The following is a 72089-nucleotide window of genomic DNA, read 5'->3' on the forward strand; positions in this document are numbered from 1 at the left end:
CTCAAGTTGTTAGCTTCATCTTCTCGATCCAATAGAGCTTCCTCAAGAAGAGAATTCCTTCTCAAGAGTGAATGTGTATGTCTCTTCAAAGTGGCAATGTCATCCTCATGATTAAGACAAATGTAATCCTTGCTTGAGCGTTTGTATTCTTCTATGGCTTCATCTTGCATAAGCTTGATCACCATAAGTTTGTCCTTGCTTCTCTTAAGATAAGCAATTTCATCCTCATGGTTACAACAAGTGACTTTTTCTTTGCTCAAATGGATCCACTCCAACAAGGATTCATTTTGCCTCTCATTCACTTCGACTAGCTTGGCCTTGTGTTTCTTTAGAGTGGCAATCTCTTCTTCATGATCACAACATTGCACCTTCTCTTTACTCAAGCGATAGTATTCATCTAAGGGCTCCTCTTGAGTTGAGATGACATCCAAGAATTTTGCATTGTGTTTTCTCAAGAAGCAAACTTCGTCAAGGAGCTTGTCACAACATGAATTAGGACCTTCATCTTCTTTCTCCTTGGCAAAGGTTGCAACATCCTCAATTGACCATTCATGATCTTCTTCAAGATAATCCTTCGTTGTCTTGAGCTTGTCCAAACAACCAAGAGCATAATCTCGGCCCTTGGTGAGTTGGGAGATGAGAGAATTGTTGAAGTCTTCAAGAATAAGAGCACTAGCTTCAAGAGTCATACGCATGCACACTTCTTCCTCATAAGCTTGGGTGAGAGAGATAAGCTCCAAATCCTTCTTCTTTTCAAGGCCTTCATTTTCCACCATTTGGTCTTCATCTCCAAGCATGTTAGTTCTAGGCTTCTCGGTGGAGGAGATCTTGGTGATGTCGTTGTTGAGGGATAGCTTGGAGAGCCCTTTGGGGAGAGGTCTAAACTTGCTCTTACGAATGAGGTATCCACCATTTAAGTCCCTTCTCTTGTACAGACAATCCGCAACGAAGTGACTTTTGTCGCGACAATTGAAGCAAGAGTTCCTTGGTCTTGAGTTTCGTTTCCTGTTTCCACTCCAAGAAAGGAGAGCATTGTAGAACTTTTTCTCGATCCAAAGGTCATCCACAAAAGTCGCTCCAAGATCTTGTATTTGCATGGCGAGAGCAATAAGGCGCCGGTACATCTCTTCGGGCGATTCTCCCTCTATCATGACAAAGTCGTTGGCCATCACTTCACTAAAACAAGAGCATTGGATGCTCCCATTTCCAAGGTAGAGCTTGTCAAGTTCGCCCCAAGCTTCCTTGGCGATCTTGAGCGAGCGGATATGAGCGCGGTCCTTGGGAGTAATGGTCAAGTGAATCATGTCGATGGCGATGGCGTTGAGTTGGTGGTCCACCACTTCCCTTCTTGTCAAGTTCATTGGGTCTTGTGGTGAATATCCTTCTTCAATGATACGCCAAAGCTCGGTAGAGGCGCTGCGCACATGAGAACGCATTAAGAGTTTCCAATCACCAAAGCTACTAGATTCAAGTAATGGTGGTAGACCATGAGTCAAGATGCAAGGCATGGGTATTGGAACATTTATGGCATAATCACTTGGTGGAGATACATCCTTCCCTTTTGATGAGGTGTCAACATCCTCAAGATCCTTTTCCCTATGTGAATTTGTTGATTGCTCAACAATCTCAACACAAGGAAAAGGGTTAACTTGTGGTGGGGAAACATTGACACCACTCTTAGTATCTATGATGGGGTTTGATTTTGGAGTAATCAACTCCATCATCATAGCCTTCAATTGAGATACAATGGATGACTCCAATTTCTTGAGGTCATCCAAAGTAGCCGGAGTATTATCGGCACTTGATGATGGAGATGATTGCTCACGGGAAGGACTCCATTCACAACCACCTCTTGTCCGGCCATTTCTTAGGCGGTAAAGCCCGAGCAAGAAAATCTCGCTCTGATACCACTTGAATGGATCGTAGCGAACAAGAGGGGGGTGAATGGCGCTACGACAAGTTTTAACCTTTTTCAATTTTAGCGCAACGGAAGGTAAAGGTGATAACTTTAGCAATAGCGGTGTTCCTACAAAGATGCTAAGAGATGTGCAACAAGTAAAGGAATCAACAAGATAGTAAGAGTAAGGAGCGAGACAACCGGAGGGCGCGGAGGCGAGGCGAGGTTTGTTTACCGCAGTTCCTTCCACAACAGGAAATACGTCTGCGTTGAGGAGGTGCTAGTCTCACACAAGAGACTAGACGGCCACACCACGAAGGAAGGCCTCACCTTCTTCCTCGAGAGAGCTCCACGGAGGTGCTCTCCCTCTTCCACTAAGGCACCGGTCGAGGCGGTGATTCCTTCACAAGGTTGGGGCGAGCTCCACACACAAGGATGCTCCCAACACCCTATGGAGCTAGTACATCACCAAGCTAGACTCCATAGCTGCACATCTCCAATGCTCCACCATAGGAACCCATCTCCAATGCTCCACCAAAGGAACCCTTCCAATGCTCCACCAAAGGAACCCTTCCAGTGCTCCACCAAAGGAACTCTTCCAATGCTCCACCAGAGGAACTCTTCCAATGCTCCACCAAGGAACCCTACCACGAAGATCCACTAAGGAGTACCACGAATTGGTGAACTTTCTCTCGGTAGAATGATAGATCGGGGTCTCCTCCACCACCTCTCAAAGTATGAGCAAGATCGGTTGGATGGATGAGGAGATCCCCTCAATTTTGAGCTCAGCAACAATGGAGGAGAGAGAGAGGAGAGCCAGATCGGGCTGGAGAAGAAGGGGCCTTTATATAGGTCCCTCCAAATCCAACCGTTGGATGTTGTTTTTGCCTAAGCGGTACTACCGCTTCTGGGAAGCGGTACTACCGCTCTGAGTTCGAATCCCCACAGAACCTGTCCACGTGGACACATAGCGGTACTACCGCTCGCGGTACCGCTTGAGGTACCGCAATAGGGTCCAGACCTTACTGGATCCAAGGCGGTACCAGAGCGGTACCAGAGCGGTACTACCGTAACGCGTTACGGTACTTTACGCGGTACCGTGGGCGGTACTACCGCTCTCAAACGGTACTACTGCTCAAGGTACCGTGAAGGTACCGCAACCTGTTCTGTGAGGCATTTTCGCGTGCAATACTCAGAGCGGTATCTAGGGCGGTACCAGTAGGGGTAGCGGTACTACCGCTCCTGGTACCGGTAGTACCGCTATGGCTAAAACAGCTTTTTCCTCTTTTCCTCTCCTACCATGTTACTGAAGGAGATATGCCCTAGAGGCAATAATAAAGTGGTTATTATTTATATCTTTATGTTTATGATAAATGTTTATATATCATGCTAGAATTGTATTAACCGAAACATTAGTACATGTGTGATATGTAGACAAACAAGAAGTCCCTAGTATGCCTCTTAAACTAGCTTGTTGATTAATGGATGATTAGTTTCATAATCATGAACATTGGATGTTATTAATAACAAGGTTATGTCATTGTGTGAATGATATAATGGATACACCTAATTATGCGTAGCATAAGATCTCGTCATTAAGTTATTTGCTATAAGCTTTCGATACATAGTTACCTAGTCCTTATGACCATGAGATCATGTAAATCACTTATACCGGAAAGGTACTTTGATTACACCAAACACCACTGCGTAAATGGGTGGCTATAAAGGTGGGATTAAGTATCCGGAAAGTATGAGTTGAGGCATATGGATCAACAGTGGGATTTGTCCATCCCGATGACGGATAGATATACTCTGGGCCCTCTCGGTGGAATGTCGTCTAATGTCTTGCAAGCATATGAAAGAGTTCATAAGAGACCACATACCACGGCACGAGTAAAGAGTACTTGTCAGGAGACGAGGTTGAACAAGGTATAGAGTGATACCGAAGATCAAACCTCGGACAAGTAAAATATCGTGAGACAAAGGGAATTGGTAATGTATGTGAATGGTTCATTCGATCACTAAAGTCATCGTTGAATATGTGGGAGCCATTATGGATCTCCAGATCCCGCTATTGGTTATTGGTCGGAGTAAGTACTCAACCATGTCCGCATAGTTCTCGAACCGTAGGGTGACACACTTAAAGTTGGATGTTGAAATGGTAGTTCTTGAATATGGAATGGAGTTGGAATATTTGTTCGGAGTCCCGGATGAGATCCCGGACATCACGAGGAGTTCCGGAATGGTCCGGAGAATAAGATTCATATATAGGATGTCATTTTATGTGAATTAAAATGTCGCGGAAGGTTCTATGGAAGGTTCTAGAAGGTTCTAGAAAAGTCCGGAAGAAACAACCAAGGAAGGTGGAGTCCACAAGGGACTCCACCTCCATGGCCGGCCAGCCCTAGTGGGGGTGGAGTCCCAAGTGGACTCCACCATAGGGGGCCGGCCAACCCCCACATGGGAGGTGGGAATCCCACCTTTGGGTGGGAGTCCTAGTTGGGCTAGGTTTGCCCCCTCCTATGGAAGGTTTTGGTTTCGGGTCTTATTCGAAGACTTGGACACCAACACTTGGGATCCACCTATATAATGAGGGGCCAAGGGAGGGGGCCGGCCACCCCAAAAGACCATAGCTTGGCCGCCCCCCTTGAGTGGCCGGCCACCCCCTCCCAAACCCTAGCTTTGCTCCTCCACTTCATATTTCCCGCGTAGCTTAGCGAAGCTCCGCCGGACTTCTACACCGCCACCGACACCACGCCGTCGTGCTGTCGGATTCAAGAGGAGCTACTACTTCCGCTGCCCGCTGGAACGGGGAGGTGGACGTCGTCTTCATCAACAACCGAACGTGTGACCGAGTACGGAGGTGCTGCCCGTTCGTGGCGCCGGAACCGATCGTGATCAAGATCTTCTACGCGCTTTTGCAAGCGGCAAGTGATCGTCTACCGCAGCAACAAGAGCCTCATCTTGTAGGCTTTGGAATCTCTTCAAGGGTGAGACTCGATACCCCCTCGTTGCTACCGTCTTCTAGATTGCATCTTGGCTTGGATTGCGTGTTCGCGGTAGGAAAATTTTTGTTTTCTATGCAACGTTATCCTACAGTGGTATCAGAGCCGTGTCTATGCATAGATGGTTGCACGAATAGAACACAATGGTTTGTGGGCGTTGATGCTCTTGTTATCTTTAGTTTGAGTACTTTGCATCTTTGTGGCATAGTGGGATGAAGCGGCTCGGACTAACTTTACATGATCGCGTTCATGAGACTTGTTCCTCGTTCGACATGCAACTTGTATTGCATAAGAGGCTTTGCGGGTGTCTGTCTCTCCTACTATAGTGAAGATTCAATTTACTCTTCTATTGAAAACATTAGTATCAACGTTGTGGTTCATGTTCGTAGGTAGATTAGATCTCTCTCGAAAACCCTAAACCACATAAAATATGCAAACCAAATTAGAGACGTCTAACTTGTTTTTGCAGGGTTTGGTGATGTGATATGGCCATGATATGATGATGAATATGTATGAGATGATCATTATTGTATTGTGGCAACCGGCAGGAGCCTTATGGTTGTCTTTAATTTTCATGTTGAGTAGTATTTCAAAGAAGTTGTAATAGTTGCTACATGAGGTGAACAACCATGAAGACGGCGCCATGAACCTTGACGCTACGCCGACGATGATGGAGATCATGCCCGTTGATGATGGAGATCATGTCCGTGCTTTAGAGATGAAGATCGAAGGCGCAAAGACAAAAGGGCCATATCATATCACATATGAACTGCATGTGATGTTAATCCTTTTATGCATCTTATTTTGCTTAGATCGCGACGGTAGCATTATAAGATGATCCCTCACATTAATATCAAGATAATAAAGTGTTCTTCCCGCGTATGCACCGTTGCATTGTTCGATGTTTTGAAGCATCTCGTGATGATCGGGTGTGATAAACTCGACATACAACGGGTGTAAGCCATGTTGCACACGCGGAATACTTGGGTTTGCTTGACGAGCCTAGCATGTACAGACATGGCCTCGGGACAACGGAAACCGAAAGGTTGAACACGAGTCATATGGATGATATGATCAACATGTTGATGTTCACCATTGAAGCTACATCATCTCACGTGATGATCGGTTTTGGTGTAGTAGATGTGGATCGTGTACCACTTAACAACTATGAGGGATGTTGTATTAAGTGGGAGTTCATTAGTAATTAGATTAAAACATGAACTAATTATCATAAACATAGTCTGAGTAGTATTTTGAATTAATTTTGTAGTATTGGCATCCGTTTACTACTATGCGCTAGTCTTGTTATTGAGATAGAAATAATGGTTAAAATCTGACAAGAAACTTTACGGATTGGTACCGTATTGTTAAAGAATCAAGAATTGATTAAGTCCTATTGCAAACTTTTAGTAAACCTCACATTGTTGATTCAAAGAGCTATGGTTTCAATTAGTACCTAAAGTTATCTTGTCTCCATGAAACTTGAAAGTTCAAATATGTTTGAAAAATAAGGAGCTGAAAATTTAGTTTTCATAAATAATCAAGGTATGAGATATATGTGATATCTAAGACCTTATTGCAAGATGATAGAATATAATTTGGTGAGACTACATAAACTCATAAGTTTTATGGGAATGTATGAAGGTTGAAGACGCAAGACGTCACAATCCTCCAGCTATTGGGGCACTAATGATATTCGCATATCCATGAAGTTATCATCCTTAATATGCACCGTTGCTAAGACTCGTCGTTTCGAAGCATCACGTGATGATCGGGTGTTATAGATTCTACGTGTGCTTACAATGGGTGCAAGCCTGATTTGCACATGCGAATACTAAGGTTAAACTTTATGAGCCTAGCATGTACAGACATGGTCTCAAAAAGTTGTCATGAATTGATGGATAAAATTATGAGTGAAATTGTTCATCATAGTTACTAATATGTGAAATCTAGAACACTTGTCATATGATGATCAACTTCAAAGTAAGAACCTCAAGGTTATTGGTATTTGACCAACAAACCTAGAAGTTATTGATGTTGAAATGTTTTTCTGAATAATGAGGAAAGCTAAAAGAGAAACCGCAAAAGATATTTTGGCAACAGAAAAGAAAAGACTAGAAAGTCTAGCTCAGGTGTATATAAATGATATACATGTTATGGTTGTATTCCTAGTTAAGTCACACAATGAAATTCTTGGGTATTAATACCATATTGGTTGGTATGAAGTGTCATACAAAACAACGCAATTCAAGAATACAATGGCCTAAGTGATCGACAAGGAATATGATAAGAATGTTCACTGGAACAAAAATAAAGTGTTATTATGTTAAATGCGTTGGCATTCTATCTAGCCCTTAGAATTTATAATAAAGAGCTTAATAAATTGTTATTTTTGCTCTGGTCAAATGAAAACAATGAGTTGTTCAAATTATGACATTACTCCATGTATGATGGATAAGTTATTATAAATCTTAAATGGTGAAACACACATACATAACACTCGACGCTAAAAATGCCATAAGGCAAATGATTTGAATTCCACTTATTTGTGGAACCGCAATTTAGGTCATGTTAGAAAGGATCGCATGAAGGAACTCCATGCAAATGGATTTTTGGAGTCATTCGATTTGTTGAATCGTTTGGCACTTGCAAAATCTTTTCTAAAAGGTAATGACTGAAATACCGTTCATAGGCCGAAGAGTTGAACGGGCAACTAACTTAGTGAAAACATACATAATGATATATGTGGTTCACTGGGCATAGTTGTGTGCGGAAGATTCTTCTACTTCATGAAAACTTTCAAACAATGAATTGAGTATATATGTGGATATATTCAATAAGGAAAAGTTTGAAACATTTGAATAGGATTCAAATAAATTTCAGCATGAAGTGGAAATCATCGTAATAGAAATCAAATATCTATGATTGGATCATGGTGGAAATATTTGAATTACGAGTTTTAGCGAACATCTAAGAGAGTTATGAAATTGTTCTACAACTTACGTTTCTTGGAGTATCATAGTGATGATGAAGTATCCAAGAGATATATCCAAACTTTGTTGGATCAATGATGAGATAAAATATTGATGCCATTATATTTTTGTGGATTATGCTTTAGTGACTACCGCTTTTACACTGAATAGAGCATCATCATGATCCGTTGAAATGACACCATACAAGTTATGGCATGGGTATAAACCCTAATAGTCAACCAAAATCGGATGAATGTCTTTGTTGGTTATCCCAGAGATTTAATTGGGAATTCTTCCCACGAGACAAAGACAAAAGTGTTTGTCAATGTTTCTTATTTCCGAAAAATTGTTTCGAGTGAAGTATTTGAGTGGGAGGACAATATAATTTGATAAGGTTTATGAACCCGAGCATAATGATCGTAGTAGCGCAGCATCGGAATTGGTTTCGGAAGCGGCCACGACGATCATGGCTCTCATGACTACAAAATGTTTTAGCCATGGAGATCGAAGTACATATTGAACCTTGTAGGTATGGTTTACTTTGTGATCAAATAAATGATTTGTGGACAAAGGATTGATTTTGATCAATGATAAACCAACTACAAAACAAAGAAGTTATGATGGGCCCTGACTCCGTTAAAATGGCCATACGCCATGAAATCCAAAATAGATGAATACTTTTTGAAAGAAAATAGATCTATAAAATTGATGGACTTGGATGAAATATCCTTGAAGAAGCTTAACTTGTCGAAAAGTTGTTTACGACAAAGTTCAAAGAGTTGACTACGACAAGATTAGATCTTCCGTAGCAATGCTTAAAGTCTATATGGATTATTCTAGTAATCACTACATATTTCCTTTATGAGATATGTTAGTAGGATGGCAAAATACATTACTTATCAGAAGTGTGTATTAAAAGGTGTATACAAGATACAACCAAGAGTTTTGCTGATCCGTGGAATACTAGATAGGTATACAAACTTCAATTTGATGAAGTAAGTATAGCGGAGTTTGAATCTTCACTAGATGAAATAGTCAAAGAGTTTTTGATTTCATCAGAAACAATGAAGAGGCTTGCATTTGCAAGAAATTAAGTGGGAGCGCTAAGACACATTTATAATACTTTATGTAGGTGACATATAGTTGGTTATAAATGATGTAATTATATACTTGATTAAAAAGGTTTCATTGAGAATTAACTTCAATGAAAGGATATGGACTGAAACAAATTTAGTGTCAAGATCTATGAAGATAGATTGAAACACATAAATAAGTTTAAGTCAAAGTACATATGATGGATATTGAAGAAGTTCAATATAGAAATATTAAGAAAATGTTCTTGTCATGTGAAGGTTTAACAAGACTTGAGTGTATCTGACACTCAATGAGTAAAAACACATGAGTGATTATAGATCACGAATAATATGTACACAATCAGATATCATGTGCTATAAAGTGTTATGAGCATATACCAGAATGATTCATATGATGATCATTGGACGACAGTAAGAATATCCTTGAGTACTTTAGAAGAACTAAGGATATACATATATATTTTTTTATGAAGAAATGACAAACAAATCGCTGTAAGGTGTTACACCGATATTTGTGTTGTCACATATCAAAATAGAATTTCAATCTCAAATTAAACTAAGTGTTGTTTAAAAGGTAGCACAATGAGCTAGAAGTTGTCTATGCTAGATTTAGAAGAGTTCTAAATATTGTGACGGATTCTACAAAAGAAGGCAGTAGTATGTCATTATTTTGACAATGACAAAGGATGTTAAGTCAAGAGGTTCTTTGAGAACTTGGTGTAGTTCCGAGAATCAGAACTTTGAAGCTATATTGTGTGTGACAATATTAGTGACATATTTCAGACAGCGGAATTAAGGTTCCACCAGAAGATCAAACATATTTAATGCCAGCTCATTTGGAAATGAGTGATGCGTTGAGACGCAAATGAATTACAAAATACATACATTTCTGAGCGTGTCAGATCCGATGACTAAAAACCTCTCCCGTGAGCAATACATGATAAAGCACCAGAAGGCCAAGGTGTTATATCTTTACAAATGTAAACTAGATTATTGACTCTAGTGCAAGTGGGAGACTGAAGGAGATATGCCCTAGAGGCAATAATAAAGTGGTTATTATTTATATCTTTATGTTTATGATAAATGTTTATATATCATGCTAGAATTGTATTAACCGAAACATTAGTACATGTGTGATATGTAGACAAACAAGAAGTCCCTAGTATGCCTCTTAAACTAGCTTGTTGATTAATGGATGATTAGTTTCATAATCATGAACATTGGATGTTATTAATAACAAGGTTATGTCATTGTGTGAATGATATAATGGATACACCTAATTAAGCGTAGCATAAGATCTCGTCATTAAGTTATTTGCTATAAGCTTTCGATACATAGTTACCTAGTCCTTATGACCATGAGATCATGTAAATCACTTATACCGGAAAGGTACTTTGATTACACCAAACACCACTGCGTAAATGGGTGGCTATAAAGGTGGGATTAAGTATCCGGAAAGTATGAGTTGAGGCATATGGATCAACAAAGTGGGATTTGTCCATCCCGATGACGGATAGATATACTGGGCCCTCTCGGTGGAATGTCGTCTAATGTCTTGCAAGTATATGAAAGAGTTCATAAGAGACCACATACCACGGTACGAGTAAAGAGTACTTGTCAGGAGACGAGGTTGAACAAGGTATAGAGTGATACCGAAGATCAAACCTCGGACAAGTAAAATATCGTGAGACAAAGGGAATTGGTAATGTATGTGAATGGTTCATTCGATCACTAAAGTCATCGTTGAATATGTGGGAGCCATTATGGATCTCCAGATCCCGCTATTGGTTATTGGTCGGAGTAAGTACTCAACCATGTCCGCATAGTTCTCGAACCGTAGGGTGACACACTTAAAGTTGGATGTTGAAATGGTAGTTCTTGAATATGGAATGGAGTTGGAATATTTGTTCGGATTCCCGGATGAGATCCCGGACATCACGAGGAGTTCCGGAATGGTCCGGAGAATAAGATTCATATATAGGATGTCATTTTATGTGAATTAAAATGTCGCGGAAGGTTCTATGGAAGGTTCTAGAAGGTTCTAGAAAAGTCCGGAAGAAACCACCAAGGAAGGTGGAGTCCACAAGGGACTCCACCTCCATGGCCGGCCAGCCCTAGTGGGGGTGGAGTCCCAAGTGGACTCCACCATAGGGGGCCGGCCAACCCCCACATGGGAGGTGGGAATCCCACCTTTGGGTGGGAGTCCTAGTTGGGCTAGGTTTGCCCCCTCCTATGGAAGGTTTTGGTTTCGGGTCTTATTCGAAGACTTGGACACCAACACTTGGGATCCACCTATATAATGAGGGGCCAAGGGAGGGGGCCGGCCACCCCAAAAGACCATAGCTTGGCCGCCCCCCTTGAGTGGCCGGCCACCCCCTCCCAAACCCTAGCTTTGCTCCTCCACTTCATATTTCCCGCGTAGCTTAGCGAAGCTCCGCCGGACTTCTACACCGCCACCGACACCACGCCGTCGTGCTGTCGGATTCAAGAGGAGCTACTACTTCCGCTGCCCGCTGGAACGGGGAGGTGGACGTCGTCTTCATCAACAACCGAACGTGTGACCGAGTACGGAGGTGCTGCCCGTTCGTGGCGCCGGAACCGATCGTGATCAAGATCTTCTACGCGCTTTTGCAAGCGGCAAGTGATCGTCTACCGCAGCAACAAGAGCCTCATCTTGTAGGCTTTGGAATCTCTTCAAGGGTGAGACTCGATACCCCCTCGTTGCTACCGTCTTCTAGATTGCATCTTGGCTTGGATTGCGTGTTCGCGGTAGGAAAATTTTTGTTTTCTATGCAACGTTATCCTACAGTTACCTCGCGACACACACACAAAACCAGAAAGCCTAAGAACTACGCTTCGGTCTTCTGATCATAATGTGTTCGGCGAGGGTACCGTGCATCTTGCAAACCTATCAATGACAAACTTTGTGCACGGTTAGAATTGTTCGAGTGTTGTTATCAAACACACAAAACACGGGATATGGATCTTGCTCTTACAATAGCTTGATATATATTTTTCTATACATTTGTATTTTTTTCATATCTTTTACATAGTTAACTCTAGTACTGATCTTATAACAAAGAGTGTATTTTGGTGACACTGCATAAAAAATTGATTGGTTGATTAGGGCCAATAAAGTCTCTTGTACCCCTCTCAATCAGTAAGACCCATATTATTTTTACTTAACTAGTTTAGGACTAGCTAGCATGCATGTATTTGGTATGTTTATATTCTACTTCCAAGCATTTAATATAGGGGTTTCCCGTTACGAGCGGCTCATTTACGCTCTCTAGTACGACAACCTTGTCACAAGGATTGCAATCCACGTGTTGTGCCTCGAACCGTCGCTATTGTGATGTTTTGTTCTGCTGCAGAAAATACTTTTTTTTAGTTAAGAGTGTCTTATGCAGTGTAACCAAAATATCACATAGGTGACGCCATGACCATTGAAGGTTCTCAACAAAGGATGAGCATTTGCAAGAGAACCTTCTCCTGCATGGAGACAATGGCGTAACGAAGAAGCTATTTCTATAGAACTCCCGTTTTTACAGCTAGCAATTGAACTATATCGAAATACATATATATATATGGTGTATGAAATGCACAATCAAATAGAAATAAGTATTGCTAATGTATTTGCATACAATGTTGAATTAAGAGCTACTGGGTACAGCCGCATATATAAAACGTATGCGATACTTGTAGAAAGCATACGGCTGGTTGAAAAAAAAAATGTGCTAGTTGAGATAAATACACACGGTTGCCTAAAAAAAATCATCGTATGCGATTTTACAAGTGGCTTACGGTCGGGCGTGAGAGCGTTTGTGATATAGATCTAGGATAAAAAAATATTTGTGATGGCCCTTCATATCACAAACGAGAATTACGGAAACAAAATCGTGTGTAAATGGAGGCCCCATGACACACGGTTTAATTAACCTTATTCGTTGTGGAAGACCATCACTCGCCCTTGCATATTAACGATAACGTTTACTGTATGCAACCAGTTATTTTACCGGTATGCCGCATGTTCTGTACTAGTACATCTTTGACCCAGATTAACACATTCTACACAAATACAAGTTAGTAAGGCACAAACAAAGTAGAATACATTCTGTTCATAGCCGAGATGAATCTATCAATATTGATTTGATATTACATGCATATTTTCATATTTTGATATATATTCTTGATCGAACTTTGAAAATATCGATTTTTTTTACTAAGTTTATAACTGTCGCCTATTTAGAGAGCGGGGGAGTATCATTGTACGGGTAGCACCCAAACTAGTTATAGCACTACAAATCTTCTCAGAACAGCCACCATTGTTTACATCATCACGGAACGCATTGTGGAAGCTGCTCTTATTTGCCATATCATGATTAGGAGCTACGGCCATATCTATTGCGGACTAACGTGCACCTGCATGCATAACTATACATCACCTGAATTTGTATTCAGATACTTCGATAGGGTACATGTAACGTAGTCTGGTTTGCCATACATGCATCTTTCAGCAGAAAATGGCGTCAAACCTTCCAGAGTCTTCTTCCTCATGTCAAGGGTGAGCAACAAAGCATTTTTCGGATCCACTTTGGACAAGAGGTAGACAGCGTCGCTATCATCCATGCTCAGCGTTGGGAAGCCAGCTGATTGAAGGTTCTCTTCTAGAGCATTATTGGTGTCCACACCATCGGAAAGGAGGCCAGAATAATGGCTTGGGCTGTTGACAACACGGATGTCGTTAACATGAACCAAGCTGCCCCTGCGCCAACAGTTGGAATCAATTGGCCTGTTCCATGTGACGATCCTCCAGCCAAGGTACTCGTAGATGTCATCTTCATCGTCAACGGTCTGGCCCAACGGTAATTCCGAGTCGTAGAGAACCTCTGATTTCGAGACATCTGGTATCTCATAGATTATGCGTCTTCTGCAATACTCCATCTCGACAAACCTGATCAGGCCATCCGCGCAGACGACATCCCGAAACTGCTGCGGGTAGGAGATCTGTTTGTAAGCGTGATTAGCTGGGAGGAGTTTAGGCAGAGGGATAACACGGAAATCTGCAGGGTCCTCGTTGCTGAAGATGTCGTCGCATACGAGGATGCCGTTCCAAAGATCGACCCAGGCAATCGCTCCGCCGCCGAGCATGATCACCTTGGCAGGATCGATGGTAACCGGCTTGGGGCCGAGGACGGATGTTCCCCAGACTAGCAGCTTGTAGTTCCAGGTTCCTGATTCGGACCGGAAGAGGTTGAACTCGTATCTCCCAGGTTGGAATGTTAGGCCGAGAGCAACCACGACGAAGTGCTCGCCGTCGCTGGAGGGCACGCAGGCGACTGAAGCTAAGGCCGTTATCTTCGATAGACGGCAATCTGTGCCGGCCGGGAGCAGATCGAGCGACGGCAGGTGGCCCGGCCTGGCCCTGTAGATGAAGTAGTCGGTTCTGGTCTCGATGCCGCGCCTGAGGGAGAGGCTGAGGAGAGCGAGGTTCTTCTCCGAGTGGACGACGCGGGGCTCCGTGACGAAGTCCTCCTTCTTCAGGTCCGGGCAGTGGACGGTGAAGTAGGACACAGCCGGCGGCTCGGCGACAAAAAAGGAGACCGTGATTTGCTTTCCTGTGCTAGTGTAGGCTTCTGCTTTGGTCGTGTTGTGGGGGCAATAATCGGAGATGTAGCCCAACGTGTCGAGGAGGATCCAGGCGGGGCGGGCGGCATCGGTGGCCGGTAGGGCGGGAGGTTGGAAGGAGGCGGCGTAAACACCCATGGAGGTCGATCAATTGGTCGTCGGCGGCGGAGAGGGTTTGGGGATTAGGGTTCTCTCTCAACTTCGGCGGGTGGGGTCGAACTTGGACTACACAAAGTAATAGTACGAGTACTTAACGAACTGAACTGTGGCTGCTTCCGGAAATCTGGAGCACGATTCAACTGTGACTTCACACCGTAATATGGACGCGCTTGAGCTCGCGCGATGAGTCCGTCTGTCGCACGTTATCGAGTTGCTGGAACACACCGAAGCGCCCGGAATGTTCTGGGGTTCGTCGAGCGATATTTGGTCGACCCTTAGGGCCTGTTTGGTTCCTAGCCACACTTTGCCAAGCCAAAGTTTGGCAATTTGGCATGTGTTTGGTTCTTGCCACACTTTAGAGCTGCCACACTTTACTAATCATATGGCCCACTTGTCATAGAGTGAATTTTTTGCCAACTTTTGCCACACTTTTGTGGCTGCCACACTTGCCAAAGTTAGGCTTGGCAAACTGTGGCTGGAAACCAAACAGGCCCTTATTTTTCTACGTTGTAACTTTTTGCGTGCTAATCAGGTATATAAGACTAGTCACAATGCATAGTATCATATAGAAGTATCATGCGTATGATACTACTACATGTTACTATCTTCACAATGCATGATATCATATACTAGTATCATAGTCTCTATATATTAATTGTTTTGTAGAATCTCAATGCAAATATATGTACAAGATTTACTTGACACTAATTTTTCTAGTAGTATGTGCTATGATACAGTATCTACCTATGATACTAGTACCCTCTCTCTCATCCTTAATTGCACAGTCACATCAGCATTTTGCATGCATGAAATGCATGATACTACCTATGATACTCCCATTGTGGGTAGTCTAAAGTTAGCTAGGTGACCTAGCGTCATGTAATAGGGAGTGATGGTAACTAGCTTAGGACCGGTAGATCTCGGGCGTTGTGTAGGAATTCCACTTGTAATCTAAATATCACCCTGATCAGCCCCATTCGCATGCGCTCAAGTTTAGAGTTCATTTTCTATATGCTAATGTATAAATGATTGTACGAGCTGATTAACTAAGGCAGAAAACTAATACATATGCGCCTTACACATGACAAATCCATATATACTTCACATAGCTAGGGACACATGCATGATTTACAACTGTAAACGCACGTGTTAGGACGTACATGCCATTGATGGATCCAACAATCATATAGTTGCTAGGCTTCATCATACATGCCAGACCATACCAATGAGTCATTGCTCGCTTTGTCAAACAAAAGAAAATTGGAATTGCAATATTATTTAGTTAAAATTATATATTTTGAAGTGTTGTGGTTTTAGACATAGATTTAAGAAAACTTTGGACGTTAGATATTTGTTTTATTAGGAACCTATATGGGGTTCTTTAACATAAAGCTGAATTATTATAAGATGAAGAATGTGCTCGTGGATCCTATGATGTACCTAAATAACGCATGCTATCCTCCAACAAGACACACTATGCGGTGTTGATATACACATGGACATTCATATTTTACAAGAATGCAGAGTTGTGATGAGGATACTCTCTAAACCCTCACTACACAAATTTAGCTTATATATAGTTCTCTGCATTATAGCTCATTATATCTTAGATGTCATTCAAATCCCTTTCTCACCTTATTTGATGCTTTGAGATTTTTTAAATCTTCTACATCGATTAGACACTAAAATTTAGCTAGTGACTTATTATTCAGAAATCACATATGGATTAATAATATTTTTGTGTTCAAAATAGGCATCAAATCTAAATATAAAATTTCTAAAATAAACGCTAATACAGCTAGCGAGAGTCTGGACAATAGATGAAATTTATCAACTCGTATATGTTGGTAGAAAGATACTTTATCGACAAGAGAGAGGACGAGCTTCATTCTCCGAAAATTCACTGCAGCAGGAGAGATAGAAGGACAAAGGAGTAATGTCGGCCACAAAATGATAAAGGGGATAAGAGTGGGGGTTAGAGCTTAGTAACGATTCAGCCGAGAACCTAGTATACGGGCCAACTTAGTTGTTGAGCTAAGCAAATGAGGTGAGCCATCGTAGTGACCCGTCCTTGAAAAAATCGACAACTGGTTTTACCACGAGTGCGGTATTTTGGAGATCGAGCTACATGCAGCTCTTTATTTTCAAACACTTAAAATATATATATGAAAATTTCAAAAAAATCTAAATCAAAATTCTAGAGGTAGGCAATGACGTACACTACAATGGTGTAAAATCTCAATCCAAACTAGTTTGTATTCTAGGCTACACAAAATTGACAAATTTTATAGTCTTGCAATATATATACACTATTCACTATAAATTTGTCAGAATTTTTTATTTTTTGTGTAGCCTAGAATATTAAGTAGTTTTTATTGAGATTTTACACCATTATCGTATACATCATTAACTATCCGTAAAATTTTGATTCATATTTTTTGAAACTTTGAAACATAAATTTCAAGTGTTTGTAAATAAAAGGCTACATGTAGCTCGGCCTCCCACCCACTTCTTTCTTAGACACCTTCAGTCTACATGCGCCACGAATCTGGCCCGCCTTGGCAAGGGTTGCTATTTAATATATGTATTTTTGTACTATTTTGTCTATGTGTTGCTCTCTGGCCGGTAATTTAACATCCTATGTATTGGTGCGTATTCTTTCTATCATGACGAACATTAGGAATATTATAAAAGTGGTGCATAAATTATATTTGTTCGATTGTAGCACTCTGTCACGAGTAGACATGAGGATGACGATGCTGAACTCTGATCGAGTCAATTACTCAATTTTCGGGTTAGGAAAAGGGGAGTCAAATCCACCGGAAACAAAAGAAACGAATGAATCAATGTATACCATCTCCGAACGAATGAATGAACAAGTCCTGGTGCTATATGTACACAAAGGAACGAATGAACCAGCGATCAACGCCTACGAGGCTACGACTATAGGGTGTGGAGCAACTTAGAAAGGCCGGGTCAACCTGCAGGAACTCTGCACTAGATCAAGTTCTCCAATAAATCGAGCTAGACGAAGAGCTGGAGTAGAACGGGCGGCGCCTGCGCCAGGGCGCCGGCCTCCTCGCGGTGCCTGCGCATGTGCCCCCCGAGCGCCTGCCCCATCTCGAAGGTGAGGCCGCAGACATGGCACTGGTGTACCGCTGCCGGCTTCTGATCGTCTGAAGTGGTCTTCTTGGGCTCGAGGGAGTAGTGATCTCCGGCGAGGGCGAGCGCGAGTCCGTGGCGGCCGCGGAGATGGCTGGTCCGGTGCCCGCCGAGCGCCTGGAAGGTCGGGAAGGAGCGGCCGCACGTCTTGCACGCGAACTCGCCGGCGCCCTCACCGTTTCTGGCCGCGGCACGCGTCAGCTTCTTCTTGCGGTCGGCCACGGCGCCAAGAGAGAGGGAAAGGGAAAGAGGCGCCTGATCTCTGTTGTGGTTCATCGATGAAACCATGGGCGCGCGCCTGATCTCTGTAGTACGTGCGAGTGAAACGATGATGAGATTGATTCAGCAGAAATCGGAGATGGTGGCAGTTTGATGTGGCTGGGTGTGTGCATGGCCGGCCTTTTATAGTAGCCAGGCGAGTAGCAGCCATCAGGTGGTCTCACGTGTAGACCACGTCGGAGTTGACGTCGTCGAGGGCTCCAGGCCGAGGCAAAGCGTCGCGATCGGGTGTTTGAAAAGGGCAGCAGAAACTTCTCTTCTGTTTACTTGCTAGCCAGGGAGATCCTGTACTGGGATACGCGCTTCAGCTGGTGGAGGGAAGGGCCCACGAAATGGGACGGAAGCTCACGGTGTTAAGTTAAACAAACCAACGGTTGTAGTGTGGCCCAAACGGTGGTCGTTGTCGTTTGCTCGTATGATACTACGGAGTGCAGGTGAAATATTTTGTTTGAGGTTGACGCGTCGGTCAGACCGCAGTCTTGCGCCCGAAGAACAAGACTATACAGACGATTCAACATTTCCGTTTTTGGACTTGGCTCCTGTTCGGGAAGGTAAAAATGACTCCGTGTTTTTACATGGAGATGGCCAGGGGCACGCGCTCGTCAACCGTCCATGGATTTATGGTAGAGATTACAAGCACGCGTGTAAGTATGCTGACTAAAATACTACCAATACTACTCGTTACGGCAGTGTTTCATACACCGATACACGGATAGTAAATTTCGATCGAGGAACCGCCACACATTGGTGTAGTCATTGCATATCTGCATGTACTTTGCTAAAAACAGATCTTCTCCAAGAGCAAGCGCCTCTCTACATGCCAAAACTTCTAACGAAAAATGTAGTGCACGGAAGTTCGCTTGAGAGTTGGTGGGAAGGGTGATGAGTCGGGTTAACATGTTTTTTTCAAGTGGTTGGGACGGTACACTCCATCAGGTCGTCGTGAGGATTGTTGTTAACTTCAGGTAAAGGTTTCCATATAGCATTCAATAAAAAGATAGTAACTATTAACAATGAAAAAAGCCTTAGCAACATGCGGCCAAATTTACTAGTTTTGAAGATCTTGTTGTGGAGTTTTTAAAAGTGATAGCGGATCGTAATCTTGACACATGGTTTGAATGTTATGACCTTTTTAAAAAAAAAAATTGTGATGAATGCATGCCATGTGATGTGAATTGCTCTCTTTTCTGGTGTAATATTTAACTCTCAGACCTGTTTAGGAGCATAATCTTTTTTTTCCTTTTCAGTTGTACGGACCACGTGACAACACACCACTCTAGCGGACGGCGCTGACTAGACGCGTCCATCGAAGTTTATTTTCGTATGCAAATGTAGGGCCCGGTTATTGTACAAAGTCAAGTCTACGGTTATGTAAAGTTAGGTTATGTTTAAGGTTAGAAACACAATGTGCTTTCTAGGGTAAAACCTTAGTCTCGAGTTTTCATGGGGATGTCCAAAAGCATCCATGCTTGATTGCCATTAAATTATTGGAGCTTTTGTTGAGCGTGGTGTTGATTTATTTTTTTCGTAGCATTTGCCTCTTTCGGATATTTGCATATCTGAACCGGTTCAGCTTCTACTTATCGTGTTGGTCGCCATCAAATATGTCACAAAATTATATCGCTATGTTGTGACAAGTTAAGAGACATCAAATCAGATGTGTAAATTTTTTATTTTGGATGGAGTGAAATAAATATAATTTGTACTAAACTATTATATTTAAGTAAATATTTTGTAGCTTGCCACAAGTCTTAAAATTAATATTATTTATTAATTCATATTATTTACCACATAACAATGTTCTTAAGTATTAGTTATAGTATTCTTTGTTACATATAGAGTTGTAATTATTAGAGTTGAAAATACACTCGCATTTTGCTACACTTAAAATATAATTTGTAACATAGTTTCTTCCGAGAGTTTTGTTTTTGAGAATTACATAAAACACATAGTGTATACATATTTTTTTGGTAGAGATATCTCAAGCCATTTGCCTAGCAAATATCTTAATAATATTTTCTGTGTATTATTAGGTGAGGGAGTGTCAACAGAAACTTGTAGTGTATAATTGGAACTAATCTCATTGTTGGTTATCCATTTTATTATGTTCAAATGTCGCTTGCCAGTTACAAATGGGTTAAACAATAAGTATATATTCGCGGCCTCATCATGTTGGAGCCAAGACATCCGTCTCGTTGTTGCCTGGCATATTTTTTTGCATGTAGTTTAAGACAAACTTTGACCATTAGTTTGGTCAATAAAATCTATACCGTTAGATTCATATTCAAATAAGTTTCCCAATGATATAATTTTGTGACATATTTTCCATATTTTATTGACCAAAATAATGGTCAAAATTTATCTTAAACTACGTGCGTGCATGTTAAACCGATCCAGAGGAAGTAACTACCCTAATATGTTTATTTAACACATCGTGTTCTCACTGACCCCAGAGGAAATCCGCACAAAGAGTCTTGGGAAAACAATACTCTTATCTCCGCGTCTTTCTATCGACATGACTAAGAAGTGTATTGTTCAATTTTCCTTCGTGTCTAAGCTACCATTATAAACCAGTGTCACTAAAATAGTTGTATGGGATTTCCATGTAGTATGCTCTTATTATGTAATAATACATACCATCTGTGGTCATTTCTACTTAAACTTACTTGTGCGGTCCACGCATTCTGTAGTGTGAATCACGAGGAGAAACGGGCGATTGGTACTTAACCGGTAAATCATGGCGTTGCTAGAAAAATCGCTTTACCGTACTATGCCTATATAGGTTTTTTTTTTTTTGTAGTGTGCCTATGTGTTGCTCTCCCGACCCCAACCCTCTCCTCTCCCGACCCCCACCTCAATCCTAACCGCCGCCGCCGATAGCACCGCCGGGGCAAAGACCCACGGGGCGTGGCGGCGGCGGGGGTCCTTCCTCGTCGACGTGGCTGACGGCGGACGGGATCTCCTCCTCGACGCAAACAGCGGATCGGCCGGCACATGTGATGGGCGGCGGCGGCTCTGCGCTGCGGACCCCTCTCCCGTAGGCTCTCCCCCGCAGCACACCGGCAGGGGCTGGTGGTGGGCGGCGGCCAGGCCCATGGCCTGCGCCATCCCACCCCCCCCCCCTGCCCGCCTCTCGCCGGTGATTGGAGGCGATCTCGGGCTTCTTCCGCGACACGAGGTCGCCCGGGGTAGCAGCCTTGGGTACGACGGTGGAGGTGGCCCTCTTCTTCGCCGGAGAGGGTCGACCTGCGGTTGGTGGGGGTGGATCTATCGATCTATCACCTTGTTCCGGTGGCGTGTTGGAGGAGCATGGAAGCCGGCGACGGTGTCGCCGGTGGAGGGTTGGAGTGGCCAGCCCGGGATGGTCGCCGACGTGGGGGTCCGGCCTGAATAAAGGCGGCGGTCCTAGGGCCTCGCTTGCGTGAAGAGGAAGACCTACCGGAGGCCTGGACTCGTGATCTGGCCGGTGTGTTGAGTTCCGGAAGGCTCCGCCGGCGAATGTAATAGTGCTTTTTGCCTGGAGTTTGCTGGATCGATGTATTCGGTCGTGCGCACCCATGATTTTATTCCGACCGACTGGTTCTGGAGGGAGCGGCGCGAAGCTCTTTTTCTGTGTTGACATCAAGTAACTATGGATGCATGATGAAAGTCGGAAGAAGAGAATTTCATGAAGGCCGGAGAGGAGGACTAGCTAAGGGAGGTTCAAGTCTCCGCGCTGTTAAGAGACTTGCTTGGTGTTTCGGGCTTCACAGCAGAGGTATGAAAGTGGGGACGACAACACAGGTGAAGTTCAGAGTTCTACCTTTCAGGGTGAAAACCCAAGGTCTGGCCTTAACTGGTTGTGCCTGGCATTGACCTTGTTGGAGGCATTGTTTTGAGAGTGGTGACTATCTTCAGGGTGAAAACCTAAGATCTATGATCGGGCGACGACGGTGTTAGAGCATTGTTCCCTTCTTGTAGACGTCGTTTTTGGAGAGTCGGTATTTCAGGTGTTGTCTTGGCGGTGGATGTATTGCTGTTGTTAGGTCCGAGATGATGCAGCGGGACTTTTGTTTCTTAGTTTTCTTTTCTTTTTTGGTTGTGTGATCTTTAGGGTGGTGCGTTGTTGCAGAGGTTGGATGTAATTTGTATCTTTTTGATATTAATATATTCTCTTTATCGAAAAACTCTCCCGGCAACTAAACATTCTGTATACGGGTGCACATTCTTTCTGTTGTGATGAGCTCCAGAATATTATAAAAGTGGTGTTTAAAATTATATTTGTTCTATTGTGGCTCCCTCGCGCTATGTTTGAGGTGTAATTTCCCATATATTTGTACTACAGATTTGATCGAGTAGCATGACTCATGAGGATGACGATGCGGGACTCTGATCGAGTCAATCAGTACTCAAATTTCTATAAAACTCTAGCCATTTCTATGACTTTCTCTCGTCTAATATAATACACATGGAAGGCTCTTGAAAAAAAAAGTAAATCAATTTTCCGGCTCGGAAAAGGGGAGTCAAATCCATCGGAACAAGAACCGAATGAATCAATGTGTATAATGTCCGTAACGAATGAATGAACAAGTCCTAGTGATATATGTACACAAAGGAACGAATGAACCAACGATCAACACCTACGACTACGGTCTACTGGCGGTGTGCAGCTACTTAGAAACAAATCGCGCACAAGGGTCAACCTCACGAACTCTGCAGTCTGCACTAGATCAAGCACCAATAAATCGAGCTAGTTATATCTAGACGAAGAGCTGGAGCAGAACCGGCGGCGCCTGTGCCACGACGCCGACGCCGGCCTCCTCGCGGTGCCTGCGCATGTGGCCGCCGAGCGCCTGCCCCATCTCGAAGGTGAGGCCGCAGACGTGGCACTGGTGCACTGCCGCCGGCTTCTGATCGTCTGAAGAAGTGGTCTTCTTTGGCTTGAGGGAGTAGTGGTCTCCGGCGAGGGCGAGCGCGAGGCCGTGGCGGCCGCGGAGGTGGCTGGTCCGGTGACCGCCTAGCGCCTGGAACGTCGGGAAGGAGCGGCCGCACGTCTTGCACGTGAATTCTCCGCCGGCAGCGCCCTCTGCACCTCCTGCCGCGCCGGCGCGCCTCAGCTTCTTCTTGCGCTCGGCCACGGCGCCGAGGGAGAGGGAAAGGGAAAGAGGCGCCTGATCTCTGTAGTGGTTCATCGAGGAAACCATGGGCGCGCGCCTGATCTCTGTAGCACGTACGAGTGAAACGGTGAACGAGAAGATGAGCTTGATTGAGGAGAAATCAAAGATGGTGGCACTTTGATGTGGCATGGTGTGTGCATGCCCGGCCTTTTATAGTCGGCAGGCGAGTAGCAGCCATCTCAGGTGGTCTCACGTGTAGACCACGTCGGTGTTGACGTCGTCGAGGGCTGGAGGTACGTCGAGGCAACGCGTCCCGATTGTCGGTTTGAACAGGGCGATCGAGCAGAACCTTCTTCTCATCTTGGGTTTACTTGCTCGACATCGACAGGGACTGGAACACGCGCTTCAGCTGGTGGATATGGAAGGGCCCACGAAATGGGACGGAAGCTCACGGTGTTAAGCAAGCAAACCAACGTTGTCGTTTGCTCGTATGATAGTACTAGTACAGGTGAAATGTTTGCTTGACGTTGACGCGTCGGTCAGACCGCAGTCTTGCGCCCGAAGAATGAGACTACTCACACGGTTCAACATTTCCCTTTTTGGACTTGGCCCCTGTACGTTCTGAAAGGTGAAAATGGCTTTTCGTGTTTTCACCTGGATGCATCGCGCTGAATCTTCTTCGTAATGCCTAGAGATCACGTGCTCGTCAACGTCGCCTGATTTATATGGGTAGCTAGAGATCACGAACACGCGTGTATGCCTTTCACCAAAATACCACTACTCGTTAGGGCAATGTTTCATACACGGGTAGTAAATTTCGTGGAACCGCCACAAACTGTCAACTGGGGCAGTCATTGCACATTTGCACGTGTTTTGTGTATATGACTAGTACTACTTCAAAAAGAACATGAACCGAGGGACTCTAGGGTTTTTTGTTTGATACTCCAGAGTTATTTCTCGCATCCAGGGAGAACAAAACCGCTCGTTTGGTTACCCATGATGTTAACAATTTCTGCAGCGCACGCTTCATAAAGTAGCTCAGTTCATGTACGAGGAGGCACACTTTTTAGGCCGTCGCTAGCAAGCCAACCTATTCCCACGCTCGGTGGGAAAATTTTGCGCCAACCTCATGCAAGGGAGGGATGGTGGGAGCTCGCACCCATCCGGAAATAAATCCCGTAGGAAGAATTCAGGAACCCGACGCCGAATGACGCCGCCTATTTACACCACCCCGCCTCACCGCTAAATCAACGCGGCACCATTTTTTTCCCTTTCGAGCTCTCCGTCAAGGGCAGCTTCTTCATCAACGATCAGGTAAGCGATGCCATCTTTTTGGAAGGTGGAGCTCTGCTGACGCAGGTCATCTTTCGTCGCCTTCCAGACATGCCGTCTTCCTCAAATGACCGCCAGTTCATTGTGAGTATCATAGAAACCTACCAGGGGTAGCTTAGATCGGTTAGTTCCCGGCTGCTAGTTATTGCAATGGTTGTCGCCGTCTTTCCTATGCTTCAACTATCCGTAGGGCAGCCCTCCTCAGTCACGCTATGGTGTTTCTTCAATGTCATGCGCCGAGGCTGAAAGTGCATGGAGCCCCCATGTGTGGTTTTGGTAATTAATGACAATCCCTATGGACTAATGTTTGTATTGAGTTATATTTGTAGGAGTTGTCCATAGGCAATTCTTGAACCATATGTTGGCTTCAAGGTTGCAATAAGAAGAATTTGATGAAGGATATCAAGTGTCAAGTATGTCTTGAAGATGAAGATGAAGTGAGCCCTCAAGTTACTTCAAGACATCAACATGATGAAGAATGATGTGCAAGTTCAAGATGAGCCAACTCGAAAAGTTCATAAGCTTGAAGCTTGCCATCCATATGGTGATCATGGATATGTGAATATGCGCCGAAGAAGAAGCTCTCCCATGGTGGATTATGGGGGAGCAATCCACATGGTGATCATGGTTATGTGAAGATGCGCCGAAGAAGAAGCTCTCCCATGGTGGATTATGGGGGAGCAATCCACAAGACTTCATCAAGCAAGCACAAGCAAGAAAGGCGTTCCATCTTGTTGAGGTCAAGATCGTCGTCATCGAGCTCAAGTGGAATGCGCAAGTATAAGGTTTGCTCTTGATAGGATTTCTTTCTCACCGGTCTCATAGTGTAGTTGGAGACCGGTTTATAGTTTAGTTGCCGTACTTTCAAGAGGGCTCTCGAGTGAGTAACACGATCGTATCATTCGGAGAGAGCTCAAACATTTGCATCCTTGCATCATCTTTCTTGGTTGTTATTTGGATCTTATCCATGTGATGTTTTAGAGCTTGTGCTTATTCTCATGACAAGCTCTAGTTCATCGAAAACGGATTTCGCATAGATCACTTGTTGCGTTTTCGAGTTTGGTTCATCATCATATTTCTTGGTTGTTATTTGGATCTTATCCATGTGATGTTTTAGAGCTTGTGCTTACTTCCATAGCAAGCTCTAGTTCATCGAAAACGGATTCCGCATGAATCACTTGTTGCGTTTTCGATATTGGAGTTTTTCTCGGTTTCTCGTATTGAGAGGTTTCACTCTAAAATACATAGAAAAACCTACCCCACTTGTTCTTAAGCCTTTCACTCTTTGTGTGGTAGCACTTGTCATCTTCTTTACAACAAAATTGGTTTCATCTAAATCCGAGTTTCCTAACTCAAGTTGTTGCATTTTCCATATTTGAGGTTTTACCGGTTTGCTGTTCATAGATAGGTAAAACCTTTATCCATTTGTTTCTATCCTACCTTACTGGACTATGATGGTTCCATGCATGATCTTGTAGAGCTTTTTACTAGCTTCGAAACAAGCCCAAGATCATCAAAATCGGAGTCCGGATGCAAAAGTTATTGAAGTTTTCGTGAAGCAGTTTTTTGGCCGGAAGTTCCGGTGACCGGAACTTCCGCCCTACTTCCGGTGAACTTCCGGAAATGACGAATCTGCACGCAGAAACTATACTGTAAGCATTCCGGGGACGCCCGACTTCACCCGGAAGTTGGCCGGTACTTCCGGGGGGCGGAAGTTCCGCCCCAAATGACCAGAAGTTCCGGTTTTGACGAGTTTTATGCATAACGGGCAGATTTCTCTTGCCCTATTTAAGGGGGTCTTCTTCCCCAAAGTTTCCCAACCGTTTGAGCTCGTTTTTTCCTCCATTGTTGACCTTCTTTGAGCTTGCTATCTCCCTCTCCCTCCCATGAATCTTGCATCTATTTGAGAGATAGATAGAGGAGATCTAGATCTACACCTTCACCAATCAAATCCCTCTCTTTGTGAGGGAAATCCACTAGATCTAGATCTTGGAGAAATTTGGTGTTCCTCCTCCTATTTGTTCTTCCTCTCTTATTCCCCCAATAACTTTTGTAGCTTTGTTGGAATTTGAGAGAGAAGGACTTGAGCATCTTTGTGGTGTTCTTGCCATTGCATTTGGTGCATCGGTTTGAGTTCTCCACGGTGATTCGTGGAGGTGAAAGCAAGAAAGTTGTTACTCTTGGGTTCTTGGAACCCTAGACGGATTCTATACTTTGTGGTGATTTGTTGGGAGCCTCCAATTAAGTTGTGGATGTGTGCCCCAACCTTTGTGTAAGGCCCGGTTTCCGCCTCGAAGGAAATCCCTTAGTGGAACCGTGACCTAGGCCTTTGTGGCGAGGGTCACCGGAGATTTAGGTGAGGCGCCTTCGTGGCGTTCGGTGTGTGGTGTGAGTACCGCATCTTGGGGTGAGGCTTTTGTGGCGTTGGTGTGCATCGAGCAACCACACCTCAAGGTGAGCCTCTTGTGGCGTTCGGGAGCACTAAGCAACCGCACCTCTCCACCGGAGATTAGCACTCGCAAGAGTGTGAACTCCGGGATAAATCATCGTCTCCCGCGTGCCTCGGTTATCTCTATACCCGAGCTCTTTACTTATGCACTTTACCTTGTGATAGCCATCGTGCTTGAAGTTATATATATATCTTGCTATCACATACTTGCTTATATTGCTTAGCATAAGTTGTTGGTGCACATAGGTGAACAATAGTATATAGGCTTTGGGCTTGACAAAGTAAACGCTAGTTTTATTCCGCATTTGTTAAGCCCATCTCGTAAAAGTTTTAAATCGCCTATTCACCCCCCCTCTAGGCGACATCCGTGTCCTTTCAATTGGTATCAGAGCAAGGTCTCTCATTCTTAGGCTTCACCGCCTTGAGAGTAAAGATGTCGGTTAGGGGATTAGATCACAATAACTTATTTATATTTGATGGCACAAATTATGATCTATGGAAAATTTATGTGCTTAATATTTTGCGGGGTATTTCCCCGGACATGGAGCGAATTCTTGACATGGGTTTTTCTTCTCCTAAGGATCCTCAAAATTTATCTCTTGAAGAGAAGAGAAACTCTTGCCTCGATGCTCTTGCTTCTCATGTGTTTTCCATTGTTGTGAGCAATGTAGTTACTTCATCAATCATGCCTTTTGGGAGCGCTCATGAATTATGGACAAAGCTTCTAGACAAATATGATGTGTCCAATATTATTGAGGATGATTGGATTGCTTCCACTTCCGGCCGTGATGAGTTCTCATCTTCATCCACTTCACCAAAGTGTGGTAAGACACAAGGTAATGATATGGTGAGTGGTGATGAAAATTGCAATGTTAATATTGAGCTTACTATTTATGATTCTTCATCTCTATCTCATTGCAATGGTTCATCTTTGGACTTAAACACATCCAGCACTAGAAATGATTTACATGCTTGTGTTGATAGTCCTTGCATATCATGTGTAAGTTGCATGAATAATAAATCTAATGATGATATGCTTGCTTTGTCTTGTGGCCATGATAAAAATGCTTATATTTCCTCTAGTTGTTGTGTGACTAACATTGTAGAGGAAACCAAAGATTCTATTGGTCAAGACAAGATCTTGAAAGGAGCCTCAAGTAACTCCTCATCTTTATCTCACGGTCCTCATATATGCCTTATGGCCAAGGGTTCCACGGTACCTCCTACCATGGAACCTAATATGTCTCGTGGTGATAAGAATGAGGATGAATATGAAGAAGAGGATTGGGTTGTCTCTCTACGCGATAAAGGTGAGAGTGTATTCAAGGTTCTTTACAAAGATAAAATTGCTAGCTCTCACTTCTTTGAAATCTTGACTACCGCTATTGAGAGCCAAAAACTTATTTGGATGCATGAGAACACCATTGATAAAAAGGGTGCTTTTGAGCGAGAGTATGCCGATGATGTAGCATCATTAAAGAATGATCTTGAAGAAGAACAAGAGACCGTAGCCTCTCTTGAGGAGCAACTTCAAACCCTTGAGGTGTCTCAAAATGAAATATTTGCTAAACTCACTAAAGAAAGAGACCATGCTAAAGCTAAATTAAAATTGCTTTAAAATGAAAAGTTCAAAGTTGGTGTTGGTCATGATAAACTTGTTAAGGGTCTAGATGATCTAGACAAGGCCCACAAGGCCTTGGAGAGCGAACACTCTATCCTCACCAAGTCATATGAGCAACTACAAGCTTCATATTTAAAAGAGCATGCTATGTTACCCTCTCTTCTTGATATGTCTTGTGATGATGCTTGTGCTACTAACTCTACTTCTTGTGAAGCATCTATCTTGAAGGAGAATGTTGAGCTAAGGGCTCAACTTGATTTGCTAACTTGCAATTATGGGAAATTGGAAGAAAATCATGGAAAGCTTTCTCGCTCCCATGAGGATCTTCTAGCCTCTCATGATAGGCTAAAGTTAGCTCATGAGGCTATCATATCTAAGGCAACACCTTGTGAGCCTCATGTGGATACTAGCACTACTACTCAAAATGCTATATTGCCATGTGCTAGTCCTTGTAATTCATCCACTCATAATATTGCTAAATCTTGTGATGAATTATCTTCCTTGCCTTGTTGCTCTAACAATGAACATTCTACTTCCTCTAGTACTTGTGTTGTTACTAACCATGTAGAGGAAATCAAAGAGCTCAAGGCCCAAGTCACTTCTTTGAAGAATGACTTGGTAAAGGGTCATGAAGGGAAATGCAAACTTGACACGATGTTGAGTATGCAACAATCCCCCAATGACAAGAGTGGACTTGGATTCAAATCCAACAACAAGAACAAGTCCAACAACAACAACAAAAAGGGCCAAGTACAAGTCAAAGACCCGGCCAAGATTGTTTGCTTCAAGTGCAATATTGAAGGGCACCATGTTAGATCTTGCCCTTTGAAGAAGAAGCAAAAAGGGAAGCGGCCTCAAGCTCAAACTCATATTCAACCTCAAGTTGAAGAAATACCACTTCCCAAGAAGAAGAAACAAGCCAATGCTCCCATTGTGGAGAAACCTAGTGAGAAGAAGGAGAAGAAAAGAACTTGCTACATATGCCGTGAGAAGGGCCACATATCCTCCTTGTGCACTATTGGTACCTCATCCAACTCTATCACCGTTGATGATGTTTATTCTCTTCGTAAGGATGAGGGTGGCAATGTGTTTGCCAAATATGTTGGTGCTCAAAGTGGTGTCAAGAAAAGAACCATTTGGGTTGCCAAGCCTATTGTGACTAACCTCTTAGGACCCAACTTAGTTGGGGACCAACAATCCAAAACTTGATCAATAGGTGCTTGTTGGAGGGCATTGGAGACTTGGCTACATCATGAAGAATTAAGGGATCTTCATCATTTATATTATCTGAAGCCAAGTCTTGGTTATCTTGCTTCTATCATATATTCAATGTTCCTCCTTGCGGTAACATGTGCTCAACTCATTTATATTGAAAGTTACTCGCCCCTTTGCATGTGTTAGTTTTGTTCCTAACATGTGTTTGTATATGTTGTGCTTCCTAATAGTTTTGCTTGAGAAATCAAGTCTATGCATGTTAGGTTGCACAGCATGTATTTGTGTTTGTGTTGGAGCCTCTTTGCATCTTGTTGTATCTTATATGGCTCTTATGAGCGATTAATGGACAATGCCATTTTGGGGGAGTGTTATTCCTTTGGGAATTTCATGATCCTAAACAATGTGTGTACATGAGGAATATCACTTAGAATTGATATTGCGAGATTATCTAGTCGCTATGTGGTACGTCATCTTCATGAGAAATTCAAATTCTAATGTCCATTAATATCTCTAGTTGTATCTTATTTGCCTCTTGTAAAAATAATTTCCTTGTCACATTATGGGGGAGTAATAAGCTTTGTGCATATCACAAGCCTAGAAAATGTGAACATTTGAGGTTGTGTCACATAGAATTGATACCGTAAATTATCTCTCCCCTATGTGGCATGTTTTCTCAAACAAGCTCCAATTTGCTTAAATAGCTTCATTGCTAATATCTTTGTGGATCTTATTTGTGAAAGTTTTTCTTGGCATGGTTTTTCACAATGTGTCCCTCAATATATTTTTGGAAAACCATATGCTTCAAGTCATACTATTAATTGCTTTGCATGTTGGTATGAATACTATTAATTGTTTTGCATGTTGGTATGAATACTATTAATTGCTTTGCATGTTGGTATGAATACTATTAATTGCTTTGCATGTTGGTATGAATACTATTAATTGCTTTGCATGTTGGTATGACTAATTGAAGCTATCAAGAAACTCTCTTTGCATGATGGTTAACTCTTATCTTTTACCATATGCTTTATTTGGTGTACATATGATCTTACATATACTTACAAACTACCACCGGGAAATATTTCCTAATACCTCTTGTCCTAGGACAATTGGCAATCTATTATGAGGTAGAAATTTATTGATCATATTTACATTGGCTCTTGTGTTTAAATTGTCTTATTTATTGCCGTGAATGTGTTGTGCTTTGACTCCCATGTGTCTTCCTTGCATCTTATGGATCTAATTTGTCTATTCAAACTTTTTTAGCATTTTAGTAGATATAGGTAGCGTGATGATCCTAGTTTTGTGCATTTAGTATTCATATGCAAAATCCTAGATAATGCACTAATCTTGGGGGAGCTCTCCTATATTTGTTAGAATGCTTAACATCTCTTGATCATTATCAAAAATTTGGTTTTGGGAGACATAAACTTTCTTTTTGGTACTTTGTGCCATCATAAAAAGTGTTGAGGGTTTGGTTTGTTTGTTGGAACCTTGCTCTCTTGGGAGTTGGTTATCTCATTCATTTGTGTTTAGGTTTAATTAGCTGCTTATAATGAGATAATTCTTTGGAGTCAATCTTGTGTTGATTTGATTCTTTGATATAATTTGGACAACCATTGTCTCTTGATTTATTTGGTGTCTTGTCCAAATTATATCTTTCCTTGGTTCTTGAAAGTATTGTGCATGCATCTTTAATATATGTCTATCTTATGGCATGTGTTACTTTCTTTGATCCAATATATAGGGTAAACTCCATCAAATCCTAATTTGTCTAAGATGTGCATGAAATTCAATTTCATATCTATATGCACATAGTATTGTGGAGTTTGTCCTATAGGTTGTAGTGTGTCTAACTACTTTGGACCCAATTAGTTTGGGGACCTTTTTGTACTTACCTTTGTGTTAGGTACAATGGATATGCATTGGATGCTTGTCTCACTCTTGGGGAGAAGTGGTGACTCAATGGTAACTTGAGGCAAGCTAGGACGGTCAACGAACACATATCTACTACATCCTCACCAATGCTATCTCGGTAACAAGTATCTTCTCATGCATATTTTTCTAGCATCCAACCATGTGGTTGCATCTTGGCATGAATCTCTTGATTTGCAAATGTTGTGCTTCTTGCTAAAGTCTTAACGAAATCTCTTTATTGCGAATGTGAGTAATTTGAGATGAGTACATATGTTGGGAAGTATATAAAATCATGCTCATGATTCACCAATCCCATCTATGCCTATCTAGCAATTTTATTGCATATCATTTCCTCAAACCTCACTCATGTGCAATATCGATGAAAGTGCAAATTGAGTTATTTCTTCTTTTGTGATACTTGTTTCCTTTCTCAATGCATCCCAACTATCTTCTATCCCTTGTTGATATTTGTGATGTATTTTAGATGTTTGTGGTTGAAGTTCATGAATGTACCATAAGATAAAATTGAGCCTTTGGCCATGCTATTAAGCAAAAATTCTTATTGGTATATTGCATGACTTCGTCTTGGATATCATGCTATATTTCTTGTGTATCTATTTTGTGTGTGCATATTTCTTTGTGGATAAATATCTTTGTGATATTGCTCACTTAGAGAAACTTATACACATAAGAGATGATACATCTCCATTTGATATCTTATTTATTTGTTGCGTGTTGATTGGTCATGCTAAGCAATATAATTCATTGAAGACTATGATGATGCTTTTTGCTCATCCTTGTAATAGTCTTATAATATGCTTTATCATGCCTTTCACATATCCTCTTGGTTGAGCCTTTTATTATGGTGCCTCTTAATTGTTGCTCAACCATTTGTTTGTTGAAAGTGTTAAGCTTAATTTTATATCTATGATCTATTGCAAATTTGTGTTTTAAATGGTAATGAGGGAGTAAGGATTCCATGTTATGCATATTGTATTCAAATGCAACATTTTAATTTATGCATGTACCTTGGGGAGCTTCCTCATTTTTTTTAAGGCACTATTTTGTGGTGATCATTAGAGTTTGATTCACTTGGTATCTTTTGTTTTGAATGATATTATGGGAGTGATGATTCCATGTTTGTGCACTTTATACTCCAATGAAATTTATCTAGTTTTGTGCACAAACCTTGGGGAGCTTCCTCATATAATTTAGAGCAATCTTCTTGATCTTATCATAATATCTATCTTTATTTTGGTATCTTCTTTGGGGTTCATTTGGTTGCTTGCTTCATTTGTTGAAGCTTCTTGACTTTGTTATCTTTTTGCAATCTTTGATCCTATCTATAGTGTGATTCCTTCTGAATATTCTTCATTGGATATGTGCATTTGATTCCACTCAAAATATGAGAAATGCACACGCTATGGCGGAACTCTCACTATATTGGCCTTCTAAATTTTTCACCCATTTCGGCAATTGGTGCCAATGGGGGAGAAGTTTGGAGGCTTTAAGGGAATTTGGTTATGTCTTTGCTTTGTGCTTAAGCATGTGCCTTTATTGCATTGCATCTTGTTGCTTTGCATAGTTGAATATTTAGAGGAAACTCCACTAGGCTTTGAATGCCAATATATGCAATGAAAGTCAAGATCATTCACACATGCTTATATTATGGGGGAGTTTGCTCTATATATTCAACTTATTTGTTACTTAAATTCCTTATATAAACCCTCTCAAAGAGATTGTCATCAATTACCAAAATGGGGGAGATTGAAAGTGCATGGAGCCCCCATGTGCGGTTTTGGTAATTAATGACAATCCCTATGGACTAATGTTTGCATTGAGTTATATTTGTAGGAGTTGTCCATAGGCAATTCTTGAACCATATGTTGGCTTCAAGGTTGCAATAAGAAGAATTTGATGAAGGATATCAAGTGTCAAGTATGTCTTGAAGATGAAGATGAAGTGAGCCCTCAAGTTACTTCAAGACATCAACATGATGAAGAATGATGTGCAAGTTCAAGATGAGCCAACTCGAAAAGTTCATAAGCTTGAAGCTTGCCATCCATATGGTGATCATGGATATGTGAATATGCGCCGAAGAAGAAGCTCTCCCATGGTGGATTATGGGGGAGCAATCCACATGGTGGTCATGGTTATGTGAAGATGCGCCGAAGAAGAAGCTCTCCCATGGTGGATTATGGGGGAGCAATCCACAAGACTTCGTCAAGCAAGCACAAGCAAGAAAGGCGTTCCATCTTGTTGAGGTCAAGATCGTCGTCATCGAGCTCAAGTGGAATGCGCAAGTATAAGGTTTGCTCTTGATAGGGTTTCTTTCTCACCGGTCTCATAGTGTAGTTGGAGACCGGTTTATAGTTTAGTTGCCGTACTTTCAAGAGGGCTCTCGAGTGAGTAACACGATCGTATCATTCGGAGAGAGCTCAAACATTTGCATCCTTGCATCATCTTTCTTGGTTGTTATTTGGATCTTATCCATGTGATGTTTTAGAGCTTGTGCTTATTCTCATGACAAGCTCTAGTTCATCGAAAACGGATTTCGCATAGATCACTTGTTGCGTTTTCGAGTTTGGTTCATCATCATATTTCTTGGTTGTTATTTGGATCTTATCCATGTGATGTTTTAGAGCTTGTGCTTACTTCCATAGCAAGCTCTAGTTCATCGAAAACGGATTCCGCATGAATCACTTGTTGCATTTTCGATATTGGAGTTTTTCTCGGTTTCTCGTATTGAGAGGTTTCACTCTAAAATACATCCACTTGTTCTTAAGCCTTTCACTCTTTGTGGGGTAGCTCTTGTCATCTTCTTTACAACAAAATTGGTTTCACCTAAATCCGAGTTTCCTAACTCAAGTTGTTGCATTTTCCATATTGGAGGTTTTACCGGTTTGCTGTTTATAGATAGGTAAAACCTTTATCCATTTGTTTCTATCCTACCTTACTGGACTATGATGGTTCCATGCATGATCTTGTAGAGCTTTTTACTAGCTTCGAAACAAGCCCAAGATCATCAAAATCGGAGTCCGGATGCAAAAGTTATTGAAGTTTTCGTGAAGCAGTTTTTTGGCCGGAAGTTCCGGTGACCGGTGACCGGAACTTCCGCCCTACTTCCGGTGAACTTCCGGAAATGACGAATCTGCACGCAGAAACTATACTGTAAGCATTCCGGGGACGCCCGACTTCACCCGGAAGTTGGCCGGTACTTCCGGGGGGCGGAAGTTCCGCCCCAAATGACCGGAAGTTCCGGTTTTGACGAGTTTTGTGCATAACGGGCAGATTTCTCTTGCCCTATTTAAGGGGGTCTTCTTCCCCAAAGTTTCCCAACCGTTTGAGCTCGTTTTTGCCTCCATTGTTGACCTTCTTTGAGCTTGCTATCTCCCTCTCCCTCCCATGAATCTTGCATCTATTTGAGAGATAGATAGAGGAGATCTAGATCTACACCTTCACCAATCAAATCCCTCTCTTTGTGAGGGGAACCCACTAGATCTAGATCTTGGAGAAATTTGGTGTTCCTCCTCCTATTTGTTCTTCCTCTCTTATTCCCCCAATAGCTTTTGTAGCTTTGTTGGAATTTGAGAGAGAAGGACTTGAGCATCTTTGTGGTGTTCTTGCCATTGCATTTGGTGCATCGGTTTGAGTTCTCCACGGTGATTCGTGGAGGTGAAAGCAAGAAAGTTGTTACTCTTGGGTTCTTGGAACCCTAGATGGATTCTATACCTTTGTGGTGATTTGTTGGGAGCCTCCAATTAAGTTGTGGATGTGTGCCCCAACCTTTGTGTAAGGCCCGGTTTCCGCCTCGAAGGAAATCCCTTAGTGGAACCGTGACCTAGGCCTTTGTGGCGAGGGTCACCGGAGATTTAGGTGAGGCGCCTTCGTGGCGTTCGGTGTGTGGTGTGAGTACCGCATCTTGGGGTGAGTCCTTTGTGGCGTTGGTGTGCATCAAGCAACCACACCTCAAGGTGAGCCTCTTGTGGCGTTCGGGAGCACTAAGCAACCGCACCTCTCCACCGGAGATTATCACTCGCAAGAGTGTGAACTCCGGGATAAATCATCGTCTCCCGCGTGCCTCGGTTATCTCTATACCCGAGCTCTTTACTTATGCACTTTACCTTGTGATAGCCATCGTGCTTGAAGTTATATATATATCTTGCTATCACATACTTGCTTGTATTGCTTAGCATAAGTTGTTGGTGCACATAGGTGAACAATAGTATATAGGCTTTGGGCTTGACAAAGTAAACGCTAGTTTTATTCCGCATTTGTTAAGCCCATCTCGTAAAAGTTTTAAATCGCCTATTCACCCCCCCCCCCCTCTAGGCGACATCCGTGTCCTTTCAGAGGCCGCTTCCAGAGATTCGATCCGACGTCCAACACCTTCTTGTCCCAAAGTGGTGCATCCCCCAGTGACGTTGCGGTGGCCGGCGGTGGAGTCCCTTTTGCGGTGGAGAGGACCTATAAGTTCATTGCTTTTATAGTTTAAGTTGTAGGGTCCTTTGTGCAATGTTTGCGACAATGTTGTACTTTCTTATTACTTTTAGGGTCCTATATGTAATTTGTATCCCACCAACGATGTTATAAACGCAGCATCAGGGTCATTTGTGGCCCCTCTTCTTGTTCAACAATGCATAAGTGATTCAGATTGAGGGAACTGAAAGCTGTTGCAGAGGTTGTTCTCTAGTTCTGTGGGCGTGAAGATGATCCTTCAAGAATCTACAACCATTTGAGGCACAGGAGAGAAAGGTCGGTTTACGTCCACATCGATGCGCAGGACCTGTTTGGCCTGTTGTGCGCCACATTTTCTGCCATTTAAATCTATGATATTGTCCATCGACCCATTGGTGATGCAGGCATACGGACCTCAGTAAGATGATTAGGTTTTTCTACCAGAACATGGTCGAGACCTTGTCGGACTAGGACGCCTCTTTTGACCTCATGATTGCAGCGACCTCCGTCATCCATGAGCACACCGAGAGTCAGAGGCCTATGCATAGAGGCTCGACGAGGCCACACAAGGCCAACATCAAGCGCAAATGGTGAAGCTGGCCACTATAGGCTCTTCAAGAACTACTTCCACCCGATCAATTTGGTCTATCCAGATTACCTTGTTCCGGGGCAATTATCACATGTCAAGAGACTTGTTTGTGGCTATTCTACGAGACATGAGAGACTACGACCCCCACTTCTGATGCAACAACTACGAGATGATTAAGCCATAGCCTAGGGCATATACGTTTCACGAGTTTCCCATATGCACAAACTGATCTTGATCGGCACGCTTCATGATTGTCTTTGGATGGATTTGATTGAGCATTTGGCAGGCCACGAGGAGTAGTCATCCCATTTCATTTTATTTGTTTAGTTATAAACTATGTTATATAATTTGCTGCACTACATTATCGGTAAACTATGGTATCTATTTAGTTGTTGGCTACTTAAATTTATTTGGTTAGAACATTATGTTTCCAGTAACATATGAGAGATTTGAGTTGAAAATAGAGAAAAAAACAATTAAAATAACTAGGCCAGACAAAAATACGTCGGGTAGCTGGAAGATGAAGTTAAATGAACAGCTTAACAAGCCGCCGGTCCAGCCAGGACGACATAAGCACACACCGCAGTTCCTCGAGTTGTTTAAAAATACTCGGTACTAATCCATGAAAGAGACTGTTGACTGATAAACAAATCAGTTGGCCAGTTACCAAATGGTGAGGCACGCTGAAGCCTGGATCCAGCTAGCTCGGCTGTGACCTTTGCGTCCGCGCCGAGTATAGCTTGCTCGCGAGGGCACATTGCGCCGTGTGAAGCTGGCCAATGATCGAGGTGTCCGCGCCAAGAATGGAATAGATATCTCCTGCCCTTTTCTCACGCCCGGACGGTATTTTTCCGTCCGAACCAGCTACACCAGCTAGATATTATACCTACTTTGTTCCATCTTCCTGCCAGTCTGTCAGGTAGCGATCGAACCGGCTTCGTGTACGTCTCTCTCCGCCTTGCGCGCTCTCTGGATCGATCGCGCCGTCGCATGCAAAATCAAGTCACACTGAGCGCGGTTGCCCACCGTACGTTCACGCGACGATCCCACACAGTGTTGCCGACCTGCCCTAGTATATGCAACTTCCTACCCTAGTATATGCAACTTTTCCATCGAATATGTGGCGAAATGGATGCTGCCAACAAGTACAGCTTTCCAAGACTACTACATGCTTCTTCCGTCCTTAAATAAGTAGATGTTTAACCACAAACTTTGTCCAAAAAATATAGTTCTAGTATTTTTAATGCACTTTAATGTAATAAAAATTGCTTCTATCTCATCAAACCCAATAATATTGAACACATGTTATCTTTATTTTTTCCATGGGCTTAGCTTATTGGAGGTGAAAGAATTAAAAAAAAAGGTATGTGTTTGCATCTTTCCAATGCAATTGTCTCTCCATTTTATAATCTATCTTGAAAACCCGCACGTTCACGTGAGTACTCCACATCGAATAACAGTGTTATTAAGGACGGCTGGCACTTGCATCTTTGATACCTTTCCACATCGGTAATCCCAATAGCCTAATCCTAATATAAATTTTGGCAGAAAGAAGATTGAAACTTATAAATGAGGCTATAAATTCAAGAGAAGGTTTACGAATAGCAATTTAAAGTCTAGTTTGGCCAACAAATCAGTAGGACTACCAAAAACAACTTGGCTTCATGGACTAATAGATCAAATAAACTATCTGAACGGTGCGGGCACCTCCATCACATCCAACTTGTAGATCAACTGCGGCTTCTCCATCACCAACAACCAATAAGGACACCCCTTTACTCTCGGCCTTGGCCTTCTTGTTGTCAATTGGGCTAGGGCGACCGACCAAGGCCAACGAGGAGGGATCAGTCCATCTTCCTCAACGCCAGCTCCATTGAGACTGAGCCGGACCTTGTCCTATTTCTTCACACTTTGAAATTCTTAAAGCAATGCATTAAGGCTAAATAATTGTCGTCCTCATTATCATCCTTGTATGCGGCGAGCGTGTCATGTATCTAGCAAATAGGATGGCAATGCATCAATATGAGCATGTTGAATTGACATGTGCGCAACATGAGAGGCACCTACTGTAATATCCCAGGTATTGGGGTTACAAAAATAGAGGAAACAGATGTGTGCATTGCATTCATGCATAGAAAATCTGGGGAATTTTCGCGCTTTAAAGTAAAACAGTCACAGTAACTGAAGTTTCACTTGACCCTGGTGGAATTGAAGTAGCTCATCAAGTCAAGCGCTATAAACCTCAATATGACTTTGCTAAAACCTTGTTTTGGGTAGAGATAATTTGATCTAAGGGGTTAGATCAAATGGAATTATAATCAACACAAGAACTTATTAATCAAGGATCAACTACTTGATCTTATTAAAGATCACAACATGATATTCCTTGCCATAACATATGAACATCCATTTAATTGGAAATCAAGTAACAGTAAGATGGAGAAACCATTCTTGACTAATCTTTTCCATGTCTTAAACTAATCCTTGATCCTACCATGAACCTCATGGTATTCATTTTACTTCATTCTTGGAAACATGACAAGGAGATCAACTCTAGAAATATATATTCTTCTCTATTCCATATTTTTATACATAAAATCTAGAGATGTGAGATTCCTATATTATTTACTAGAGAAGAAATGACAATCTTTGAACTAAAGTATTAGGAACAACAATTTCATCTTGGAGTGATGAGATACCCTGTTATCACATGGAACAATACCATATCCATGAATTAATAAGGTGAGGAAGAGACTAATCCAACTAAGTTAGACAATTGAATCCTTAGCTTAGCTACCTAAATAAATATTAGGAGTACACCATAAACCCTAGAATAACTATTCCTATATGAGAGAACTCAAGATATGGTGTTACACTCAAGTTAATGAGGCAACACTTGGACTTGGGGAAGAGAACTATTCATATAACCAGATGATTATATCATCATTGATTAAGTAGAACCCTAACATAATATCTCAGGCATTCTCCTGGGATATAAACTTTAGAGGCAACCATAGTAGTCCCATCCAAGAAGGTAAATTAGAAGTACTATACCTAGTTGATCAAGACAATGCTTGATCATGGGAGTGAGAAACCTAGTTAATGAGAGATACCTTAGGAAGCCAAACCTTGATCATCATTTGAGTAATGATCATAAATCCTTAGAACTTGAGGTAGAAGACATTAATAACAAGTTGATCATGTCTAATATACGATCATACTTTGGAGGTATATCATTACTAGTTAAACCTCAGTGGGTTAATTAAACAGATATAATTCAGTACATAAAATCATAGGGGAAATATTAGCAACCCGAAACCATTTCCAATATATTAATTGAAGAAACAACTGAATAGAAACAAACCTTGTATGGTTCAGCCCCTATATCAATCCAAATGATCTTGGATTGAATCATCCTATGAGTGGTGAGGAAGAGAAACCCTATCCAAAGTAATGTGGTGTTAAATTCCATATAGAACCTATCCCCATGTCTCAAATTAACTTGTGAATTATTTGATGATCACAAGTAAAACCCTAACCCATATTCCAATATTAGTTTGTGTATCACTTGTGTGATCACAACTATAAACCTAGTCCACATTTGAGTTCCAAACCAAATGCCATTAGGTGATTATAATTAGAACCCTAGAATTGTTCACTAGTTATATCTTATGCCTCAATTATTGAACATAAGAAAAACCTAATGCTAAACCTTATATTAAATCATGTTTGGTGATCAACTAATTATCATCATAACTAGACCAAACCATGATGAGAGTAGTATCTATATTTCAAGGTGCTATGAAAATACGACAATAGTGATAACCTTGAAATAGGATTATAATAAACCTACAAGGCCTTACTAAATGAGTGTTCACATAAATTCATATGCAATTGACAATATTCTCAAATGAGAAATTAAATCCTTAGAAAATTTAAGACACATGAAATAACACTTGAAATCATATTCTAAAATAATAAATTTGCAATAAAGCTCACATATATTAACTGTTTATTCAAGAATAATTCAGAATAACAATGATCCTTTATTTAGTCAAAATGAAATTCAAGTTATCAAATACCTGCAAAATATAAAAGAATTCAAATCTGAACCAAAACAAGAAATTAAAATAGAAAAGTAAAACTGAAATTAGAAAATAAAAAGAGAAAGGAAAGAGAGGCTTACTAGACCTACCTGGTCGTGCAGCCCGTGAAGCTACCCAACGCCAGCCCAGAAGAAAGCCCAACATCACCCAAATAATCCAAAGCCCAGTCCACCATACCTCTTCGTAAGGATAAGAACGGAGAGGAGAATCGTCTTCCTCCTCTCGCCGGAGACCGCCAGCGCGACTGGCCACCGCATTCCTGCTGCACGTCAACAAAGATGGACGCCGTGTTGCTTGCCACGTACCTCGGCCACGATCCTTGTCCAGCGCCAGGAGGATGCCTCAAGATTCCAACTGAAACCCTAGCTCACACCTCCGCCATATCCTGGCCACCCGTCGCCGACGCTCGTCGTCGTTCTCGACCATCTGGAACCCTATAAAACAACCAGGAGGACCGCCGTGATACTCTTGTTCATCTCCGCCATTCCATTTGCTCTCGTTCACTCTCCACCTCTGAAAGTATAGAGATGGTAAACCTAGAGGGGGGGTGAATAGGTTTCTACAAATTTTAATTCTTTCTTTGCAATATTAGGCTTTGCGGAATATAAAGATGAGCCTAATGCAAACTAGGTGAAGCAACCTATATGAGGATACAACTAACTCGAGCACAAAGGCTCTCACAGGCAGTTAAATCACAAGTAAGGAGTTCGGTTAGAGATAACCGATAGCACGCGGAGACGAGGATGTATTCCCGTGTTCCCTTGCTTTGCAACAAGGTACGTCACGTTTGGAGGAGTGGAGGTCCCACGAAGGATTCCCCGCGCCACGAAGGCTCACCCTATTCTCCGGAGCCTATCCCACGAAGGAATAGCTCACTCACTTGTGGTAGACTTTGAGGTAGCCTCCAAACCTTCACAATCTTGCCCGAAGCAAATCCACAGCCCGGATGCTTCCGGACTCCTCTTGCCTACCTAGGGTTTCCAAGGAACCCTAGGAAGCAAGCTTCTCAATGAATACAAGGGGGAATGAGATTTGGCTTGGTAGAACGGTAGATCGGGTCCTCCTCTAATGATTCCCCGGAGGGATTTGAGTTTGGGTGGAGGAGGAGGGAGATCTGAGGCTTTTGGTGTTTCTAGCAATGGAGTATGAGAGAGAGAGCTCAAGAACAGCTTGTAGTGTAGTGCCTAACTGTTCAGAGGTAGGAGAAGACCTATTTATAGTGTTCTTCTAAATACGGCCGTTGGTCACTTGCCACATCAGCAGATTCTTCGAGAAACCCGGTCAACCGGATTTTGCGCCGGACAGGCTGGTCCACAGCCCGGTCAGACCGGGCCACGTATCGGGCCGGCCGGTTTCCAACCGGAGCTGGGACCGGGACTTGACCGGGCAGGCTTTGGCTTACTGGATGTGGCCCGGATGTCACAGGCGCAGAAACCGGTTGCTGACCGGGCCGCTCGGTTAGGCGCCCGGTCAGACCGGGCCGTGGACCGGAGCAGCCGGTCCGAAACCGGGCTGGTGACCGGACGCGCGCCGGATGGCTTCGTTTCTTTACTGGATGTCGTCCGGATGGCACCGGTCCAGGGTCCGGTTGGCGACCGGGCTGCCCGGTGCCAGGGCCGGTCCGACCGGATCTGTGACCGGCCTGGCTCAGAAAAACTAGCTGATTTTTCGTCGAATTGGGGGGGGTCTCCCGTTGCCTTTTGTTCCATTGCTACACCATCATACCTCTTTGGCTAATACCTGAAAGTCATCTTGTAGGCATGTATTAGTCCAAATACTCTAGCACGGTGTCATAGATACCAAAATAATGGATAAGGGTAAAATACCCTTACAATCTCCCCCTTTTTGGTATACGATGACAAACCGAGCTAGAGTAACACATAGATATTATGATAAGCTCTAAACCTTGATTCCATAGAAGATACTACGACAGCTCCCCCATAATGTGTGCACTTGGAGAGTTTGCGTTTGAATGCAAAGTGCACCATTTGTGGAATATGAGAAGCTCCCCCAATATCTTTAGGAAACAAGCATGGTATGGACAAGTATATCAACATATATAAGCATAAAGCATGATTATCCATAAAGCATAATTATCCTAACATAGAGTAGCACACATAATAGTCGTCCATACATATCCATACATGAATCATTCAAAGTAGCAAATGGTTCTTGAGAAATCAAAGCAAATACGCACAAGCCATATAAAATCCAAATAAAGCAACTCCCATGGCTTGTGACAACGAAAGAACCCCGTAATTCTAGACTCTACTCTCTTCTCCCCCTTTGGCATCGGAACACCAAAAAGGCGAAGAAAAGAGGAGAGATGCTAGCGTCCCATCAATAGAAGTGGGGCACCGCGGATGGAGAGTTGCCATCACCATCCCCATCGTCATCCTCGTCATCATCATCCTCATCATCATCCTCTTCATCATCATCCTGATTACCGCCATCATCCTCTTCATCATCATCATCAGCATAATAGGGAGAGGATAGCAAAGAGGTAAGTGTACATGTCATCAGCATATGTGAGGAAGCCAAAAGCATAGCCTATGTTCAAGTGTCTCGACGAGATTATGCGAAAAAAGCTGGGCAAGCCGGCGCAGGATCCGGTCCGACCGGACGACAGACCGGGCGAGCCGGTTAGCCATCCGGTTGACCGGGCGCTACTGACCAGCCGGTCGAGAGGCCGGTTGACCGGGCTGTAGACCGGGTCATGCTGAGTTGTGATGTTTGCCCAGAAATTCGACACAAAATCATGCAAAAACTCACAAACTTGAACATAGATTATACCAGGGGAGTGAACAATGTGCATAGGAGGGGTGTGACACTCTAGGTGGCATGAGGACTTACTAACCCTAACCCTAACCCTAACTTTTCTCAACTTTCCTCAACAATGGGCAATGGGAGAGGGAAAGCAAGAGGGAGAGGGATAGGGAGAAAGATTTACCCGAAGACATTGTCCTCTTGGCCCAAGTGAGCAAGAGGAACTCGTGAAGAAGACTTGAGGACCAAATCCCCACGATCTCCCAAACTAGCTTGAGAGGGACCAAATGCTTTGGTGAAGATGCTTGCGAGATCCCGATCTATGTTTGTGTGAAGTTTGGAGAGAATCTAGTGGTGGGAAGTGCCTAGGATGTGGTGGAGATGGTGGAGGCGGCGGCCATGGAGGTTTGAGAGGTGGGGGATAATGAGGAAGAAGATCCCCAAGGGGTATCTTCTTCAAAACATAACAGCCCGCACGGCCGGTCGGGCACCAGTCGATCGGGCTAGTGATCGGACGACCCGGCGCACAGGGCCGGTCCGGACCGGGCCGATGACCGGCCGAGACAATTTTCCCAAAAATGTGTCATTTTGCCTCGTTTTGCCCCTATTCTTTGTGTAAATGTGTGTGAGTGCTCATATGATGACATGTACATATAGATAGATAGACGATGATGAGATGAGCATAGACATGGGATTGGAAAACACAAAGTTCTCTAGGCATACCCATTGGAGTGAAAATGCAAACAAGATACAAATAGCTACAATGGGCATGATTCGAAATATATCAAGAATCATAAGAGCATTTTGAAATAGTTTTTGCAATAAGATCATTTGGCCTTATATAGTCAAATCAAGTTGTAATGAAGGCTCAAGGAGGGGCGGGGGATTACTCCCCCTATGTGAAAGCGCAAATGTCATGAGACCTCGAAGAGACATGCTTGGGTCCATATAATGACATTGGGTCTATTTATGTTGCACACATAGGTATGCATCATACCAAGACATGGTAAGATGACTATCCCCATATGTGCTATGCCTCTAAGCTAGATAGCAAGATAAATGCAAGAATATAGTGCAAGAAGTTAATCAATCCAAGTTTTTAGGATCAAGAATACCAAGTTCTCCTCTCAAGTTAACAAAGCGGGCTTCATCCAAAGGCTTAGTGAAAATATCCGCCAATTGGTAGGTTGTTCCCACATGAGTGAGATCAATATCCTTATTGGCAACATGATCACGTAGGAAGTGATGGCGAATGTCAATATGTTTGGTGCGACAATGTTGAACCGGGTTGTTGGCGATCTTTATTGCACTTTCATTGTCACAAAGAAGAGGCACCGTACCAAGAGACACACCATAGTCTTTCAAGGTTTGCTTCATCCATAACAATTGAGTGCAACAAGATGCCGCGGATATGTATTCGGCTTCGGCGGTGGATAGGGCGGTGGAGTTTTGTTTCTTGGATGACCAACTCACCAATGACCGGCCAATAAATTGGCAAGCCCCGGAGGTAGACTTCCGATCAACCTTATCACCGGCCCAATCGAATCCGAATAGCCAATGAGTTCAAAGGTTGACCCCTTTGGATACCATAGCCCGAGAGTAGGAGTGAGAACAAGGTATCTTAGTATCCGTTTGACCGCCACTAAATGGCTCTCCTTGGGAGCGGATTGAAAACGAGCACACATCCCTACACTTAGCATGATATCCGGCCTAGAGGCACAAAGGTAGAGCAAGGATCCTATCATGGAGCGGTATACCTTTATGTCCACATCCTTCTCACCGTCACATGAACCAAGTTGCCCCTTTACGGGCATGGGTGTCTTCATTGGACTTGCATTGGTCATGTTGAATTTCTTGAGCATGTCCTTCACATACTTTTCTTGAGAGATGAAGGTGCCTTTTGCAAGTTGCCTCACTTGGAAGCCTAGAAAGAACTTCAACTCTCCCATCATGGACATCTCAAATTTCCTAGTCATCAATAGCTCAAAAGCTTTGTTATGATTGGGGTTAGTTCCACCAAAAATAATATCATCAACATATATTTGACATATAAAGAGGCCACCCCTTTAACCCGCTTGGTGAAAAGGGTGGAATCGACCGTACCCATGCAAAACCCATCATGTAGTAAGAAATCCCTAAGGAACTCATACCAAGCACGTGGAGCTTGCTTGAGACCGTAGAGTGCCTTATGGAGTAAATACACGTGGTTGGGTCGGCATGGGTCTTAACCCGGGGATTGAGCCACATATGCGGTTTCTTTTAGGGGACCATTCAAAAATGCACTTTTCACATCCATTTGATATAATTTGAAATTGTGGAAAGATGCAAATGCAAGCAAAAGACGAATAGCTTCAAGACGGGCTACCGGCGCAAAGGTATCCTCAAAATCCATACCTTCTATTTGGGCAAACCCTTGCGCCACTAACCTTGCTTTGTTTCGTATAACAATGCCATTCTCATCTTGCTTGTTCTTGAATACCCATTTGGTCCCAATGACATTGATGCGATGATCCTTGGGTCTCTCAACTAGAGACCATACTTCATTACGAGTGAAACACTCCAATTCTTCTTGCATGGCAATTACCCAATCCGGATCAACCAAGGCTTCATGTACCTTAAGTGGTTCAAAACTAGACACAAAAGCATGATGTTGACAATAAGTGATAAGTAATGCATGGTGTCTACGAGTTACCACTCCTCTTGAGATGCTACCAAGGACTTGATCCACTTTCATGTCACTTGCCCTTGTAGCGGCCTTGATCTTCCGAATGGTTCCTTCATGATCAATGAATTCATCTCTTGCAAGTACTTGATCATGAGGGACCACTTGAGCTTGATCATGAGTAGAGGATGTTTCTTGATCGTCATCATGATCTTGCTCCATGGAATGAGGATCTTCTTCTTGTTCTTCGGATTGAGACTCATCTTGAGTGGAGGATGGTTCTTGAGTTGCACTTGATGGTTCGGCTTGAGTTGAGCTAGGCTCAACTTGTGGCGTGCTTGAGACATCTACTCCATCATCTTGATCATCGTTATGAACCTCCATGGGCCGGATGTGTCCAATGCCCATATGCTTGATGGCACTAGATGGATCAACATCATTACCTGCAACACATGGAACAACTTGCTCCACTTGGGAGCCATTATCCTCCAAGAACACCACGTCACAAGATACTTCAATAGTCCCAGAGGACCGGTTGTAGTATCTATAGGTGTGAGAGTTCTCCGCATATCCAACAAATATACCCTCTATGGTTCTAGTTTCAAATTTACCGAGCTTTCCTTTGTTGTTCTTAACAAGGCATTTGCATCCAAAGACACGAATATACATGACATTAGGCTTGTTAGGTAAGGAGCTCGTATGGGGTTTTGTTGTGGAGGGGACGGAGGAAGAGCCGGTTGGAGTAGTGGACGGCCGTAGAGATGGCTTCTCCCCAAAAGTTGTGGGGTGAGTTGAATTCACTCAACATGGTTCTTGCCATCTCAATGATAGTCCGGTTCTTCCTTTCAACAACACCATTTTGTTGAGGGGTGTATGGCGCCGAAAACTCATGCTTGATGCCCTCATCATCCACAAACTCTTGCATAGTGTAGTTCTTGAACTCGGTGCCATTGTCGGTCCTAATTGCCTTGATCTCGGATTCATACATACGTTGAGCTTTCTTGGCGAAGGTGATGAACTCTCTATGGGTCTCGTCCTTAGACTTAAGGAGAAAGACCCAAGAGTATCTTGAGTAATCATCAACAATGACAAGTCCATACTTGCTTCCACCAAGAGTATCATAGTGTGATGGCCCAAAGAGGTCCAAATGAAGGAGCTCCAAAGGCCTAGATGTGGTAACAATACTCTTGATGGGATGCTTCTTCTTGAGTTGCTTTCCGGCTACACATGCACTACAAACACGATCTTTCTCAAAAGAAACACCGGTTAGTCCCACAATATGTTCACCCTTTAGGAGTTGTTTAAGATTCCTCATGTTAACATGACCAAGGCGGCGATGCCACAACCATCCTTCGTCATGCTTGGCCGCCATTAGACATGTGGAGAAGGAGGGGCTCTCTTTCGAGAGATCAACCACATAAAGGTTGTTCTCCACAAATCCAACAAGGACCAATTTGAGATTGTCACTCCTAAAGACTTGCACATAATATTTAGTGAAATATGAATTGTAACCGGCATCGGCAAGATGATATATAGAAAGTAAGTTATAGCCAAGGTGTTCAACAAGCATAACCGTCTCAAGGCACAAGTCCTTAGAGATTGCTACCTTGCCATACCCAAGTACCTTTCCCTTTGAGTTGTCACCAAAGGTAATGCTTGACTTCTTGTGGATATCTTCAATGAATTGATCAAGCACACCTTTTCCTCCGGTCATATGATTGGTGCATCCACTATCAAACACCCATTTTGGACCACCGGAGGAATACCCCTACAAGATCAAGTAGAGGATTTAGGAACCCATCGATTAATGGGTTCCTTTGCAATGGCAACAATATCTTTTGGTACCCAAATTGAGTACTCTCTATAAGCATAGCCATTAGGAGGGCCAACATAGTTAGCATAGACATCACCATAATAATCAACAAATACTGCATAGTGATCGTTTGGCCCCGTGTGGGCACCACTAGTGGCTTTGCCCTTTGAGGCTTTGCCATTGTTAGTGACCTTCTTGTTCTTATCTTGAGCGGGTTTCTCCTTCTTGTAGTTGTTCTTCTTGTGAGACTTGGGAGTATATCCAAGTCCATACTTTTGATTGTTTGACCTTTGCTTACTCAAGAGGTCATCCAATCCCATCTTGTTCTTGGCGGTGGTGAACTTTGCAAGTTCCTTTGTTAGCCTAACATTTTCCTCAAGAATAGATGCTTGCTCACAAGAAGATTCATTAGGATGATAGTCAAGACCATATTTGGTCACCAAGGACTCAAGATATGCATTGGTCTCAACATGCAAAGAAAGTTCCTCTTGTAAACGAACATGTTCCTCAACAAGTTTAGCATGCTCACTAGTAAAGGAAATGGAGGAACAAGCAAGATTTTCAACATCAATGGGATCCTTCATTGATCCAAGAGCCTTTTTGTAGGATTCTTGAAGTAGATCATGATTCTCTCCAAGTTTCTTGAGCTCATCCTTGACAAGCTTGTTAGCTCTTTCAAGGTGGTCAAGATCCCTAGTGAGAGAAGCATGAGCAACTTCAAGTTCCTCCTTTGAAGCATTGAGCTCTTGGGTCAATAATTGAGCCCTATCAATAGTTTCTAGGTCCTTAACTTTATCAAGTTCATAAGTTTCAATTTGTTGCTTAAGGCCTTGAGATATGCACCTTTCGGTTTTTAGCTCTTGTCTTAGGAGATTGAATCTCCGTTCCTTCTCATTCAATTGATATTCTAATTCCTCAATGGACTCATCCTTTTCTTTGAGTGAGTCCATCAAGAAATCAAACTTGACAAGAGCTTCACCACGAAGGGTGCATCTAACATCATAGAGTTCCTTAAGCATAGTTAATTCTTCTTGATCTTCGTTTTCATCATCAAGAACACTAGATAGGGAAGGTGGAGGTTCCATTACCTTGGTTTCCCTTGCCATAAGACAAGAGCCAATGATTGGAGAGGAGGGAGAGTCATCGGAGTCATCATCTTGAGTTGTTCTTGCCATGAAGGAAGAGCCAACATCATTCTCCGTGGAGTAATCTTTGGAGTAGTCATATGTGAAGAGTGACCCGGGCTTAGAGTATGCTAAACCGGCCACTCCGGCCTCCTTCTCCTCATCTTCCTCTTCTTCATCGGACAAGTACTCGGCCCCAACAAAAGCTCTTCCCTTGTTCTTCTTGTACCGATCGTTGATTGGGTTCGGCTTCAGTCTTGGTTTGACCCCTTTGATGAACTTTGGCTTGTCTACCCTTTTCTCATAAGGGCACTCATTTGCAAAGTGGTTATCTTCATCACAATTGTAGCAAGTTCTCTTCTTCTTCTTGTCATTGAGGAGCATTGGGAACTTTGCCTTGTACTTCTTGGCAAAGAAAGCAAAGTCGGTAGCAATGTCACTAGTTGAAGTCATCTCTTCATCTTCTTCAATCTCATAGTCTTCTTTGCTTTCATGGTCGGCTCTAGCTTTGAGAGCAAGGTTGTGTGACGCTTCATGGTTGTGTGAGGCTTCATCAACACGGTTCATTGCCTTGAGCCTCTTCCCGGCTTTGGCCATGCTTTCATTGGCGGCCACATAGGAGACTAGATCATCGGAGTTGAGATCGGCACTCTTGGTCATGATTTGCAAGTTGAGTCCAAGGTTGGTGTCTTCTTGTTTGACGGCAATCATAGCAATGACCTTGGATTTTATGAAGGCTTCGTTCATCTCAAATCCGTCATTGTACTTCTCAACACCTAGTCCCTTGACCTTTACTTTCAGAGCACCAAGCCTAGCATAGGCATCAAATATGGATTCTCCATCCCGAATCATGAATTGGTAGGCCTCTTGCTTTGCGGTCTCATAGAGAGCTGATTGGATCAAATCGGTTCCCTCTTGTAGTACTACGATCCGATCCCACAACTCTTTAGCGGAGACAATGTCATCGACTTGATCAAGAAGCTTGCGGTTGATGCCACTTCTAATCTTGTCACGTGCGGATGCATTGAGTTGACGGTTGTAGAACTCGGTGGATGTCAACCGAGTGGGATCTTGTGGCTCCGGATATCCATGAACAATGAGCTCCCATAGCTCCACACTGCAGCTGCGAATATGAGATTCCATAGCAGATTTCCAATGTGGAAAGTGAGTTCCATCGTAATGGGGAACGGTCCCACTATGGTTTATATGAGGCATGGGTGAAGTGTTTCTAGGATAGTTATAGTTAACATCATGGTAGGACTCCTTAGAGACCGAAGCCCCACTAGAAGTTCCACCCAAGTTAGGTTCTTAAGCATGGCGGTCATTTACGCCATTTGGTTTTGTAGCTCATCCTCCTTTTTCTTCTTCTCGGCCTCATATGCCAAGAATCTAGATTTCATCTCTTTAACCGAAAGGTTAGAGTCTTCATCTAGACCCTCGAAGAGTTTATCCATCTCACTCTTAAGGCGGTGAAGCCCTTAATAAGAGTCCAGGCTCTGATACCAATTGAAAGTATAGAGATGGTAAACCTAGAGGGGGGGGGGGTGAATAGGTTTCTACAAATTTTAATTCTTTCTTTGCAATATTAGGCTTTGCGGAATATAAAGATGAGCCTAATGCAAACTAGGTGAAGCAACCTATATGAGGATACAACTAACTCGAGCACGAAGGCTCTCATAGGCAGTTAAATCACAAGTAAGGAGTTCGGTTAGAGATAACCGATAGCACGCGGAGACGAGGATGTATTCCCGTGTTCCCTTGCTTTGCAACAAGGTACGTCACGTTTGGAGGAGTGGAGGTCCCACGAAGGATTCCCCGCGCCACGAAGGCTCACCCTATTCTCCGGAGCCTATCCCATGAAGGAATAGCTCACTCACTTGTGGTAGACTTTGAGGTAGCCTCCAAACCTTCACAATCTTGCCCGAAGCAAATCCACAGCCCGGATGCTTCCGGACTCCTCTTGCCTACCTAGGGTTTCCAAGGAACCCTAGGAAGCAAGCTTCTCAATGAATACAAGGGGGAATGAGATTTGGCTTGGTAGAACGGTAGATCGGGTCCTCCTCTAATGATTCCCCGGAGGGATTTGAGTTTGGGTGGAGGAGGAGGGAGATCTGAGGCTTTTGGTGTTTCTAGCAATGGAGTATGAGAGAGAGAGCTCAAGAACAGCTTGTAGTGTAGTGCCTAACTGTTCAGAGGTAGGAGAAGACCTATTTATAGTGTTCTTCTAAATACGGCCGTTGGTCACTTGCCACATCAGCAGATTCTTCGAGAAACCCGGTCAACCGGATTTTGCGCCGGACAGGCCGGTCCACTGGCCCGATCGGACGGGCCTGACGTATCGGGCCGGCCGGTTTCCAACCGGAGCTGGGACCGGGACTTGACCGGGCAGGCTTCTAGGCTTACTGGATGTGGCCCGGATGTCACAGGCGCAGAAACCGGTTGCTGACCGGGCCGCTCGGTCAGGCGCCCGGTCAGACCGGGCCGTGGACCGGAGCAGCCGGTCCGAAACCGGGCTGGTGACCGGACGCGCGCCGGATGGCTTCGTTTCTTTACTGGATGTCGTCCGGATGGCACCGGTCCAGGGTCCGGTTGGCGACCGGCTGCCGGTGCCGGGGCAGTCCGACCGGATCTGTGACCGGCCTGGCTCAGAAAAACTAGCTGATTTTTCGTCGAATTGGGGGGGGTCTCCCGTTGCCTTTTGTTCCATTGCTACACCATCATACCTCTTTGGCTAATACCTGAAAGTCATCTTGTAGGCATGTATTAGTCCAAATACTCTAGCACGGTGTCATAGATACCAAAATAATGGATAAGGGTAAAATACCCTTACAACCTCTCGCAATCGTCAGTCAGTCACCGCCGGCGTCAAGGAAGAACTCGACGACTGGAGTCATCCCGGACTCCGTGAGGAGGACAAGGAGGTGCTCCTCGACGTGTAGATCCTCTAGGAGGAGCCCAACATCAAGGGGTGGTCGGAGATTGACGAATCGAGCCGTTCCCTTCCGACACCGGCTGCCGGAATCTGTGAGTTCGTGCCCACCCCCGACCAACTACGACCTCGACGAGCATCTGGTTAGCATCCTGGTAATCTTGCGCACCTCCTGAGCAAACTATTGCATCTGTATGCATCCCGTAGCTCAATTTTTTGAGTTGGCCGGATCCCGCCGCCGCAGATGGTGATCGCCGGCGACATTCCGGTGATCCCCTGCGAAAACCACCACCACCACGGTACTCTGCGTGTCACGGCGGTTAAGAAGAGCATAGCCGCGCTTCCAGGGGCGCCGTAAATCGGCGCCGCCGCCGCACGCGGAGTCGTCGGCGTTTAACCGCCGGTGGAGTCAAACACGCTGGTCAAACTTGACCAGTCTCCGCTCGCGTGGCAGCCTGCGTGGCACTGGCCCCACTGGTCAGTGTCTGGCGCTAAGGTCTGCCACGGTACAAAACGTTTTATTATTTATCTTAAATTACAGAAAATTGCTGAATCTTTGCAAGAGTTTATAAAATTCATTCTAACTCGAAAAAATACATATAAGATATCAAAATGATCCTAAAAATAAACTCTATCCAATAAAAATATAAAATGAAAATTTTATTTTTAATAAAAATTCAATTATTTAATACTTGTTATTTAAGCCTTTAATTTTAATTCTAAATTCAATTAAAATTCAATAATTAGTAAAAATTTCCAAAATTAAATAAAAACCAGTAAATAAATAAAGAAAACAATAAAACTAATTTTCTTTATTTGTTATTTTGTTAAATCTTTATTAGAGAGATTTAAACCTTGCTTAATAACAACCCTAATTATTAATTGTTTAAAAATTATAATAAATGCCAAATTCAATATTATTTTCTATTTAGAAGTTATTAATAACTTCAAATTTAAAAAGAAGTTATTAATCATAGATCTATATGGTAAATAGTAAACCCTAGTTCCATAAGAAAGAAAACTAGGAACTCATCATTTCATGTGTAATCCTAAACCCTAAATTAATTTAGAAACCTAGCTCTATTATTACATGAGAACCTTAACCTGCCTCTAACCTAAACCCTAGGTTAGAGCATATGATCATGATACTTTGATTTCATTCATAGCTCCATAGTAGCAACTAAACAAGTGTCATACCTGCATAAAATAATAGAGACCTATCTCTAATACATTAGTATTACATGTGTTCAGGCCTAGATGATCAAATAGGACCAACCCTAGTTCCTATCTTCTGAGATACCAACCTTTAATTATCCTTACTTAGCATCACACCATTGTGATGAACCCTAATAGTAACCATGACTGATGCTTACCTTACATACCATACTCCACTAAACCCTATTAGTGTGAGATACTTATGAACCATCACATTTAAGAACCAACCAGTCTTTACTTAAGGATCCAATAGAAAACTTAGACAATCTCAACCTAATTGAGATACTTCTTATTACTTAAGAAGTATGTTCTTCAAAAGTTATTCTTTTGAAGAAAATAGAGAGTATTCATCAACCATACCTAATAGGACCTATAAAACCTAACTCTCTATCACTAGTAAGATATAACCAACCTTGGTAATACCCATGTGTAATTAATTGCTTAAGATGATTAAGCTTAGCTCAAACCTTACAAGTTCTAGCTAGTGATGAATCCAACTATGTTGTGATCCATCTAATACTTACTCCAGAAACTAGATGAAACCATAGTCAACCATAGAACCCCACCAACCTAATTATCATACTTGTTCTTTATTAAAGAACATTTTCTTCAAAAGTTATTCTTTTGAAGTATATGATAATTAATCATTAACCATGCCATATAATGCTAAAACCAACCACTATCCATTACATGTTAGGATTATACCAAATGTTATTGTTGTGTGCTATTAGTGTTATTATTATGATATATTACAACACTTGTTTATGATTCTAAGACAATAAAAGCTTAATAAGAACCTTGTTTGTGAATCACTCTAAAAGTGCAACACACCCTGAACCAATTATTACAACTCACTGATCCTAAATCCTCGGGTTTAGGTCACGCTTAGAGCGATTGCGTCTCATTCTTATGCATTATTGCATCATTTCCAATCTTTTAAACATCGTCCTTACCGGACGATGATGCTATTTCAGAATTTGGAGTTATCACGTATCGAAGACCTTGCCTGCATAATCTTGCAGTCAAGAAAGGCAAGTTCATCACTTGCTCATGTCATTTGAGTATTTCTATCAAATTACTTGCAAAGTACTATGGTTATCACTATTGCATAAAAACCAAAACCACTACTTTCATAACTATGAATATGACTATGTGGTGGGCAATGGAACCATGGATTGTGTTGATATGGTGGAGGTTCCATTGCAAGGGTTTATATCCATCTAGGATTAAACAAAAAATGTCGTCCAGTGATTCTTGTGCCGTAATACCCGTGTTAACCATAAGATCCGGAGTGGGACGGAGTAGTCAAAAGTGTTTCCACCTCTCGTTCATCAACGGATGCGCTTTACCGTAGACACTTGTATCTGTTAGGGCAAGCGGTTGGCTGGGGAAGCCTTAAGTCCCCACGGCATAGTCCGTAGACACTTGTCACTCGAAGAACAAGCGGTTGGCTGGGGAAGCCTTAAGTCCCCACGGTATTGCGGTCTATGATGGGTTGCAGCTACCGGCGAAGGAGTTTGGTTCGATCCCAGACTGTCGTCGTGGTCGGGGTCCACCCTGAAATCTATGGGAATAATGGGACCGGCGAGGACCCAGGGTCGGGGCATGCAACAAAGGGTGGGTGTTCGAGGTAGCGGAGGAACATGATTGGCTAGACCTTATACCGGGCCTCACACCATAGGAACTGTGGACAGGAATGTACACCTGGTTGGCACCAAGGATAAGATCTCTTATGGGTAAAGCAACACACCTCTGCAGAGTGTAATGAACCGTGACCTGTCACTCCCTGTTCCGGGATATGGAACTGCGAACGCGGCCGGAAAGGAGCTCCATGAAGTTCTAGTAAACCGGTGAAGGCTGACGGACATAGTTCTTCTGAATAAAAGCAAACTTTTGAAGAAATGGTTATGAAAACTTGCATTGGTATTAGACTTTCTGGTCTAATGCCGTAGCTAGTGCATTAAACACCTCTTTCCTATAATGAACTTGTTGAGTACGCTCGTACTCATCCCACTCTTAAATCCCCTGCTTAGATATGGAGGCCACAATGGAGGATCTACAGTGCAACTCGAAGACCGAGGAGTCAACAACTACATCAAGAAACAGGACCCTGTCAGAGGAGTCAGACACCACATCCAACAAGGAGAAAACCTAGTTTAGCCATAGAAGGGAACTAGCTTCCTAAACCTAGCTCCTATTTAGCTAGAATCTATTCATAGCCCCTATAGCTAGTCAAATACTCTACAAATAGAGTTCGTGATAGGATTAGACTACGAGTAGTTCTTCTGGAGTTTATTTGCAGTTTTCCCTCATTTTAAAGTAGGAGGTTGTGCTGATCTTATGTAACAGAGTCTGTATGTAATTCTATAGACATGCCTTTGACCCGCATATGTTTCTTTTGTACCACTCTGAGCGATATAATACTAGTGGAACGGTGTTTCATTGGTGTTATATCAGACTTGCATACTACACCATGCAGTGGTATGCCGGGTCACCACAGTTGGTATCAGAGCAAATGCTTTGACCCTAGGATTAAAACCCTTTAAAGGAGACCTATAGGATTGGTAGTGTCTATAGGAAGTTGTCTTAGTTAAACCAAATACTTCTTATGACTTGAGATGGATATTCACTTGAGAATAATCCTGACACACTTGAGTCAACATTTCTTACCTAGCTTACCAAGATGAAGTAAAGTTAGTCAGCTAATCCCAAATATGTAGTATACCATTAAGTCCTTCAAACAATAGATGAGTAGATCACAGTTGGTATACAATACATGGTAGTCCAAAGAGAGGATACAACCATAAGGAAGCTATCCTATTGGAAGATGTGTACCAACATATGTTATGATTAAGTAAGAGTTATCCAGACCTGTAATAGGAGTAATATCAAGTGATGAAGATAATTAAGATATCCTAATAGAAGATGTAGACCCAGACAAGTAATAGGATAAGTAAAATTTATCTAAACTTGTGAAACAACTGATAGTAAGTGATACAAACAAGGGATATGAGTAGTATAGACCATGATGAGTCAATCATGGGAAATAAGGAAGAGTGATAGGAATAATATATGTCTACTTACAAGGTAGAGTTGCTAATCATATATGATTCACCTGAGAATCATTATGTGATGTACTAGAGCCTCATAAATATTTAGGAGAAGTACAATAAGAAGCCAGTTGTTCAACAACAGTGCAAGAATTGTGTTCCAAAACAATAAGAAGTATGCCAAGCACATCATGACCATAGTCTTATGATACAAACACTTGGAAGTATAGGAGCTATATTTCCATAGTTATGTGTTTAGAGTAGCAATGTTAGAACCTAGACATATCATGTGAAATAGTCCGCAATAAAATGAAAGTTAAGTAGTACTTCCAAACAAAACCAGGTTAACCCTAACTATCCTAGACCACTTTGTTTCAAGTTTATCTCATTGCAATTGTGCAATTCAGGTAAATGTTAAGACAAATAGTAGTCCGCCATACATTCATGATAAGTATCACGATATAAACCATCTATGTGGTGTTATATACTACACATCTCAGCCTGATGTTTAGAGATGTCATACTCAACTATTATATTCAGGCTTATGATGGTGTGTATTATAAGCACAAAGCTGAATCTTCTTGGATTTTCATTGGATTTTCATTGATTGACTAGATCCATACATGAAGTTCGACTTTGATATGCAAACGCATGTTGCAATATCATGTTCTGACTTGATGCTATAGATCTAGAGGGTAATAGTATTCGTGTGAGGAAGCGACGAATTCTGGAAGATTCCGAAGACAAGATGAAGGTTCATCGAAGAAATGAAGTAAAGTTGTGGAAAGTAACCACAATACTCTGAAAGAAGTACAATCAGAAACTCATGCTTACCTCAACAGAGGAGTACTTTAGTACAGAAGAAGCATGCAGGTGAGAAATATGATGATTATGGTGAAGCTCAAGCAGATCCCTAGTCATCATGGAAGAGGGAATGCATGGGAAATCACTTCGGATACTATATTCATAGAGTCAGTTAGTGGTTCTCTTGCAAAATAAACCCTGACAGAAGGAAGATGACCTATGAAACCATAGCAGATATAATAAGACCATAGTTGATATCAGAAGACCACAATTTGTATAGGATCAATACTACGAGATTAAGTAGAGGATGTCCTGATCAGTTGATCAGAACCTATATTAGAATCCATTTTTAGATAACAAATAGCCATAATTAGTATCAAGTAGTCCATTATTGGATTAATTGTACCAAGAAGTTGCAAACAAATAAAATTTTGCCAGCCAAATAACGATGACCCATAATCATTTAGTCAAAGGATTCACATTGGATGTCCACAATTGAGTTGATACACCCAAACATTCTTCGCGAGACCTTAGAAGAAGTACAAACCATAAGCTAGACCAGACCAATATTCTAACCATAAGACCAATGGCTGGAAGAGAAGGAGTTGAAGACCATAAGAAAACTCTAAGGGGTAGAGTTAAGACTGAGTTGGATGTACACTAACTCAATATTTTAAGCTAGATAGAAGCCAAAGGTCTGAACTGAGAGGAAGTTCGATCTTATTTTCATAAGATTATCGAACACTACTTTCAGAAGGATGTCAGACTAGAAGCCGAAGTTCATACCTCGAGGAAGTAAGAAGTGGACTATAACTTGAGAAAGTAAGTAAAATTTACTCAGAAGTACGGAAGCTCAAGTAAGCCAAGTATAATGAAGTTGGACGAAGGAAATATCGTAGACCAATAAATCCCAAGATGGTCAAAGAATGAAGAAGATTGAACATACCAATATTAAAGACTAATAGAATGATTCCTTTCATGGAACCTAAAGAACCAAAATAGTTATAGGTATCAACTATAACCCCTGATTGGACGGACTAAATGAGTCTAATCCATTCTTAGGGAAATAAAACCATCAAGATCATTTCCATGGTAAGTACCCTACTAAGTACCATTATTGCAGTTTTGGTAGTAAGGGAAAAACAAAGACCTATTTTATCAAATAGGAGAATGTTATCCAATTAGTCCTCAATTAAGACTGTCAGGACAAGAAGAAGTCCCAATCATTGAATATTCAATGAGAAAGGAAACAAGCTTATAATATTGGAGGAAATCATGGAAGTAAAGGAAGTAATAGTTGTTTGATGTCAAACACTAATGGATTCCAGGAAGAATCTGGATAAGGGATATATTCAATTATATCCAGTGAGATCACCACGGAGTTCGAAAAAAGTTGTAGTCTGCACAAGTCAGATCCACACTTCGGAAACGTGAGAGAGATCAGGACGAAGTTTAGTTTAAGGGGTAGAGACTGTAATATCCCAGGTATTGGGGTTAGAAAAATAGAGGAAACAGATGTGTGCATTGCATTCATGCATAGAAAATCTGGGGAATTTTCGCGCTTTAAAGTAAAACAGTCACAGTAACTGAAGTTTCACTTGACCCTGGTGGAATTGAAGTAGCTCATCAAGTCAAGCGCTATAAACCTCAACGTGACTTTGCTAAAACCTTGTTTTGGGTAGAGATAATTTGATCTAAGTGGTTAGATCAAATGGAATTATAATCAACACAAGAACTTATTAATCAAGGATCAACTACTTGATCTTATTAAAGATCACAACATGATATTCCTTGCCATAACATATGAACATCTATTTAATTGGAAATCAAGTAACAGTAAGATGGATAAACCATTCTTGACTAATCTTTTCCATGTCTTAAACTAATCCTTGATCCTACCATGAACCTCATGGTATTCATTTTACTTCATTCTTGGAAACATGACAAGGAGATCAACTCTAGAAATATATATTCTTCTCTATTCCATATTTTTATACATCAAATCTAGAGATGTGAGATTCCTATATTATTTACTAGAGAATAAATGACAATCTTTGAACTAAAGTATTAGGAACAACAATTTCATCTTGGAGTGATGAGATACCCTGTTATCACATGGAACAATACCATATCCATGAATTAATAAGGTGAGGAAGAGACTAATCCAACTAAGTTAGACAATTGAATCCTTAGCTTAGCTACCTAAATAAATATTAGGAGTACACCATAAACCCTAGAATAACTATTCCTATATGAGAGAACTCAAGATATGGTGTTACACTCAAGTTAATGAGGCAACACTTGGACTTGGGGAAGAGAACTATTCATATAACCAGATGATTATATCATCATTGATTAAGTAGAACCCTAACATAATATCTCAGGCATTCTCCTAGGATATAAACTTTAGAGGCAACCATAGTAGTCCCATCCAAGAAGGTAAATTAGAAGTACTATACCTAGTTGATCAAGACAATGCTTGATCATGGGAGTGAGAAACCTAGTTAATGAGAGATACCTTAGGAAGCCAAACCTTGATCATCATTTGAGTAATGATCATAAATCCTTAGAACTTGAGGTAGAAGACATTAATAACAAGTTGATCATGTCTAATATACGATCATACTTTGGAGGTATATCATTACTAGTTAAACCTCAGTGGGTTAATTAAACAGATATAATTCAGTACATAAAATCATAGGGGAAATATTAGCAACCCGAAACCATTTCCAATATATTAATTGAAGAAACAACTGAATAGAAACAAACCTTGTATGGTTCAGCCCCTATATCAATCCAAATGATCTTGGATTGAATCATCCTATGAGTGGTGAGGAAGAGAAACCCTATCCAAAGGAAAGAGAGGCTTACCAGACCTACCTGGTCGTGCAGCCCGTGAAGCTACCCAATGCCAGCCCAGAAGAAAGCCCAACATCACCCAAATAATCCAAAGCCCAGTCCACCATACCTCTTCGTAAGGATAAGAACGGAGAGGAGAATCGTCTTCCTCCTCTCGCCGGAGACCGCCAGCGCGACTGGCCACCGCATTCCTGCTGCACGTCAACAAAGATGGACGTCGTGTTGCTTGCCACGTACCTCGGCCATGATCCTTGTCCAGCGCCAGGAGGATGCCTCAAGATTCCAACTGAAACCCTAGCTCACACCTCCGCCATATCCTGGCCACCCGTCGCCGATGCTCGTCGTCGTTCTCGACCATCTGGAACCCTATAAAACAACCAGGAGGACCGCCGTGATACTCTTGTTCATCTCCGCCATTCCATTTGCTCTCGTTCACTCTCCACCTCTCGCAATCGTCAGTCAGTCACCGCCGGCGTCAAGGAAGAACTCAACGACTGGAGTCATCCCGGAGTCCGTGAGGAGGACGAGGAGGTGCTCCTCGACGTGTAGATCCTCTGGGAGGAGCCCAGCATCAAGGGGTGGTCGGAGATTGACGAATCGAGCCGTTCCCTTCCGACACCGGCTGCCGGAATCTGCGAGTTCGTGCCCGCCCCCGACCAACTACGACCTCGACGAGCATCTGGTTAGCATCCTGGTAATCTTGCGCACCTCCTGAGCAAACTATTGCATCTGTATGCATCCCGTAGCTCAATTTTTTGAGTTGGCTGATACGCGTACAGCACGCGTCCGTTGGGAACCCCAAGAGGAAGGTGTGATGCGTACAGCGGCAAGTTTTCCCTCAGTATGAAACCAAGGTTTATCGAACCAGTAGGAGCCAAGAAGCACGTTGAAGGTTGATGGCGGCGAGATGTAGTGCGGCGCAACACCAGGGATTCCGGCGCCAACGTGGAACCTGCACAACACAAACCAAGTACTTTGCCCCAACGAAACAGCGAGGTTGTCAATATCACCGGCTTGCTGTAACAAAGGATTATATGTATAGTGTGGATGATAATTGTTTGCAGAGAACAGTAGAACAGTATTGCAGTAGATTGTATTTCAGTATAGAGAATTGGACCGGGGTCCACAGTTCACTAGAGGTGTCTCTCCCATAAGATAAACAGCATGTTGGGTGAACAAATTACAGTTGGGCAATTGACAAATAAAGAGGGCATGACCATGCACATACATATTATGATGAGTATAGTGAGATTTAATTGGGCATTACGACAAAGTACATAGACCGCTATCCAGTATGCATCTATGCCTAAAAAGTCCACCTTCAGGTTATCATCCGAACCCCTTCCAGTATTAAGTTGCTAACAACAGACAATTGCATTAAGTATTGCGCGTAATGTAATCAATAACTACATCCTCGGATATAGCATCAATGTTTTATCCCTAGTGGCAACAGCACATCCATAATCTTAGAGATTTCTGTCACTTCCCCAGATTCACGGAGACATGAACCCACTATCGAGCATAAATACCCCCTCTTGGAGTTAAGAGTAAAAACTTGGCCAGAGCCTCTACTAATAACGGAGAGCATGCAAGATCATAAACAACACATAGATATAAATTGATAATCAACATAACATGGTATTCTCTATTCATCGGATCCCAACAAACACAACATATAGAATTACAGATAGATGATCTTGATCATGTTCGGTAGCTCACAAGACCTGACAATTAAGCACAATGAGGAGAAGACAACCATCTAGCTACTGCTATGGACCCATAGTCCAGGGGTAGACTACTCACTCATCACTCCGTAGAGTCCTCCGGGAGATGATTCCCCTCTCCGGCAGGGTGCCGGAGGCGATCTCCTGAATCCCCCGAGATGGGATTGGCGGCGGCGGCGTCTCTGGAAGGTTTTCCGTATCGTGGCTCTCGGTACTGGGGGTTTCGCGACGAAGGCTATTTGTAGGCAGAAGGGTAGGTCAGGGGGCGTCGCGAGGGGCCCAGGAGACAGGTCGGCGCGGCCAAGGGTGGGGCCGCACCACCTGCCCTCCTGGCCACCTCGTGGCCCCACTTCGTTGACTCTTCGGTCTTCTGGAAGCTTCGCGGCAAAATAGGACCCTGGGCGTTGATTTCGTCCAATTCCGAGAATATTTCCTTACTAGGATTTCTGAAACCAAAAACAGCAGAAAATAACAACTGGCTCTTCGGCATCTTGTTAATAGGTTAGTTCCAGAAAATGCACGAATATGACATAAAGTGTGCATAAAACATGTAGATATCATCAATAATGTGGCATGGAACATAAGAAATTATCGATACGTCGGAGACGTATCAGCATCCCCAAGCTTAGTTTCTCCTCGTCCCGAGCAGGTAAACGATAAACAAAGATAATTTCTGGAGTGACATGCCATCATAACCTTGATCATACTATTGTAAGCATATGTAGTGAATGCAGCGATCAAAACAATGTAAATGACATGAGTAAACAAGTGAATCATGTAGCAAAGACTTTTCATGAATAGCACTTCAAGACAAGCATCAATAAGTCTTGCATAAGAGTTAACTCATAAAGCAATAATTCATAGTAGAGGTATTGAAGCAACACAAAGGAAGATGAAGTTTCAGCGGTTGCTTTCAACTTATAACATGTATATCTCATGGATATTGTCAATGTAAAGTAATATAACAAGTGCAATATGCAAGTATGTAGGAATCAATGCACAGTTCACACAAGTGTTTGCTTCTGGAGGTGGAGAGAAATAGGTAAACTGACTCAACAATAAAAGTAGAAGAATGGTCCTTCAAAGAGGAAAGCATCGATTGCTATATTTGTGCTAGAGCTTTGATTTTGAAAACAAGAAACAATTTTGTCAACGTTAGTAATAAAGCATATGTGTCATGTAAATTATATCTTACAAGTTGCAAGCCTCATGCATAGTATACTAATAGTGCCCGCACCTTGTCCTAATTAGCTTGGATTACCGGGATTATCGCAATGCACATGTTTTAACCAAGTGTCACAAAGGGGTACCTCTATGCCGCCTGTACAAAGGTCTAAGGAGAAAGCTCGCAGCGGATTTCTCGCTATTGATTATTCTCAACTTAGACATCCATACCGGGACAACATAGACAACAGATAATGGACTCCTCTTTTATGCATAAGCATGTAGCAACAATTAATTTTCTCATATGAGATTGAGGATATATGTCCAAAACTGAAACTTCCACCATGGATCATGGCTTTAGTTAGCGGCCCAATGTTCTTCTCTAACAATATGCACGCTCTAACCATAAAGGTGGTAAATCTCCCTTACTTCAGACAAGACGAACGTGCATAGCAACTCACATGATATTCAACAAAGAGTAGTTGATGGCGTCCCCAGGAACATGGTTATCGCACAACAAGCAACTTAATAAGAGATAAAGTGCATAAGTACATATTCAATACCACAATAGTTTTTAGGCTATTTGTCCCATGAGCTATATATTGTAAAGGTAGAGGAATAGAAATTTTAAAGGTAGCACTCAAGCAATTTACTTTGGAATGGCGGAGAAATACCATGTAGTAGGTAGGTATGGTGGACACAAATGGCATAGTGGTTGGCTCAAGTATTTTGGATGCATGAGAAGTATTCCCTCTCGATACAAGGTTTAGGCTAGCAAGGTTATTTGAAACAAACACAAGGATGAAGCGGTGCAGCAAAACTCACATAAAAGACATATTGTAAACATTATAAGACTCTACACCGTCTTCCTTGTTGTTCAAACTCGATACTAGAAATTATCTAGACCTTAGAGAGACCAAATATGCAAACCAAATTTTAGCATGCTCTATGTATTTCTTCATTAATGGGTGCAAAGTATATGATGCAAGAGCTTAAACATGAGCACAACAATTGCCAAGTATCACATTACCCAAGACATTTTAGCAAATACTACATGTATCATTTTCCAATTCCAACCATATAACAATTTAACGAAGAAGAAACTTCGCCATGAATATTATGAGTAGAGCCTAAGGACATACTTGTCCATATGCTACAGCGGAGCGTGTCTCTCTCCCACACAAAGAATGCTAGGATCCATTTTATTCAAACAAAACAAAAAACAAAACAAACCGACGCTCCAAGCAAAGCACATAAGATGTGACGGAATAAAATTATAGTTTCAGGGGAGGAACCTGATAATGTTGTCGATGAAGAAGGGGATGCCTTGGGCATCCCCAAGCTTAGACGCTTGAGTCTTCTTGATATATGCAGGGGTGAACCGCCGGGGCATCCCCAAGCTTAGAGCTTTCACTCTCCTTGATCATGTTGTATCATCTCCCTCTCTTGATCCTTGAAAACTTCCTCCACACCAAACTCAAAACAACTCATTAGAGGGTTAGTGCACAATCAAAATATACATGTTCAGAGGTGAAATAATCATTCTTAACACTTCTGGACATTGCACAAAGCTACTGAAAGTCAATGGAATCGAAATATCCATCGAACATAACAAAACAGGCAATGCGAAATAAAAGGCAGAATCTGTCAAAAACAGAACAGTTCGTATTGACGAATTTTATTGAGGCACCAGACTTGCTCAAATGAAAATGCTCAAATTGAATGAAAGTTGCGTACATATCTGAGGATCACTCACGTAAATTGGCATAATTTTCTGACTTACCTACAGAGAATTTTGCCCAGATTCGTGACAGCAAAGAAATCTGTTTCTGCGCAGTAATCCAAATCTAGTATGAACCTTGCTATCAACGACTTTACTTGGCACAATAAAATACTAAACTAAGATAAGAAGAGGTTGCTACAGTAGTAAACAACTTCCAAGACACAAATATAAAACAAAGTACTGAAGTAAAAACATGGGTTGTCTCCCATAAGCGCTTTTCTTTAACGCCTTTCAGCTAGGCGCAGAAAGTGTATATCAAGTATTGTCGAAGGATGGTGCATCTACAGCGGGGTGTGGAGTTTTCTCAACCATGCATAGTATGTTGGATACATAAGTCTTAGCGTCTCCCTTTTCAATAGTCTTGGGCTTGCTACTCTCATCAAACAAATTTTCAGGAACAAGCCAAGCATAGTTATTTTCTAGTGCATCATTCATCGCTAGGAGCTTGCATGGTATTGGTGCTTTGATCTCCCCACCATCATTAATATTATTAGTGTACCTTATTCTCTCCATGTCCATTTTTTCAAGGAGACTAACAAAATTTGTGTAAGAACCAAGCATATTATATTTAGCAAAGACCTTTCTAGCCTCTCTTGCTATACCACCAAACTCTCTAAGAAGGGTTTCTAAAACAAAATCTTTCTTTTCCCCTTCTTCCATATCACCGAGTGTAAGAAACATGTGTTGGATTATAGGATTGAGATTAACAAATTTAGTTTCCATCATACGAACTAAAGCAGCAGCGGCAATTTCATAAGTAGGAGCAAGGTCTACCAAGTGTCTATCTTCAAAATCATCAACGGTACTAACATGGTTGAAAAATTCTTCTATATTATTTCTCCCAATTATAGACCCGCGCCCTACCGGCATGTTTTTTACGGTAAAATTAAAAGGAAACATAATGAAATAAGTAAAGTAAATGCAAGTAACTAATTTTTTTGTGTTTTTGATATAGCAAACAAGATAGCAAATAAAGTAAAACTAGCAACTAATTTTTTTGTGTTTTGATTTAGTGCAACAAACAAAGTAGTAAACAAAATAAAAGCAAGACAAAACAAAGTAAAGAGATTGGGATGTGGAGACTCCCCTTGCAGCGTGTCTTGATCTCCCCGGCAACAGCGCCAGAAAAAGAGCTTGATACGCGTACAACACGCGTCCGTTGGGAACCCCAAGAGGAAGGTGTGATGCGTACAGCAGCAAGTTTTCCCTCAGTATGAAACCAAGGTTTATCGAACCAGTAGGAGCCAAGAAGCACGTTGAAGGTTGATGGCGGCGAGATGTAGTGCGGCGCAACACCAGGGATTCCGGCTGATATAGGCATCCCAAATGGGCCTGCCGAAGATAGTACCCGGGGTTTACTGAAGGCCCACTACCCGAAGAATAAGAAGATTCGGAAGCCCAAGATATTATTAAGGAAAGCTAGAGTTGTAATAGGAAGTGTTATTTGTAAACTTGTGGGATGAGTTAGAAACCTTTCCGGACTCTGTAACTTGTACGACACGAATCCCTCGGCTCCGCCTCCTATATAAGGGGGAGTCGAGGGACGCAGAGATAATCGAATCATTATTCTCAAACCCTAGTTTTCGTAATCGTCGAGTACTTTTCAGCTGAAACCTTCGAGATCTACTTGCCCTCTACTTCGAACTAAACCTTAGTCTACAACCCGTAGGCATTGACAAGTTAATACCTTGTCAATTGGCGCCGACCGTGGGGATTAGAGGTGTCAAGGATACGATTTCGATGGCACGTTCAAAATCGTCGACTTCATCAACCGCAAGCAACGCAATGGATCGAGGTAAACAGATCGCTACTGGTCCTGTTGATTTTGTTCCTCACCCGCCCTCCCGTTTGGATGCATATGCGTATCTGGAGGAACCTATGGAGATGACGTTCGGAAGGTTTCACTTTCGCGTCGAGAAAGAGGGATCGTATCGTGTCGAAATTCCGATTTCGTCGGGATCGTCGGCGGTCGATTCCGATTTTTCAAGCCATACATCGTCAACCGAATCAGGAGAGGAAGAAACTTCGTCGTCACGCTTCATCAGCACCAGGGCGAGAGAAAAACTTGCCAAGATCTTCAGCGACATGTCGTTTGAGTCATCTGTGGACTCATATATAAGCGATGGCTCAAGCAGTGTCGATAGCTACAACTTCATCGACAAATCTACTACAGTGGGCAAGGTCTTCACCAATCTTAACGATGGTGTCACCAAATCCAACATAGATCTGAATACAAAATATCATCAGATTTATGTTATCGGAGAGCCAAGCCATGACCAAGAAGAAACATCTGAAGCTTTCGATGATTTGGGAAATCCATACGTTGATCCCTCTGATTTCCGACGAGGTCTAGGCAATAAATATATCGGGCCACAGCCACGAGACAGAGTTCGACTCCCGCAAGCAGCATGGGATAGAGCCGCAAGAGCTATGGATGGCTCAGAACCAATGGCTACCACAGCCACACCAGAAGAATTACAAGCATATCAATATAGGCTTGCACGAGCTGCAAGGGAATTGGAAAAACAGGCAGCCGAGATAAACAGAAGAAAGGAGGCAGCCTCTGCATCAAGTAGGCGAAGGGCAGAGCTGAGTCGACAATCTAAAACTTCGGGAGATAGCCACAGAGAAGCTCGGAACAGAGCAAGATCAAGGTTACAAAACGTACCTGAAGCAGAAAGAGAGCACTTGGTGCAAAACCTCGACATGTCTTTTATGTCGATAGACACGAGAGGAAACATCATACCCAAGACACTAGAAGCTGGGTATATGGCGACGCAAGCTTTTATCCTTGCATCCAAACCACCCCCAGGAGATCCAAGGGAAGCACTGTACAACATGGCAATGGCAGGAGTTGGAGCCATGGGAACGGCGTTTGTGACAACACCTCCCGAAGGAACAGCAAGGCAAAATAGTCCACGACCTGCGGCAGCAGCAGCGGCGGCTCCCGAAGGACCAAGTGGAGCAAGGGACACGGCAGCACAAGCAAGAGTCGACAGAGCGCGACAAAGCAGGAGGGAACATCGGCAGTCCCCAGAATTAAACGACGAGGATATGTGTGGCTTGCCGTGCTTCACGAGGAGAGTGCGAAAAACTCGAGTCCCTTCGGGATTCAAGTTACCTGATAATTTCAAAAAATTCGACGGCCTTCAAGATCCAGAGGATTGGCTAGTTGATTATCTCGAGACGGTGAAGCTCACAGGAGGAACCAGAGCAACAGCTATGCAAAGCATCCAGGTGCATTTGAGTGGAGCCACACGATCTTGGATAAAGAAACTTCCTCCAGGATCCATAGATAGCTGGGAAAGCTTCGAGGACGTGTTCGTCAAGAATTTCCGGTCCACGTGCAAGAAACTTGCGTCACTAGAGGAGTTGAGAGCGTGCCGACAAAAGCCAGACGAGCCAATGAGAAAATATATCCAAAGATGGAACATCATCAAAAACTCGGCAGAAAATATATCTGACGAGAGAGCGATAGATGCGTTTGTCGCAGGAATCAGGCGTGGAGATTTTGTCGAGGACTTGGGGAGGACCAACCCAAAGACAGTATCTGCTTTAATGGAAATAGCAAACAGATGGGCAGATGGAGAAGATGTTGTTCACAACAAACGGCACAGGTCGCCAGAGGAAGACCGCGGTCGAAATTATCAGCCAAGGCGACGATTCCCTCGACAGTACCCGAGCTATGACGCTCCAGGTCAAATCTCGGCAGGCTTCCAAGCAAACACCGGAGGAAACAATAGAGATGATTATCAAAGAAGCAATGAGCAGCGAAGCGACAATAGAGATGACTCTCGAAACAATAGGCAAAATAGCGGGCCAAGGTTCCCAAGGCCTTTCGTGTCTCCCGAAGAGATGATGAATGGGCCGTGTCAGATGCACTTTTTCCTCGACAGCAACGGGAAAAGACAGTCAGGACATCTGCAGAAAGATTGTCGCAATTTCCAGGCAATGTTAAGGTGGGCAGGGCATGCTAATGCTCAGGCAGCACAGAGAAATCCTCGAGAACCCAGGAGTGAGATTCATTTGCCACCTCCTCCCGCGATTACAGACGACAATCGACATCAGCTCAGAATAGCGGCAGCACCTCCACCACCGCCCTATGTTGATCCTAATTCTAACGGTGCGGTCTCGATGATTCAGAAGGGAAGGCCATCCAACAGAACTCAGAAAGTAATCTCGCGACATGTGTTTATGGCAGAAAAGATGCCTCCACCAACAGTCGAGTATCTTAATTGGTCAGGGCAAGACATCGGCTTCACCATCGCGGATCATCCACAGCAAGTTCCTCGACCAGGACAGTCAGCACTCATACTACCAGCGGTCATCGCAGGATTTGATGTGTCTCGCGTATTTATAGATGGAGGCAGCAGTTTAAACCTTATGTATGCAGATACATTGAGGAAGATGAACATATCCCTAGCAAATCTGAAGCCAACAGACACGAGGTTCCATGGTATCACACCGGAAAAACCAAGTTATCCACTGGGGAAGATTAACCTCGACGTTCAGTTTGGAACCCGAGAGAATTATAGAATCGAGAAGCTGGAGTTCGAAGTCGTGGATTTTCCGTCGCAGTACCACGCTTTGTTAGGACGACCAGCATATGCTAGATTTATGGCGGTACCACATTACACGTACCTGCTATGGAGGATGCCTGGACCTAAGGGACCAATCACAATCAAAGGAAGCTTTGCTTTGGCCGATAAATGCGATAAGGATTTTCATCGGATATCAGAAACTTTCGGAATGCAAGCTGAGTATTTGGCGTCAAGGAGTATGACTAACTACGACGTACTACCAGACGTTGGAAGGCCAAATAAAGAATCAACTTTCAATACTGAGAAAAATTCTAAGGAGGTGCAGATTCACCCGACAGACCCGAAAAAGACGACGTCCATTGCAAACGACATGGACCTCGCATAGGAAAGCGCGCTCCTCGAGTTCCTCCGTGAGAACTGGAAAATCTTCGCATGGTGTCCAGCTGACATGCCAGGAGTACCCAGGGAACTTGCCGAGCACCACCTAAATTTGGATCCTTTAGCGAGACCAATCAAACAACCTTTGCGGCGTTTTTCGGAACCAAACCGCAAGGCCATGCTGTCAGAAATTGATCAACTAAGAGAAGCTGGTTTTATCAAGGAGCTGCACACAGAGGCCACATGGGTGGCAAATCCAGTACTGGTGCCGAAGAAAAACACTAAGGTCCTTCGCATGTGCGTCGACTTTACGTGTCTCAATAAACATTGTCCAAAAGATCACTTTCCCCTCCCGAGGATCGATCAAATTATCGACTCCACGGCTAGATGTGAACGTCTTTCCTTCCTGGACGCATATTCTGGTTATAACCAGATTAGATTAAAAGAAGAAGATGAAGTAAAGACAGCGTTCATCACACCTTACGGCGTGTTTTGCTACATAACAATGCCCTTTGGTCTGAAAAACGCGGGAGCAACATATCAGAGGATGATGCAGAAGTGTTTGGCGACACAGATTGGGAAAAACGTGCAAGTATACATCGACTATGTTGTCATAACGTCAAAAAAGGGGGCGACGCTCATCGAAGATCTCAAGGAAACCTTTGACAACCTCGACAAATTCTGCCTCAAGTTGAATCCGACGAAGTGCTCCTTTGGCGTCCCAGCAGGAGAACTTCTGGGGTTTCTAGTTTCAGCAAGAGGGATTGAAGCAAATCCCGACAAAATACAAGCTATCGTAACAATGAGGAAGCCAACAAAGTTGAAAGAAATACAGCAACTAACTGGGCGAGTCGCAGCTTTGAGCAGATTCGTCGCCAGGCTGGGAGAAAAGGCGTTACCGTTTTACGCTCTGATAAAGCAAGGGGACAAATTCCAGTGGAACGAAGAAGCTGATAGAGCTTTTGAGGATCTGAAACGCACAATCTCGACACCACCAATCTTAGTGGCGCCGAAGGAAAAGGAACCTCTCCTGTTGTACATTGCAGCCACACCCCAAGTGGTTAGCACGGTGCTAGTTGTCAAAAGAGAAGAAGAAGAAGGAAAACTCCATGGAGTGCAAAGGCTGGTATATTTCATCAGTGAAGTTTTATCGCCTTCCAAACAGCGGTACCCGCAGTACCAGAAACTAGCATATGGAGTAATCGCAACGGCAAGAAAGTTGCGCCACTATTTTTCGGCACACCCGATAATAGTAGTCAACGAAGCACCTCTTTCAAATATACTGAACAATCCAGAAGCTACAGGGCGTGTCTCCCTTTGGGGAATAGAACTTTCCCCTCGGGACATCACGTATGAAAAAAGAAAGGCAATCAAGTCACAAGTTTTGCCAGATTTCATTGCAGAGTGGATGGAGCTGCAAAACACGGGACCACCAGATTTGTCGAGAACTTGGACCATGAACTTTGATGGGTCCAAGAGAGTAGAAGGAGCTGGCGCAGGAGTGATACTTATATCACCTGAAGGCGACAAGTTAAAATACATCCTCCGGATGACGTTCCCCAACGCATCCAACAATGAAGCAGAATATGAAGCCCTCATACATGGGATGAAGATGGCGAAAGCTTGCGAGGCAACTCGATTAAAAATCTTTGGCGACTCACAATTGGTAGCTCAGCAAGTTATGAACCAATAAGATGCAGTCAATGATAGCATGATAGCATACAAGGAGGTGTACAATGAGCTCGAGAAACTATTCGATGGATGCGAGGTAAACCACATCAGTAGGTTGAGCAATGATGAAGCCGACGTTCTCGCAAACATTGGGTCGCAGTGCCTCCCAATCCCGCCAGGAGTATTTTGGGAGGAGATAGCGGAGAGATCCACAAAGTCGAAGAAGTCGCAGAAAAAAGCAAAGGAAGAAAAAGCTTCGGCGTCTTTCAAAGAAGCTGCGGAGGATGAAGAGGACCAAGAGCTTGTGATGATGGTAGAAGTTCCTTGGATGCAAGCGTACATATCATATATCCTCAGGAAAGAAATACCCGACGATCCAGTTGAGGCAAGGCGAGTTATTCGACGATCCAAAGCTTTCACAGTGGTCAAAGGGGAGCTATACAAGCGAAGTATTTCAGGGGTCTTGCAAAGGTGCGTCACACCCGAAGAAGGAAGAAAAATTCTGAAGGATGTACACGAAAGAATATGTGGCCACCACGCAAGTAGTCGAGCTATTGCAGCCAAGGTTTTTCGGGCAGGATTCTATTGGTTAACAGCAATTGAGGATGCCAAGGAAATAGTACGAAC

At 42.8% G+C, this 72089-nt stretch overlaps 3 protein-coding genes across 3 annotated transcripts; all 3 read right to left on the reverse strand.

The window, feature by feature from the left end:
• Nucleotides 1-13212: 13212 nt before the first annotated feature.
• LOC127348301 (uncharacterized) lies at nt 13213-14822 on the reverse strand. Its single transcript, XM_051374371.2, has one exon. It carries the CDS (start codon nt 14732-14734, stop codon nt 13403-13405), a length of 1332 nt encoding a protein of 443 aa, XP_051230331.1. The 5' UTR covers nt 14735-14822; the 3' UTR covers nt 13213-13402.
• Nucleotides 14823-17732: 2910 nt separating this feature from the next.
• Nucleotides 17733-18205, reverse strand: LOC127292122 (zinc finger protein ZAT7-like). Its single transcript, XM_051321475.2, has one exon. The coding sequence runs from the start codon at nt 18203-18205 to the stop codon at nt 17780-17782; it is 426 nt and encodes a 141-aa protein (XP_051177435.1). The 3' UTR covers nt 17733-17779.
• A 4730-nt stretch (nt 18206-22935) lies between these two features.
• On the reverse strand, nt 22936-23470 carry LOC127292121 (zinc finger protein ZAT7). Its single transcript, XM_051321474.2, has one exon. It carries the CDS (start codon nt 23377-23379, stop codon nt 22936-22938), a length of 444 nt encoding a protein of 147 aa, XP_051177434.2. The 5' UTR covers nt 23380-23470.
• Nucleotides 23471-72089: the final 48619 nt, after the last annotated feature.

Source organism: Lolium perenne, chromosome 4 (genome assembly GCF_019359855.2).
Source record: "Lolium perenne isolate Kyuss_39 chromosome 4, Kyuss_2.0, whole genome shotgun sequence".
Taxonomy (NCBI): Eukaryota; Viridiplantae; Streptophyta; class Magnoliopsida; order Poales; family Poaceae; genus Lolium; species Lolium perenne.

Coding starts and splice junctions, on each gene's coding strand:
- LOC127292121 (XM_051321474.2), bottom strand. CDS start 23,379: ATGGTTTCCTCGATGAACCACTACAGAGATCAGGCGCCTCTTTCCCTT.
- LOC127348301 (XM_051374371.2), bottom strand. CDS start 14,734: ATGGGTGTTTACGCCGCCTCCTTCCAACCTCCCGCCCTACCGGCCACC.
- LOC127292122 (XM_051321475.2), bottom strand. CDS start 18,205: ATGGTTTCATCGATGAACCACAACAGAGATCAGGCGCCTCTTTCCCTT.